Source organism: Aythya fuligula, chromosome 11 (genome assembly GCF_009819795.1).
Source record: "Aythya fuligula isolate bAytFul2 chromosome 11, bAytFul2.pri, whole genome shotgun sequence".
NCBI classification, from domain to species: Eukaryota; Metazoa; Chordata; class Aves; order Anseriformes; family Anatidae; genus Aythya; species Aythya fuligula.
The window spans coordinates 17,978,584-18,050,672 of record NC_045569.1 but is presented as its reverse complement, the minus strand read 5'-3'; the positions used below and the strand labels follow the sequence as shown (position 1 = coordinate 18,050,672).

Below are 72,089 nucleotides of genomic sequence, written 5' to 3'. Positions count from 1 at the left end.
GAGCAGAGGTGGAGTCAGAGCTAGCCAGTCAGGCTGTTGGGGGGGCTGGATGGATAACACCAAAACCGAAGCCCACCTGGAGAGATGCATGTAGGCAGCAGAGCAACAGCTGAATGCACAGAGCCGGAGGCATTGTTTAGGCAAGTGGGTGGATGCTTTCTGAGCCAGCTTCATCTACCCAAATAGTGTCAAAGCCATTGTAAACTGCTTTGTGAAATTCTGGTCACAAAGCAATCCAGAGCTGAGGAGGGCCAGCAACAACAGAAGGCTTCTGGCTGCACCAGCACAGAGGAGGTGGGTGCTGTGACACGGAGCAAGGTGCAGGTAACAACCGTACGTTGCTCAGCAGGAGACCTCGCTCATTTAGGCCAGCCAACGCTGCCAGCCTGAGACCCTTGGGCAGTTGGGAAGGACGCTGTCTCCATGTGATCTGGGTTATCAGGCAGACTCCTCCACGTTCCCCTGTCATTAACAAGAGCTAAGGCTGTCTTGCTGGCAGGCGTCAGAAGATCTGACTTGAACTTCTGCCCCTTGCATGTAGCTATCAAACAGTTCAGTCTCTCTGAGCCTCCTTTTTCCTTGCCTACTCTCTTTTTCCTGCGTTTATACCCTACAGGCAGGGAAAGTCTGTCTATAAATACATACGGTACACAGCACCACATCACTTGTACTGATATTTGGGCTTTCAAATTCAGCCACAGTAAAACAACATTTGGATCCTGGTCATTTATTCCACTGTATCAGATGAGTCAGATGAAACCAGCTGAGACCACAGTGACCAGCACTGCCCCGCAAACCGCTCCATGGGCATTGAAGAGAGATGACAAAACAGATCCCCGTCTGACAGCTGTCCTCCAGCGCTGCAGGCTTGTGGCTATCTCACAGGGAAAGAGCAGTGGCCAACACCAAGCCCACGCAGACCTCCCAAAGACTGCACACGTCCACACAGCACAGGAGAAAGCAGACCTGGAAAGATGAGCTGTCCCCTCAGCAGCTAGGAGCAGGCACTGCCCAGCACAACGTGCCTTCCAGCCCTTGCCAGAGCACAAAGCTCAGCAAGACAAGGCTTAAAGGAAGCCAGGGACTCTAGCCACCTTTTGACTAGCTCTGCACAACAGGAATACCAGACGCAGGCTGACAGCTAGCATGTGGCAGGAGGAAATTGCTCTTAAGGGCCTCCCAAAGGACAGAGCTTCCTCACCTACACGGTCACAGGGGTTACTTGCTGTAGGTGGCTCCATTTTGCAACACCTCCCTGCAGCTCAGTCCTGTGTCTGCCGCAAGCCACAGATGGATCCTGCACTTGGTGTGGATTTCTTTATTTCTGTATGTTATACCTACTGGTGCCTTGCTGCTTGCAGAGTAATTACCAGTTCTGCCCTTCCCAGTGCACACTGTAACACTAAACCTTGTATTACTTGGCAGCAAGAGCTCACTTTTCAAGCAGCTGTGAGAAAGAGACCCCTCAACTGATGCAAACAAACACGATCTTATTTTTAATTTAATTAAAACAAACAAGTAGTGTTCTGGGCTGTGCAGTACACGTCCATCCCCATAAAACTCCACGCAGAGCAAAGCAGACTTTCTGGCCTCTCTGATGCTCTAGAAGTTACCTGGTTTTACTCTTAGTATTGCACATTGATGAGGATAGAAAACTTCAGGAGAATCTGACTCCTTTTTGCTTACCCCCCTGAGAAATCTGAAGCCAGCTGCAGAGATGACCCTTTCCACTGAAATAAACCCAACTTGCTGGAGATGGAATTAAACCTACAGAGAACCTCAACTATTAGCAAACTCTAATTTTTGTCCACTGTCTCGTCCCTCATGGCGAGGGGAGGCTTGTAAAGAACACACCTGGAAGCTAACTCACAGCGCATGAAGATGGCTATTTCTCCAGTAGCAGGTCTGAACGCCCAGTGAATTTTTATCCTAGCTGGCCTAATTGCTGATGGCAGTAGTCTTACTTCTATCAACGGAGCCGAATGCTACAATACACATTTGTGATGACCTCACCTAGCACCGGTTCTTGGAAACACACAAGCAGTGACAGATAGACTGATGAAATGCCTGCAGGCCTGGCGTCACCATGTTGCTGCTTCACACACAGCTATAGCAATAGCAGCAGCAGATGGAGTAGAATTGTTCAAACAGCAGAGCTGGTCTTTCCTTAGGAGACATACGGCTCCTGCAACAGATGAAAACAACCAGGGAGGGGGTTTAAGGAGAGCAGTCCTGTAACACATGTGAGAAACACGCAAGGCTGAGCAGTGGCTCTGTATCTTCTGTTGTTCCTGGCATGGCAGTACGTTAGATATACAGCTTCTTTTTTCAAGTAGGCCCAACTTGAAATGAAACACCTGATAAGTATTTCAAACTACATCCTCAAGACAGCGTAGACAGCCAGAAGTCTGGGTCCTACAGTCTCTAGCATGGTGCAGGTCTCTGCCACAAAGTAAACCCCAAAAGGTGAAGACACCACATATGCACAAAGCTGCCAACATAGGTGCACCCATACATGCTTCCTGTCTACACAGAGATGTCAAGAGAAGAGCTTTTTGAGTTAGAAAGGCAGGCAATTGAAAGAATTTTGAATTTGTGTTGTCCCCAGCATATTAACTACATATTTTTTAAATATACATATACAGTTTTATAGAATATATTATTTGGTATTTTTATAAATATTTTAATGTTTGTATATATAAATAAAATACAGAATAGAAACAGCACAAGGATCTACACTTAAAAGCACTTGGCTTAGTTTATGTCCCTCCCATAGGCTTTCTGTAAAGTTCTAGTACCTATTGTACATCTCTCTTAGGTTGCTTTGCTACATTCATAGAACAAAAATAGCAATTCTTCACCTGTTTCTGGTTAGGATCCACTTGCATCAGCATCTATCAATGCAATAGTTCAGACCACTAATTTCTCTGTAAGCTAAATATTGCCGCTAGTGCTACAGGAGAGCGGTGAGGGGTTGTCATTTGGAGAACGACGTGGTCATTCATATCATGCTAGACTAACATGACTGGGGGAAAAAAGAGAAAAACACATGGCAAATTCACAAGCTCAGGATATTGCGTTCTGAGGCTGATCAGTGTAACTGGGTGGATTACAAAGCTTTGCTGTTGAGTTCGGAGACATGAGGCCAGAGTTTTCATTAGTGCCTCCTGCAGATGCTTTAACAGAAGATTGTTTCTAGTACCTCTGCCAACCAGCTTTTCCCAGTTCAGCCCATAGCTTGTGGGAGATTTGTGCAAGAAACCAATCTGCTATTCTACTGCAACTCAAAGCCAGTTCCTTCAGTGGACAACAGCGTCAGAGCAGATTTTGTATCTGTTTTCCCAAGGTCCCTTCTCTCATACAAATAAACAAAAAAATGCTTGTTTTCGTAGAGCTTGGGTTAAACAGCCAGTCTTGGAAATGTACTGAGTGGAGTGATCCTCCAGCACCACCCAAAACTAGCCAGCAAATGAAAACTCGCCAAGGCTATTAATTTGACAGCTGGGGGGGGGGTTGAAATGAAACCTATTGCTACCATCTGCACAAAGGAAACAGAGGCAAAAGAAAAACCCTGCTGAGTGAGCAGAAAGAGGTTCAGAACAGCAGAGACAACACAAACCATATGACACACTTGTTAAACCTCCTCCCTCCTTTCTTCTCCCCCACTAAATGCTGCAGGACAATGATCAATCTATTCAACAGAAGCCTAAAACAAGACCCTCTGCCAGTGCTGCAGGTCTCAGTTTTCTTACAGATTCTGGCACATGAGGGCTCCACTCCCTGATCAACCTTTAAGACAACACAAATAGTTCACATACTCTGAACTCCATAGATGGTTTGGATCTAGAAGACCTTCTGCAGATTGCAGTGGTCATGAAACCCATTCTCACAGCTAGAGTTTGGGACGCATCACATTTTTACTGCTGTTTGTACTGCTCCGTGTGTGAACCAGAGTAAACAACTGAGCTTTCCAAAATAAAGGCAGTTTGAAAGGAGCTTGATTTAGTGTGAGCCTTTTATTCAACTAATGTTACCCCAAAGGCAACAGTGGCTACAGCATGTGCTCCTTCACAGGTGAACCAAACATCTATCAGTTATCCTCCTTCCACAGTGGGGGTTAATCAGCAATCAGCTCTATCTGTGGAGCTGGCCCCTACAGCCGCACCAACATCTTGGGCTGGAAAGCTGGCAGGAATACCTTGGTAGCGCACCAGGAGGCTCTGGGAATTTCATTACATTTTCCATTCACCCAGCATGTCTCCGGAAGGCCATCTACAGAAGAGAACAGAGCTAGCATTTGCCGCCCAACCCTCCGGAGTTTCTCCTTTCACACCCACTGCCAAAGCACAAACATCCTTACTGTAAGCCAGATTCTGATCATCTTTATTTCTGGTAATACCAGCTACAGCCTCCTGCCCTAACATCTACTGACCAGTAACTCAGAGGGAGCAAGCCCTTCTTGCCACCTCCAGCAGTGCTCAGCACCGATTCTCCTTTGCCTCAAGCTTCAGCTCCAACAAGAAAAACATTCTGGTGCTGTCCATGGAGTAGTTTGGCTGGCATCCTCCCTCTGGCACACGTCTATGCTTGCTGCAGTCCATCTCTCAACTGACACTCGCAATGGTGCTGTGCAGTCCAGCCTGTGCATTTGGCTTTTCACTCGAGCTTCTAAAGAAACTGCAATTAGCAGAGCTGGCAGGGGCAAGGGGTAAAGAATTTATCAGCTCTGCAGTTCATTTTAGAGAGGGCACATGAAAAATGCAACTCAGCTGGCCTCACTCATCTCCTCATCTGAGCAGATGTGAGGATATCCGGTGACCTTGTTGAAAACAGGCTCACCTGGAGAGGTTCAGAGCTTTGTACTAAAACCTGAGCTCTTCCAAAGAACAGTTTTCACTTGGTGAGTGCAAAATTCTCCTCACAAGCAAAGAATCCTTCTGCAAATAACAGAACACCAGCAAGGTCACATACAGAAAGAGACATCTCTGTGCCGAAAACATACACTGAGAATGTCTGTACATGCCCCAAACAGGAGGGAAAGGTGCAAGACCCAGGAATCATGACTCCAGTGTCTGATAAAGACCATTCCCCCATTACAGGATAATGTCACCTTTTCAGTATGTTCACAAGACCTCTGGGAGCTCAGCAACAGGCAGGCAGACATCCTGCCCCAGGCATCAAAACACCACTTTGGACACTAATGAGATCAGGGGTTGGTGCAATCCTGTACTCTACAGCAATTGTCTAGAAAAGAGGTGACACTGAACCCCAGGGGTTGCCATGAGAAGTCACAGCAGCGTGCCCTGAGATGACAGACAGCTGTGGTGTAAGCAAACCTCTCTGCAGGACTGTCTAACTCCAACTTAACATTGAGCTTCTGTTTCAAGTCAGATTTTCCCCTGATGTGCCTCATCCTGCCCAGAGACAAAAATAGAGAAAGTGAGAAAACAGACCTTTATTACCAACTGCAATCCCCACTGCCCAGCAACCAGCTCTGCACTCCATGTTAACCTTGCATAAAGAGAAAATAATGAAACCCAACAACCCGCACTGCCCACAAAATAAAATATAGACAACGTAAGCCTAATTTATGCAGCTCAGGCAGCAATCACCATGTGTCTGCAAGCTGAGCGGAGCAGAGCTGCAGTCCTTGTCCTACAGACACTTTCTAACCTCTACTCCTGCTCTGACTGATCACACTCCAGTGGTGCTGATGCACAACATGAGCTGTGCCACCAGGTAAGCTGGGGCTGCGAGGCCAGGTCTCCTGTCTGTCCTGCTGAATAAGATCATCCCCTTCCAGGGCTCCTTGGTTCTTACCTATTCAGAGTTGACTCTCATTTTGTTTTTCCTGCTGGAAAAGAAAACAAAAGGTAGTGGATATCATGATGACTATAAAGCTGTAGCTATGTAAGAGTTAATTTAATTTGCCAGCCAGCTGCCATGTGGAGGGGAACACAAGGACTGCACCCTGCTGCTGGCATTGCCTACCATAATTACCCTTAACCAAATCGTGGCTACACCCTGTTCCGTACGACACGTTGGATTTCCATCAGATCCAAATATCTCAGATGCAGCGCCTGTTTCCATCCCTGTTGATGTCTACAGCATGACTTTTAAGGGTCCGAAGTACAAACAGAACTGCTTATGTGACCCTGGTATTTAACAAATGATTTGGATGAGCCAAGGTAAATAAGCACCCCGGAAAGCCAAGGAACTGTTCTGACTGAAGGAGCACATTATGCCCTCACATTATTTTATGAGGAGCACATTAGCCCTGAAGGAAAAGTGTGAGGTGACAAATCTCCAGTCGCTATAAAAAGGCCTGGTCTCTAGAAGGAGACAAATGAATATCACCCTGTCCACCAGAGATACTCACCCATTCTTCCCCTATCCATGAAATTCACTGAGAGAGGGCACAAGGGTTTTTAACCCTCTCCCATCCTTTTTTTCCTACTCCTCTCTACCCTGCAACAGCCCAGGGGACCATCCCCATTCCCAGTCCAGCACTGACAGTGGGGAAGCCAGCACACAAATGTCCTGCCCGTGGCTGCAGCAGGCCCCATGCTCGGTGTGTCCCTCGGGCAGAGCAGCACCCTGCTGCCGCACAGTCACTGCAGTGCTGGAGCCCACGAGTCTGGGCTGTGAGGAGCATGTTCAACCTCTGGCATATAACCTGCAACACGATCTCCTTCACTTCCACGTGGGGCATCCCTTTCCTCCTGTGCTGCCTAGCATGGGCACGAGCTTCATCCACCTGCTGTGGGCTGTTCGTTGGTCAAGTGCACTCCTCTGACATGAAATGTATACGTGGTTTCTGGGATGTTAGGAGGACATCACAACCCAACCTGCCCAGGGTAGGACAGGATTCACGGGAAGGAAGCCTTCTGAGCTGCTGAAACAGCAGGCTGCAGTCTAGTCAAGCCTTAACCTCTCCCCTCATCCCCAAAAGAGGCAGTAACAATCCAGTTAGGAATTTGGAAGCCAGCGAGTATCTTCCCACAAACAGGCCAACTTTTTGGCAGACGGGGGCAGGAGGGCCAGGAAGGCACACAAACACATGCTCTCATAAGGCCATAAAGAGCTTCTGTTTCCCGACACTGCAACAGAAGGAAGGCGGAGGGAGAGAGAAAAGCAGCAGTCTCAGGCCACGTGGCAGGTCAAACCACCGCCCAGTTTGTTGGCATCCTCTAAAGTTTAAATATGCTTTGAGCCAGCAGTGAATCATCCCTGGCAGGTAAGAATGATGTTAATTTATGACATGCCAAGTGCAAGCAGATCTTTTGGTGTCCGTCCAATGGTTTTAGTCTTATTAACACACAGCGATGGCTCAGGTTGCAGCTGTGCACATTAAACTCTGGCAAGTGGCATTTTAAACAATGACAAACTTCAGAACAATCACTCCACACATGGAGCCAGGCCAGGCAAAATTGAAGGGTGGCAGAATAAAGGTCAGGAGGCTAACCTGTTTGTCTGGGAGAGGAACAGGTGGCCTGCTTGGGTTGCTGCAGGGTCTTTAAACTGTCTGAAGGACACAGTCATGGATCATTTTAACCCATTAAGCTGCTTAAGCCTTCCCTTACACTGATTTGAACTTCAAGAGAGTATTAAATCTTAAAGAGCTTAGTAACACATAAGAAAGCTCTCCCCATGCTTATGTGCTCACAGCGCGCGAGCTGTGCTGTGGAAGTGCACATCCTTCCTTGGAAAGCTGGCAGACCTGAATGCAAGACCCCTCTGGCAGCAACACCAGATCCACACAGAGCAAAAACAGCAAGCTTTAAATCATCGCATTGCACCAGAACAGCAAGTCCCAGCGGGCAACACACAACATGGGTGTGTTTAACGAAGGGGAACACATCACCATCACCCCAGTGGTGCTCAACAGGCACAGGGCTGCTGTTCTCTTCAGAGCCAGAGAAGGAAGACAGGTCACAGAAGAAAACATCCCCTAATCAGCTCCTCCCTTACCAGCCTCACAAGGGACAGAGATAACAGTGATTGCTGAGACCCTGTGGCAGCCTCCAATTATGTCTAGGGAACTCAAACCACATCCAAGCAGGAGGGCTGCACATGGGAACACCTTCTGAGCGCTGCTTCTTACCTTGATATCTGGGCATAGTCAGTCCAAAGCACCACTGCCAGTCACGTCTTCGTGGTGGGCGAGACTTGAGACACTCTCACTGCAGTAACGTTAAATATTCCAAGCCATGTTTAAAAGCTGCATTTCCCAATTAGAGCTGTTAGTTCAAAATAATTTTTCAAATTGTCAAAAGACAGATGTTTCAGAGCAAAACAGTTAAATAAGAACTGACATGTAATAATGTTTTCCAATGCAGTGTTTCCAAATCAATTGTTTTCAGAATTTCTTATAGTCAGAAAGAAAACTTATCCTTGCAAGTCGGATTTTTATTTTCCAAACAAGTTTTATTTTCCAAACAAGTACTTCCCAAAAGAAAGAATTTTAAACAATAAAAATGTTTGTGTTAGACGAATGCAAGAATTTATCTACACATGAGACATGACCCAGAACAGAGTAGGGTGTTCATAAAGAAATTATTGTCTCGGATTTAAACTCCAGGTGTGTGGATGTACTTTTTCAAAAATGAAATTAAAGGAATTAAACTCCTTCGTAACAAGGCACTTTTATGCTTGAGTAAGAGCATCCACGCATGAAATTAATCAAGAATACCTAAAGCCATAGCAAGGTCTCGGGCTACTGACTGTAAATGAAAAAGGTAAATTCATTGTTTCTTGCTGCTTCTTGCTACAACACCACACCTGATCCCCCTGGATAATTGTTCCTGAGAGTAAAGAACTAGTCCCAGCATGTCTATGAACACCTCACAGTAATACTTCAATAAGATGGAGCAGAATCAATATTTTTCTTCTTTGCAGCTCGGGGCCACAGGGCAGCGAGCTGGGCAGGGATGTCAGACAGCATGCCACCCGACACAGGGCAGGGAGGGGCACTGGCTCAGCACTGGCCTGGAAAGAAATTTCTAGCTAGCAGATACCAGCTCCTACACCATCTGAGCTTCCTTAAGGGAGAAGGAGGAGGAAAAAGAGAGATAATTAATGAGAGCTTTTCAATTCAAACCCTCTCCCAAGTATGTTTCTAGGAATCAGACATGAGATGTCTGGCTGCAGTTTAGATGGAGCTACCAGAGAAATCTGAGCCCCCAGGTTTCACAATGGAGGCTCTGGAGCCAAGATTAGATACAGCTAGATCTAAAGGCCTGATACACAGCATTGATTTAATATAAATGAATCCATTAACTTATGTTAAGTTAGATATCCTCTATTCATCTGCAGCCAGAAGAGAAGGCATAGTTGTGATCTAGATAGTTTTACAGAAATGTGATTACATGCTTCCGCCTGCTGAAGAACTAACTGGAGTCACCGTGCAGGTAACACACAGATACAGTATCTGTGAAAATGGGACCACAGCCAGGGTTTGAGTATTGACTACAAAATGGAGCATCATTCTTAAAAAGGCTTAGAAATAAAAGGAGGACTCATACAGGAAGAAAAACAGAAGCAGGTATTAAACTGCAAGAGTAACGAGCATATCAGCAGAAGTATAAAAGCAAGTTATAGATCATCTTAACTCTTCAAGGATGGAAGATACAAACCAGCTCCCTTTTGTGGCAGTTACTATCTTTGTTTCTGTAAAAAACTGCCAACAGTAAGGTGTGAATATAAAGAATAATTAGTCCTGATAATTTTAGGCATGGGATTCTTTACTGCCTGTACAACTCACTGTTTTTCATCCTACTTTAAAAAGAACACTTACCTAGAATTCACATACGAGATGTTGCCAGCCCTCTTCCAAGCTAGGCTTTCTGAAGAAAGCGTTTTTCTTTGTATTCCTTCTCTTCATGTATCATACACATTGATTTGGCTTTTTACAAAATGAAATTAGAAAGGTAACAGAAGCGGTGCAGAAACAAAGGCAGCCAAATTCAAGTCCCCGTTCAAACTGTTTCAAAACTTCAGTGCCAGCAAAGTAATCACAGTTATCGGAAACTGACCCAAGAATATTCAGCTTAATTCTTCTAATTGCCTTAACAATAAAAATCAATGGTTAGAACTATAACATACAAAGGAAATGTATAAGGATGGATAGCAACAAGTGATCAATTTAAATAATAAAACTTGCCTCTAGAAAGAACTTGAGGTAACTTTTACAAATTTTCCATAGATCTATGCTGCATCTTCAGACCATATCTCCAACTGACCAAGGATTACGCGTCCTGTTTCTTCATCTCCAACGAAATATTATCCTTCTGGTGGAGTTTACCTGAACCAAATGGAATTTAACATTTTTTTGCTTTCTTAATAACTTGATTTGGTGTCATGAAAGTACAGTAACTGAACATGTAGAGTAACAATCAACAAACAAACTCAGGATTGCATTTTACATCATCAGAAAGCTTTCTCAATTCATCCAAATGAAATCAAAAGAAGTCCAGTACGTAAATTCTTGAGGCTTACAGAAAATGACAGCAGAACACCTTCAAGGTACTAATCCCCATAGCATGCTTGTAGCCATATTTAGCAACAGAACAGCCAATGACTGACAACTTTTTTTGTCAGAAAGAGCCAGTCAATATTTATATTCCTCATGAATGTACAGAAGAGGATCAGGGTACTTGGGAAATTAGCCCTTGATTACCATTTGGAAGACATCATAAAGACAAATCTCATCACCACCTCCAACAACAGAACTGCTTTCATTGTTGAGGCTCGGTATCTCTCACAAACACATCAAGGTCTTCTTCCTGTGAGTAGGAGATGTCTGAAGGGCATAATGGGTGCTCAAAGAGCATGCTATGAGGGTTTTAATATTTAAAATGTCAAAAGATAAAGAAAGCATTTGGTCAGCTCTCCCTCTTTCTTGCTGAAGTAGTAGGCAGAAATCTGATGGTTATAAATGGTCACACCCAGGCCCCTGAGCCAGCACTAGGGAATACCAGTGGTATTCTTCAGTGCAGAAGAAAGAGGGCTCTACTGTAATGTTAAGCAAACACTGAAGTTGAGAGACACGGATGCAGTGGTTCATTTCGGTTCTCAAGTTCCCAAAATGTCACCACATAGCACAGCCCGAAATCTTGGCTTTAAAGTCACAAAATATCCAGTGCCTTTCCAACTGAGATCCTCAGCTCCTCTCATTTCCTGCATACAATAGCATTATTCAGCCACTGAAGTTTCCACTTAGCTTGCATTTATGCCAAGTACTTTTAATTGCAAAGGAAAAGGATGTTAAGCTCTCCCATTTGTTTCTTTCTAATTCATAAGGGACACAGCAGTGGTTGGTAAAAGTTATAGGTTAAGGGCTGTTCTCATCTCTCCTGGGGGACTTGCATCATCCTGCTGCTGACACAGACGTTACCTCCGTCACAAAGGTAGGAAAATTTGTCATTTGTAAAACACTCAAAAGGCTTATCACTGTAAACTTACTAGCAAACAAGCAAAGTCTGAATGGTATTTAAAGCCTTCAAGACATCAGTGGTAACTGATGTTCAGAGTCACCTTGATCAGCATAGGTCTCGTTTACAACTGGATATGCTAGCAGTCACCAGATATGTGTACAATAATTCGGAGAACGTCCTACTCAAAGAACACAGCAGAACAGAGTAGCGGCATTGACCAAAGCAAAATATGGCAGAGCTAGGAGTGAAGTAACTGGAGAAACAGATGCTTAATTTCTGCTTATTCTTGGCAATCTTGTTCCAATGATGTGTTAGACAAGGGGAAAAAACTGCTGAATGCTGCTCAGTAAATAATACATGAACCAGGTCTGCGTCTATGGACTGTTAGCGTGGCACATAATGCAGCCCTATTGAAAGTTTTTTTCTTTTGATCAATCCATAAGAGGGCCTAAAGTAAAGGCCAGGTTGGATGGGGCCCTGAGCAACCCGCTCTACTGGGTGGCATCCCTGCCCAGGGCAGGGGAGTAACGGCTACATGATCTTTAAGGTCCCTCCCAATGCAAGCCGTTCTGTGATTGTTTCCTAAAGCCAGATTTTCATATGGCTATTGGTTGCATTAGGCACTGTCTGGTGAACTACATTGCCTAGGACAAAAGGGTTTCGTGAATTGAAGTGGTGTTTGGGGCTTGGTAGTGTTCTGAAGTGTCCCCGCCCCACCTCTTCCACCTTGGGAAGGAGGACTTATTAGCTAATTACTAAGCAAATGAACTGAAAGGTAAATTAAAGATTATATCCTAACACAGCTTAATAGCCCCAGGAACAATAGTTCAGTTAACTTTAATGGACTATAATTCTATCCAAAAATATAGTTTATTAACAAGCACATACAATAAATTGCACCACTAACTTTAAATAAAATAGCTAGCAAGCTCACCTTCACACTAAGTGACATTTGGTTAATACAGAGCAAAAAAGCAATACACATATGCTTTCAGCAGACAAAATGAACTCAGATGCAATCCAAGTTCAAGTTGTGATCCAAAGATGGGTACATACAGCAAAAACAACGAAGACTTCACAAGAACCTTGCCATTTCTTTCTACCAGACCTTTGGTCTCTTACAAAATAGGTCTGTAATACAAAAAGTAAGAAAAACTCTGGATTCAATTTACTCATCCTCTTCCATCACAAGTTAACTGTAACATTTTGTAACAACATGAGGAGTAGTAAGAGGGAGGTAAGAGGCAAAGAGAATCACATCTTGTAATTGCATAAGTTCAGCTGCAGATAGAAAGGTTGCCTAACAGTAGGCACAGAGATCAATGACATCGTCCCCATTTTTGCAAGAAATACAAAGATGGTAAAACACATTCTTCTCTCTCATCAGTTAGAACTTGATCCAACCTCAACTGACATCAAGGCAAAAATTCTTCTATTATCAGTGGTACTGATGAGGCCACAGAGGCCTTCAAAAAATAAGTCACCCTCTCTAGTGAAAGGTTTGTCACTCTCCAGTCTTCAGCTTGGCTGTGATGTCAGTAAAACCTGACACGCTGTTACCACACGGGCATTAAGTCTCATCCTCCCTTCATGCCAGAAAAAGGGATTCAGCAGAATTCGATATATAAGACTTGAAGCCAACTTGGCAATAAGCAGCTCCACTCTGTTCAATGCAAGATCTTACCCTCACCACAACGAAGTAAATAGACAGTTTGTAATGAACTTCAGTAAGAACCCAAGAGAAGCACCAGGACAAACCCGGAAAATATTCATTTCTTGATATTAGAGCTTGTTCTTTGCTTGGGACAGGACATCTGTATTTCTGATTCTCTATAGGGGGTAGTAGCAAGAAGGTTCCCAAGAATAATGCTCCAGACGTAATGGTGTCCAGTGTAGAACTGCTCAAGTAGTATTTTTAAACAAAGCCAGAGATTCCCATTTCCTTTGTGGCAGAACTAGAAGTAATCTCTATAAGCATAACCCAGTAGGGTCTCAGTTTTATTAACATGGTGTCTCTTATGACAACATAAATTATGCATATGCTTCTTAATTACATTTACTCAGAGAAATTTTACAGCAGCAGCAATGAGTTACCAATTTATCTCCTGTTTCCTTCCCTCTCCTGCACTTCTCTTTATGTCTACAAAAATCAGAAACTTCTCCTGCTCTCACCTTAAGCAAAGAGTTAAAAATTTATTTTTAATCTATTTTGATGACAAAAAAAACCACACCCTATTTAAATACTGCTAGAACCCGAATTTTTGCAGCTCGAGGAGAAAGTAATCTCAACATGAACTGGTCTGACCAATGAGAATAATCAAAAACTACTTAGAAATAAATGCTTTAAAGAGAAGCCATGAAGTATTTGACCTCGTTTTGAAAAATTAGTGGTGCAGTTCAATCAGCAGCAAGCTCCCTCTCCTCTCTGCAACCTGCAGAGCTGGCTCTCATATTAACTAGTTATGAAGTACTCTTACAGTGGAACAAGTTTAGAAAAATTTGGACAAGTGAGAACGGAGTTACTTTAATCTAGGACAGTATCACCCAAAGATGCAGATGAATACAAACACTGTTTGTATTAAAAAAAGGAACATGAAATTCAGCTGCATTTTCAGTATCTATTGGCTTTCCTCTTCCTTGTTTTATAAAAATAGGGTATGACATTTCAGCTTCAACTGCATGTTTAAGTCATTTATTCATTGAACATGCCATTCTTGAAATATCATCTATTAAAATGTTAGTTAAGATTCATCCTGCTTATAGAACAGACTCAAATTTCTTCTGATGAACTACGCTTACAGACAATAATGAACTGATATGAACTCAAAAATTATCATGGAGGGGGGAAAAAAAAGCAAAAAGCAAGCTCCATTCTTACCACCTGACTCCTAATAAAACCAACACCAATGCCTTTTAGCCAATGAGAAGATTTATCTCCCAATTTCATTTACATAGTGAATTCAGACTAACTTTGCTTTGAAGTGTACAAGTTGCTATTTTAAGAGAACAAAAACTTCTAACAAAGCATCTCCTTCAAAGGATACAGAGGAATAAAAATAATACTTAAAATTCCTCGTTGAACTATTATATCAAAAAGTAGCATTTCTAACACTACCATAGTTCTCTTACCATCCATTAAACACACTGGGTTCTGAACTACACTTGCACATTTCTGATACAGGTAGATATTGTACATGGGTAATGTACATCTCAATTGTGCAGTTCCGAAGAAAGACAGCTGAAGATTCATTTTGCTGCAGTGGTAAACCCCACTGGGTGGGAAGGCCTGTTGGGGATACCAACATTGAAACAAATTAGTTAAATGACAGTAAGAAATCCAATAGTGAAGTGTCTGTTTGGACATGGCTCTTTCCCCTACTGCAAAGCAGATTTATTAAATGGGATTTATTTTGCAAAGTTTCACAACTCTTAAAGAGTAGATGATACTCACATTCCTGAAGGATTAAGTTCGACATTTCTTAATGCTAATTCAAGTCTCTAAAATCGACCCAATAAAACCAGCTAAGATTTTACAAGTAACATGCACAAACCTAAGAATTCTACCCTCAAAAGCTGCCTTTCTGGTAGTCTTTTAAGCTCTTACGATACTCCATTTATTGAAGAGATGCCAGGAAGCCTGCAGCGGGAACAAATGCTTCTTTGGCAATAGGAAAACATTCTAATGCCTCCTCCCTTCAAAGTATGCACACCTCACCACAACATATGCTAATATACTACCAAGTCTCTTTATCTTGCCTTTTTTATAACACACTGTTTCATTCATATTTATTTCAGCATAGAACTAACCACTGCAGCGCAGAATGCTGTGCTAAATCCACAAATAATTTACACCTTAAAAAATTAAAACAAAATGAGCATGTTAAAAATTTACATGTTCCAAAACAAGTCAAAAGAGGATAATTCTATATTAACTGTTTCAATGTAAATTTTAAATTTCAATTCATGCAGACATTTGGGGCCTTTTTTCCATCCTTTGTCCTTTAAAATTAACATGATCTAAAAAAAATAATTTCCCAAATATGATATTGATTAGAAATTTGTGCTAAATTTGACATTAGTACCCTAGAAAAAATGTTACAGCCCTTCTACGAGGGTATCTGTGTAGCATGCGTGCCCACACATGGGCAAACACATACTTCCCCCCCCCCTTCCTCCAGCCTTCTGAGGTTAACACTTCACAAAAGCTCTCACAAATCAGTAAAATGCTGATTCTAGAAAAATGAAGCCCAACTCCTTGTGGGTCTACAGGCTGCAAGTGTGAAAACAATAAATATGAATAAATATTTACACTATGTTTTCAAGACAACTTCAAGTCTTTTTCCTGAAGAACTCAGAAGCAAAAGGGAAAGGGTTTTTAAAAATAAAACATAAGTGATTCAAAGATGATTAAAATGTACCCCCAAACACGCTGGAGCAAGGTCACTTAGTGTAGATGTCAGTACCAGCCTTTGTTACTGAAACAGGATCTGCAGTCTCCAGACATATCCTAGTTACTACAGTGGAAACAGTGTGGCTTTTAATAACACCAGAAGGGAAGATCTGCTTTTAACACATAGCTTGGTATACAACTGGGATAACTCTGTTGAGGAAAATATTGAGATGAGAAGTTAAAATTCTGTGGAAAAAAATCAATGGAACCTTCAAAGGTTTTTACAGCTTGGACCTATGCACCAAAATCCAGTTGTAGGGTGAAGATGATGGGAGCAGTAAGTGAAAACTTACATTTTTTTTTTTATTAAATGTCAGTACAACACTGTTAGAGGAATGAAACCTGCTTCAAAATACACAATGGATCCACCTGAAGGCAGCCACATTTGAGAAACACTGGAAATCTGGAGTCAGAACTTGTGAATTTGTTTGGTTTGTATGCTGTCTTAGAGGAGAGAGAAGTTAATACTTTTAAAAGCTTGGTATTTACACTTCCGAAAAGTTTCTGCACTTCATCCAAATTTGATAGGGCAGGATTTAAGTGCCTCTTAGTGTTCCCGACTGGGCACTTCTGCTGCTTTGGCACACGCGCAGTATTCCAGTACCAACGGGATACGACGTCTAATGCAGCTTTAAACTGGCAGCACTCCTGGGTAGTTTTAAGTGTTTATCAACTCAGTAGGTCAAATGTCTGCAGACACTGGGTGGAGCAGCAGTATGCCACAAAACTAACAGTTGTCCTCCTAGAAAAAAAAAAAAGGGGGGGGGGTGGGGGGGGAACAGTTGTCAGTAAAGATTAAAGCTCCTGGCCCCATTCCCAAGCAGACAATATGCTGGTTTGTAAAACACAGGATTAGCCCATCTCACCCCGTTCAAAAAAGACTCATTTGATATATATGAGTGCCTGATAGAAAGGCAGAGAAGCACAGGAGGAGTTCTCAAAAAAACCTTCCTGGTTTCTTATGTGCTCAGTTTAAAGAAACAGCATGTGGTTTTTCTCTCTGTGCAGGGTGTGGCTGGGTGTTATAGCCAGTAGGTTTAACAGCTAAGAGGAAAATAGCTGGGTAATTCTTTGATTCAGCTTGGCTCATGTGTTTTTAAATTACTGCTTGCAGGCATGAACTAACTGAAGTCCAGTGTCGTCCGATTCAGCTGAGTGAACAAACCGGGCCCAGACCTTCACAAAGGACGACAAACAGGCAGCACAGTCACATTAATTCCAGCCTCACCAGGACCCTCCTCCTACCTCCATCCTGACCAGGACCTAAATATCCACTTGTCAAATATTAAAAACTGATTTTTGCTAACCCAGAACTCACACTTCACCCAGTGCTAATGTCATCAGTGCTTTTTCAGATAAAGAAATCCAGTTCAACACTTAACTACCCCTTCCTGTGAGAGGATACAGGATGCAACACAGAAACCCAGACAAGATACTGGCATGGATGTGGCATGTGCTAATCAGTGCTGCTCAAACATTCAAGATCCTTACCCTGTGTGTTTTCATGGTCACTGTAAGCTGTTCAGAACAGAAACCCTGCCCTTCACATCTTTCTAAACCAGCTCTCACACCTCTACACTTCCACATAATCTTACCATGTCAAGTACAAGCTACAGAGATAAGGATGACAGGCTACCCCACTTAGATCTCATTTTCTGTGGATTTGCATCAAATGCCAGCTACTCAAGACTGTACTCATTATTGCCTTTTGTAGAGCACAGTACATTCTTCTCTAAGGGAGGGAATGACAACTGACATAAGGTAATTAAAATATCATTTTTAACAAGTGAAAACCATGAAGAAATATTTATTTGCAGTTAATATATTTTTGAATGTTACTGTTCTTCAAAAATAACCTTGTATGTTTTTGTTGAGTCATGATTTTAGTAACTCCTAGACACATTAATAGACACTTATTTATCATTTCATAACTCTAATTGCATAAAGTTGCTCATTGTCGAACTTAATTAGGAAGTAGACTTCTCTCCCACTGTTGGATTATTTCAGATAATAAAAGGATTCAGTGAGCAGTATGCAGATTACCATCACTTTCTTATGAAGTTACACCATTCTAATGGAGCTCAATGGCTGAAATTCCTTTATGGCATGATCATAATAGCTTACGTCACCCTGAATATAAAGATTGTCAACTGTCACGTGAAATATATTTGAGTGAACATGAAACCCACTGAATTTCAATATCCAACTGAATTGTAACAGAAAGACAAGTTGAAGTATGCAGTCTCTACAATCAGATGATCTGAGAAAGATGGCTTTGCAAAGTAACATTTATGCAGCCTTCTAGCTGCTGCCAATATCTAGCATAAATTTGTTCTTATTTCAGAAAGCTGAAATGCTTACAAATCAGATATCAACTATGCCACAAACCCACAGCAAAATAATCTGTGATATAGCTGTGGAAAATAGACATTATCAACCTTAGAGAGCAATTACATCTTTAACATGTTCTAATTGAACAGCAGTTCCTTATTTTTATGGAAGATAACTAGCAAATCAATGGATTGCAGCAGGGCAAGAACTAAGTGGCATTCCTAGGCATTATATATACCAGCAAATAATTTTCAGAAACATGCTTTGGTAGAGCATTTCTTTTTTTCCTCTCCAACTTTAAGCAGATGCTTTTTAAGTAATGGTTTGACCTGAATTCTCTAAAAAGAACCTCAACACCTTATTTGCTTGTTTAATCCCTCAAAACTTTTCTTTATAGCAAGTTCGGTTTCAAACAGTATTGTAATTTTGTCTGAGTTATACAAGCTATGAATACAAGCAAAGTCTGCTTGATATAGAGTTGCAAGATCCTGCTTCACAGAGAGTGAAACAATTGCATATTTCCTTCCAGTGATCCCATATTTGCAGTGCTAAGTTGGTGTCTTGGGAGACAAGGAGGTGATGTTGCTGTTTGGCATCTTTGCACTCAGGATCAAGGAGGTGGTTAAGATAACAAGCTTATCTTGGTATCTCTAGCATCTGGCATTCACCGCTTTCTATATAGAATATGACAATTCTCCTCTCCCAAGTCCTTCCAAAAAGGATAGGGGGCACAGCTATGTCAGTGGGACAGAGGCAAAAAAAATTAAGCAAGACATAGAAGTGACAAAAATTCTAGTGCCACTATGTACAGGTATTTACACATAGCAAATTTGAGCTCAATATTGATAAATTCATGTGTAAACTCAAGAGTACTTTAAGCCAGATTAGCAAACATCTCTGAAAGTTCTGAGGTTTGTGAAAATGCTTTTACACTGCAGAATGTGGATTCACTGATATTATGGTTCATGGCAGCCCACAGGACCAGCTGCTCAGACTAATAGGGGATAGGGAAAGAATCACTGCAAAATGATCAGTTCTAGGGTATTTTTTTTTTTTCCTTTAAGGTATTTTAAATTTTCATCTACATAAGGGCAATACTCTGTGATAATCACATTCCAATTTTGAGTCCCTCCTAGGACTGTACTTCCAGGAAGCCAGCAAGTCTGCATAGCCTTGCCTACTTGACTTGCGAATGCTGCAGACAACTGCTGCAACGATAAATAACTGAAATATTTTTTAACATATGTTTCATAGCGAGCCATCTTTTTACAATGCAGAATGTTTCCACTGCATCTCACAAATTAATTCACGTGGAAAAGAAAAAGTATTTTACTGCAGAACATTTTCATTAAGATCTGGCTTTAGAGCTTTTTTCTGCTTTTAATCCTGGAACACTTATGTGGTGGTGGCATCCCCCTGAAGCCTGGGTTGAGAGAATCAGAGGAAGCATTGGTGTTAGGCAGTTTTTCTTTCCAAAGTCACAGAAGTACTATGCGTGTACTGCAACACCACAAATCAGTCAATCCCATCATGTCAAAGCCTTTCACTATCTAGCAGCAATCTGAAGCAGGAAAATGTGATAAGCCTTGTGAAGCAGTTTACCAGCGATATGCTGGTTGCCTTGTAAATAACAGATTTGTCTACCTTTATGTGCATTCTTTGGACAGAGGCTTTACATCTAATAGGCTAGTGCACTAAAAAGCAGTCCTTAAGAATATGTTTGTTCCATAGGTGTTTTTCTTCCTAAATGAAACCCCAGTGTAATTTCCTGTATAATTACCCTTGATGCAATCCTGCCATTGGAGTTTCCCTCAAGGGAAAGAGCTTTGGGTAGACAATGGTAAACATAGGCTGGCTGCAGCGGTGGCAATGTCCCAAGGGACAGTGCAGTAATTCCAGAAGGCTTTTGGGTAGCGAGATTGGAGTCAGAAAGTTCAAGTCTAGGGAATAAAAACAAAAAAGACTATCATACATTTGTTTTGTTACAAGAAGTCCAACACAAGAAGTATGATCTAATTCAGAAAATCAGCTCTCTCACTAGTTTTCTTAAGACTTGGTCAAAAGAACAGCAAGGCAAAGCAAATGACAGCACTTAAGGCAATGCATATGGTGCTTCCCAAGTACAAATTCAACAAGTTCAATGTGTATATTAAACATCTGTGGGCATAAGACTAACTTGGCCCAAATATCCAGGTGAAAATACCATAGCCTAGCATAATCCTCACAGGAAAAAATAAAGAGACCACTCAAAAAAAATATCAATATATTCATAATCTCTGAAGTGTGCCCCCATATTTAAAAGATGCCTTTATTTTTTTTATTTTTTTTTAAACAAACAGGATACCAGGATACAAGGGTCATTTCGTAGGAAAGAACAATCATGTTCTCAGGCTTAGTCCAAGTCATGCAGTGTTTTATAAATTAGAAACAACATGTTCATCTCCATCTAGAAAGTGAGAGACAGCCAAGAGAGGTGAATGAATTTAGGTGCTGAGTAATCAGGACAAGATGCAGTGCCTGATAAATCAGTTTTGCAATATCACACTAGCTTCAGCTTTCAAACACTGTAAGGTTTAACCCCATACACAATGTTCCACAACACCATCAATTGAGGTGACAGCATGACAAATAGTACATCTGCGTCAGAAAGAAAAGGTCATATTCCATAGCCAAGCAAAAACTGAGGAAAAGTAGCCTGGTCACTGCTGTTGCACTTACCTAGCAGCCGCTGAGTATTTAGCTGCACCCTTGAAATTGCAAATTTAAGTAACCAGTGATAGATCAAATCTGCTCCTTTAATTGCGTGCCACCTGCTTCCCCAAGACACCATTACCATTTTCCTGTCTGAACTATGCTTTGCCCCCACCTCAGTGAAATGTGGGTGTCTCCAGTGGTAATGCACATAACCTTCAATAAGGTTAACTCAGAAGTATGCATGTAAAAATACACACACACACTAAAACACTATACTGTAGCAAACTGGAAGTAGGCAAGAGTTAAAAGTTCCACCATGCTTTTCAGGTTCTGCACCTTGGCTGCAACCAGACAATCCTCATAACCTTGTATAAGTTATCTACAAACCCCTTCTTAAATTGACTTTGCAATCCTATTTTGCTATTCCAAACCAAACTTCATCAGTGTCTTGAAGAGCACTCACAAAGCCAGACTCCAGAAACTGAAAGTCACAACTGGGTGAGTGAAGTAGTTACAAGACAAAGAACCTTTCTTTCTTTGTACCTTATATTCTCAAATTCCTTTTCAAAGACTAGAACTTTGAAAATCAAAATGAAAGAGCACCTATCATTGTGTAGTTGTCAGGTAACTGATATGCTGATACTAAACAGCTCAAAACCTCTCACCTCCCTTCTAAAAGCACAAATATAAAAAAAAAAACAAACAAACAAAAAAAAAAACCCCAGACTGGTCGATTAAATTGTACTGAAGATCAGGTAATACTTTCCACACAAAACAGAGCCATTTCCTATGATCACAGACTTGTATGTTTATCACACCCCTTAACATGAAGCTTTTTCCTTTCCATATACAAGCAGCAAATATGCTTTTCCTGGCAAAGCAGTAGCTCAGCGCTTAAGACTTCCTCCTGTGGCCACAAGGTAAGTGACCCCTTACCATAACCCTTCAGTATATCCACTCTAACTCTCCACGCTTCTGCCTTCTACTGTCACCTGTAAATCCGACATATTGCCAAGATGCCACTAACAGAGGAGATGCCTAATACATCCAAATCTGACAAAACCTGAATCCACAGATATTACCAGATATTGCTAACTCATGTGACTGCATGATGTGGAACCAGATAAGCCAAGGGCCAGTTTACAGCAGAGTCTGAAGTGGGGCAGAACTAAAACAGCTCAGCTGTCACACTGTACTGAAATGGCCAACGGCTGCTAGCATTTCTCTTGCCTTATGCTTAACGAGCCTGCCAGTTGAGGAGTGTGCTGCCTGGCAAGAAGTTGCATTGTTGGCTGATGCATCTAATCTTGCCTCAGGAACTGTATTTCTCATCTCCTATTTCCATTAGGATTTTCTCCTGCAAAAAGCGTCCTTCTTTATACAGTTCTCAAGAAAGCATTTGTAAAGCACTGCTTTACTTTAGAAATAGTCTTGGGATTTCTGTTTTTGATATTCAATATGTTTGTTGTAATACAGCATTTCAAAAATAATTTGATTAAATAAATCATTTAAAACATTAATCTCTGTCCATCTCTTTAAAGAGCTATTTGAAACGTTCCTATCATTGCCAGAAAAGCACTTCCACTTTCTTTGTGATCATAGAATCACAGAATGGTTTAGGTTGGAAGGGACTTCAACAGTCATGTAGTTCAAAGCCCCTGTCTGTGAGCAGGAGTATCTTCACTAGACCAGGTTGCTCAAAGCTCATCCAACCTGGCCTTGAACATTTCTAGCCATGAGGCATATGAATAAAGAAGAAACCCATACCTTTCAAATACACATAGTAGGTGTTATAGAGGGTCCTCATGGCCAGTTCTTGCAAAGGCAACACATGATCTGTTTCTGTCCCTATAGATTTCACCTCTGCTGGCAGGAACACAGTTAACTGTCCCGATGAAAAGGAGAGCAGTTTCACCTCCGAAACTTGAATTGGAGAACCACACCTAGAAGAACACAAGGACATTAAAAAGTCATTAAGAAAAAATAAGGAAGTTAACTTCATGGGGGAAACCCACATGACCAACCCATAACACACTGGACACCGTTCTTCAGTGCAGCACCCTTCGAGGGCGTATTGCGAAGTGCAATACATACAGACACATCATCTACAGGTCACCCCCTTCAGTGTCATGCTAGTCACTAGACATTTGGAGGTCTTATCAATTAACATTCAAAAGCTAGAGAAATGAGAACACAATCCCAAGGAGGTGAGCCAAGCGCACTACCAAAAGCAGTCACATAACCTCATTTAGCACCTGAATGACATTTATTAGTAAGCATTTTACATAAGGGAGCAGTTTCATACATAACAGTTGGTTTCCTATATCTTGGATCAATCAGTGGTGAATGATAATGAGTCTCCGAACTATAATATGAGGCAAGCTACAGCCACAACCAAGTCTGATTCAAGTGCCACTGGGTGGTTCTGTACTATCCACAGAATTCCCTTGGAGATGACAAAAAAAAACAAACAAACAACACAACAGCCTAAGCTAGAGTGTGAAGGTCCCCTATGAAGTATTAACCTTATCCTTCCCAAATTATAGTAAGACAAAGGAAGGTTATTTGGATTCAAGTAAAGAAACTTAGCCTGTATTAAAAATAGTAATTCTTCACATGATCCCTGTTGCAAGTTATCATACCAAAGAGACATGCATAGGAAAACTCTACTAAGGCTGTGGAAGTCAAAGGAATTGAAATTATGACAGCCTAAATTTGGAGCCAAGAGGAACTTGTTAGGGCCGGTCCTAACAAATGGAACAAACACGAGTTTGTGAGCCTTCCCAGATATTGGACCTAAAACTGAGGTAACCATGTTCAACCTTATCAGATGCAAAAGCAATCTGATGGAACTTCTCTGATAACAATCACCTCTCCTTTGATTAAACACCTTTGAGAAATGAGCAAAGAGCAGCATCAAACAGCAAGTAAATAAGCCTCTTGTTAAATGTTTAGTACTTCCCCACAAACCATGAACAGGTAAGATATAATCTAGAAATCAAAGATCCAATATCCCAATAATTCATTCCCAAGCAATCCATACCGAATCAACTAGCTACCACAACTGATAAACCTCCAATACTGTATTTTCAAGCTTATCAACCCCTCACCAACCTAGATAAAAGACAAACCCTTAAGCCCACTACAGTTTCTACAGCTCAGAACTGGGCTTCTTGATTTACTCTGCATAAAGGGAGTCCACTGTGCCTTCCCATTACACTAAAATGTAAGCCAACAAGTAGAACAGACCATCAAGAGGAATAATTTAAGAGACACATCCTTAAATCAGAATGTATTAGGGAAAGAATCAACACTTTGAAGTAATACTGGGTGCAAGAACAAAAAATTAAAAAAACAAAACAAAACAAAACGAAGTCCATTGAGGTTTAAAAGGTGAGAGAGAAGAGTGGAGAGATGGTCTATCCAACTGGGATAAACGGAGCTGCCGAAGACCCTCGTTGAATAAATCACAGCAGGGAAGAAAGCTATGGCCACTTATTGGCTGCTTTCAACAAGAATGACAGACACCTAACAGCAAACTATGAAATCCAATCTGAAAAAAAAATAAGATCAAAATTTATTTTGAGTACTGAGATCATCACCTCTTACATAAAAGACTTTTTTCAGTCAGTCTGACTGCAGGATTCCCAGACAGAGATTCATTACTTACACAATGCAATTTATATTCTATTTTCAGAAATCTCACTTTATTTTAGTAACAGCAACATGTCAGATTTAATTGTCCAGTGGATGAACAGACAGTTCTAAAGCCAAGAGCTTCAAATATTTTGCCTGACCTGTAAGAACTTGGATTGGCTACTAATGCTTTCTTGGAAGGAACACAGAAGTGCTCCAAATGACCATCACTACATGATTTTAACAGCATCACACAGCACATCACCAAATAACTTTTTTTCTTACACATGGGTACTTTACTTATGTTCAAAATTTTCCTCATAAATGATTTGTGGTATTTCAGGAAGGTTTTACAACAAGGACAAGTATTTGATTGGCATGCATACTATTTCATGTAATGAAAATCCAAGTATTTTATTTTTTTGAATTCTTTATTATCAAGAAAAAGATTTTGGATTATCACATTTTTTCATTCCACAGAAGCACTAAAGGACGTTCAGTGTAGCAACTGCAACGTCTTTGGTTTCTTCTACACTAGATTTATAATACCTTTCAGAGATGCTAGCAGCTAGCCTCACCAGCAGTGTACAAGCAGCGAGAGCAAGTAGAAGTGTTAATATCTTCTTAACCATCAGCCTCTTCCCGCACTCCCCCCCCCCTTTTTTTTTTTTTTAAATAAAAAAAAGACATTTTGTAGAAATTCAATAATGACAACAGATCAGTACAAAAACAAAAACAATTTGAGTAAGTATAACGTAAGGAATTAGAACATCATACAAATTAGCCATATGGTTATTTGAAATCACCTGAACTAGGTGGACAGGTAGTTGGACCATATTTGTTGGAGCATTTTCTGCATTATCAATAGTGGTTTGGACACAAACAATGCAGTTCTATGACCTGTTAGGTCAATTTTATTTATTTTTACAATTGACTGTTAGTCCTGAAAAAACAAAAGGCTAGAAATTATTTATCCTGAAAAACAAAGTCAGTAAAAGTTTGAGACTGCAGACATTTCATACAACTGCAAGTATTTATATATCACACAGCCAGCTGACATGTGAATATTAAAAAAGAAATCTTAAAATGCCAAGACTCAGCACCTCGCATATTGCAATAGAGCGCAAGCTGTAAAGTGGGAATTTATATTTAATGCAAGATCTGCTGAGAGCGAGCATACCAGAAATTTATAATTAGATGGTAATGAGGACAATCCTCCTCTGATCAGTTTTATACCAGTAAGGCTCCATTCATTTCAGTGGTGCTGATCCTAATTTATGCCAGTGTCAGTGTAGAAAGAATTAAGCTACTGTCCTAGACAGAACACTTTTTCCTCACATCGTAACCACAAACATGAGACAGCCTAAGATATTTTTAAAAACGGACACTTAAAAATATACCTGTCAATCCCTAATTCCTCAAAAACGTTACTTATTTTAGTTAGTAGGTAACCAAGACTTAAAAGAAGCTGATACCAGGATGTAAAAATGAGCAAAGCTGCATGTGACATTCCAAGATACGGCCCAAAGCTCACAGAGATGTGAGAACTTATGAACTAGACAGATAGGTGCTGCAACACACAAAGAAACAGTTCGTGCCTTCTTCAGCTATGGAGATTCTGTGAAGCCTACTTTTCTGGCCATCTTTCAATGCAGCTAGTATTCAGCTTCAGGACTTACGTTATCACTGAAAATCCCTTCAGAGTAACTGCACCGACCCTTATGGCTCAACATGAAAATATGAAGTTAGCGATTAACTGAACATTTGCTGCAGAAGTAAAACAGAACCAGCAGCTGCAGCAATCCCCTCAAAGTAACTTTAGTTCTGAATCAATCACAAAAATCGTTTCTATCACACAGACACGTATATCTGAGGAGTTCTAAACTGAACACACAGGCAAAACATTTGAATTAATTCACACCTACCCGCTGCAACCAATGACTTTATTATACAGATAGGATGGAAGGCCTTTGAGATGAATGTTGTTATCCACGTAAACATACTGTAGCTCCCGAGAACGACCTAAATCTGGGTTTAGAAAACAAGAAAATAAGTAAGGGAGAGAAGGAATGACAATGGCAACTCTAAGCAAGGCAATTCTCCGTCATTATAAATAATCAGATTCAATGTTAAGCAAACAAATTAGTACATCCCAGTTGTAACATTTCAGCAACTTATTTTAGTAAATTGCAATGCTATTTCTAACCAGTTTTTCAATTTATCCATAATAAATTAAAACCCTTTTTCAGTAGCCATGAAAATCCCACTACAAAAACTTAGATTTTGACACTGACGAACTCTAAGATCAGTTTGAAAAAGCAAAAACACAACTCATTTCAAATCTACTGTGAGAAAATCATGCAAGGCCTTGCATCACTGAAATCACAGCTTTGCTATCCATAAAGTGGTAAAGAAATAACCAAGAATGCCTTCTGTCCCACTGTTTCTTTTCTCCAGGAAGAGATACGTATTTAATTATATTAGCTATAACTAAACACAACCAGTGATCATTCCAAAACAAGTCTGTGTGTTATGTCAAGTTACAGAACATAAGAAAATACATAGCCATTAAACTGCAGAATATTACACAGCAAAAGCCATGGCTACAACCAATACATCCAAACATGTGCTGCTTATTATTTCTGTTAAAATATTCATTGCTGGCAATCAAAAGAAGCAAGCACAGCATATTTCTAGTCCACGAAGGTATGCTTTAGATATGCTAATATATTAAATATGTTAATATAACTCCTGTTATGACCATGTAGATATGGAGTGATTTTATTTTGTTTAGAAAATTAAAGTGGGGGGAAAATAGAGCAAAAGTAAAGGGGAAAAATTAAGTTTCTAGGAATTCTCAAGGAAAAATTTTGCGTATCTGCAAGATGTGGTCAGTCTGCTATCAAAGGAAGTGAAAAACATGTTAAGAGGCATTTTAAGACAAACCAAACTAACTAAAAAGAATAATCTAAAAGAATTTCAACTGTCAAGGAAGCTGACACGTAGGATCATCTGGGCAGCCTATTTCATCCGTCGTTTCTATGCCATTCAAGATACTAGGTTAGGAAGAGACATATGCCTTTAATAAAACCAAGCACCGATGTCTGAAAGCCTCTCCGTGTTGGAGGAGATAGCTGCAACCCAGACAAATTGCATTAAGAAAAGATGTGTATGCCTCAACTTCTTAAAGTTTCATGAGTATGCTATAGAAAATAGGCAAGACAAACAAGCATTTGGTGAATCAGCAACACTGAAAGCCTCTAGTAATAGCAGCTAGTTCTGACTTCCCATCTCTATCAATTGGCAATTACCTTGATTGGCACAAAGATGAGGATAACCAAGGAAATGAACACAGCTTCTGCCCCTTTTGTACCAATATCCAAGAACAGAATGAAAGTTAAAATGTTTTCCATGACACCTAGGTACAGGACGATTCTGTTTGGAATCGTGATCTCTTACCATTCCCTACAATAGCCACAGGTAATACAACCCGTTCTTTAACACTGAGCTGTTTCACTTGTACACAGAGCTCTGGACACCACTTAACACAGATAAAGCAAACGACATTTGAAGTGATCTCCCCAAACATTTGGCCATCCTAAAATATACTCAATGTCTTCAGCTGTCACCCACTTGAATGGCAGCTGGAAGCAGCAACGACCTTAAACATGCTGGGGGCTTCAAAGGAATCACAGCATCACATCTTCCATAAGGAACAAGAACTGATACCAACAGAAAACTAATAGGTTCCTCTTTTGAACGAAAAACATTAACATCAAGGGCTTGAGTATGATTTTTTCTTTTAATATAGGCCTTTACTCTGCAACAATCTACAGGTTTTGCCACAGGCTTCAAGGACCATGACCCTGGCTTCATTCAGACCAGAGTCACCAGACATCACAGGATGTTTTCATCCATCATACTCTTCTTTGACCCTGTCCCCAAAGATATTCCAGTTTGAAGAGCTATCTGCTGCATCCATCAACTGTCCTGCCCCAAGAAGCAAGCACAAATATCTCTGCTGACTGATCGGCACTGCTGTGAGATGCTGCTGTGCATTGCTGAGAGCTAACACCTCAAAAAAGATGAGGTATTTTGGCTCAGTATTGCAGGGCTGAAAATAGTTTAGTGAAGTTCTGGAATATTTTTAGATGAAACAAAAACATCACTATCCTACATGAACAAAAATATTGCAATACTGAGGCACTAACACCGTAAAATGTTATAACAGTGGAAAAGAATTAGCCAATAAAATTAAAAGTAAATAGCATGTGCACGGCACACCTAAAGCTGAAAGAAGATTGCCTCATGCTGCAGAAAGCAATCAGACTAAGAAGAGCAGAAAACTATGGGTTGCTGGGGTAGCTTGAACGTGATAGTGTTTAACTCATTAATTTGGAGAATAGAAGAAAATTTTAAGAGGGCTCATCTTCTTCATTTCTACACAGATGTATGCAAATGGGCTGGAAATCAGGCAAGTCAAAAAAAGCCCTAAAGCTGTTCTTTTCATACGCATTTGGGGGTGGGGAGGGGTAGGCTGCATCTCATCTCTTCCCTCTGTCTTTATCTTATGCTATGTTTAGATTCTAAGTTCTGAGTTGACTGCATTTCCTAGGTAATTAAAGCAAATTTTTGGATGTTAGACAAAATATCTCAGTAGGAAAAATGCAATTCCCAAAGCCAAATAGCCTGTAACTATAAATGTTCCTTTGATATAGTTTCTTTGCATTAAATAGCCAAGCATCTTCCAGTCTCCTAAAGATTTTTTTCAAGTTTCAAACGTTATGCATAAAGCTTAAATTTAAATAAATCACTTTAAAAAGCTCTTTGTATACCATCCCCATTAATTTTTGTCTTCTATCAGTCAACAAATATTGTTGAAAATTCCCTAAAAACACACTTCTTAAGAACTTCGTAAAATAAGGAAGCTCTCCATCTCTGAAAAGGCTAAAGCTACAAAGAAGGTTTTTATGTGGCTTTTGCAAGCACTGTACTGTCTAAAACATTTCCACTTTCCTCCTTCCAGGCTTCCAGATCAAAGACCTTTCTCCCAGAAATGACCAAATGCCATGAGTCCTGAACAAACCCCAATTCTATTTTTTTTTTTTCCTTCTTTTTCCTTTTTTTTCTTTTTCTTCTCCTAACCTCAGGGCCCTGGCATATGCATTCCACATGGCTGAAGATGGAACAAAAGCTCTTGTGTGTCTGCTCTGATGCTCTTTTAACCATACTGTGAGGGCAAGGACACAAAAGCCGCATATACTGAGGTAGAATAAGACCTTTGTTTACTGTGCACTGATAATTACTAGACCCATTTTCTAAACAAGAAGTACGCATGAACCCTCAATAAAGTGATATAACACTGAGTATTTGCTGTCATAATATCCCCTGTACTGCCAGTATACTTCAGAATTTATGGCCTGTTTGAATTATATTTGTACTTTATTACATAAATTATTTTTATTTTTGCAGTGTCATCAAAGTCAAGTTTCTGCTTGCAGAGGAATTTGCTTTCAGGCACCGAAACATTTGCTCATGGTGAAAGTTTCCAGCTAGCTTTCTATCAAAGGGTAATTTTGATTCTGAGTAGTTTGATATAAAACGATCAGTAGTTCCATCTGCCATTCAAGAGCAGAATTCTTAAGAGCATTTACTAGGACAGCATGAAAGGCACATCCTCCACCCTGACAATAACAGCAAAAATGAAAAAGAAAAAGAAACACAGAGGGCTGGCCAGGAGTTTCCAGTTAAACTTACACACCTAATTTGGGTATTTTTAGAAGTTTATTAGGAAGGCCTAAAGGTTCAGATCCACACACTTACTCGTTCAGCTGCTGGCTATTTCAGTTTATGTTCAAATAAACTCTTATTTTCCAATACAGGCACATCCCAAAATTAAGTGTATTCTGCACAACAAATGACTAATTCATTGTTGTTTACCCATCTGCTTGTACCAGTTATGAAAGTCAGAGTGGCTTGAGGTATTTTTATTGCGATTTGCAAAACTGATAGATGTTAAACTTGTTTTCTTTAGATGCATGTGCCCTCCAACTCGGGCAGGGTAAATATTACCATTTAAAAGAACATACAGGTCAAAATACTGCCTGGTACCTCTCCAGCAGTGCAGTGAAATTGCAGTGCTATTGCCAGAACAAACCTAACACCTATCAGCCTGGGAACAGGAAAACATAGGTTTCCATCACACATAACAGGAGCCATCCAGGCAGCAACAAGGGACATACTTAGATGGGGAAGAATGGGTACCTTGCCACTTTGGATGTCAACCACCATATAAAAAAGTAAACCATGCTTAAAAAAGCATTAAGGAATACATTCCAAACGTGACTATAGCTGCTGATGTGAACACATCTAATAAAAAAAATAAAAATAACATTCTGTTTGGAGATGAATAGGAAAGCAGGCATCTTACACAACTCCCTAAATTAAAAAAATTGACAATTATCGCTTGAGTATCACTTGGTTCCACAGTACCTTTCACTGTTACTCAACCTCCTTAGTCATTGTCACTATTAAAGAGAAGTTAGATGTAAAAATACACAGAAAAAAAAAACATTAGCTAACACATGCAACTATCAGAAATAATGCTACAATTATGCCTTAACATCAGTAATACTCCAAACAAAATATTTTCCCATACAGCAGAAGACAGATTTCATCTTTTTGCTTTTCAATGCACTCTTCTACTTTATTTCATTACATCTTGACCACTCTGAAGCTTTCTGATGCTTCAGAAAAAAAGGATTAAACGTTTACATTTATACTGTGCTGCTTTCCCTCTGAACTCTAGGATTTACGATTCGGTTTCATATTCACAGATAGCAAATTATCTCCAAATGTTCACCAGTGAGTCACTATTAAGAACTACTGAACAAGGTCAATTGACTGTCTTTGATGTTTCCCATTATTTTAAAAGTTCCTTTTGAATGTTTTGAATTTGAGTCTAAAAATAAAGAAAAAAAAGAAGGTGTGTCATTATATTACAGATTTATTTCCTCCTTTTGAACTTAAAACACTTGAGCAGATCTGTGGCTCATCCAGGTCATAGCTCACTCACAGATAAGCTACTAGTGCAGAAGCACAGGAAACTTTTACCCTTTAGTATTTCATATTTTCTCCTACTGAGCAGCATCTTATTTTTAAAAATTGAAAATATTCAGCTTCTCTTGCTCATGAAATGTAGTTAAGAACATTTGCCAAAATAGGGCTAGCTACTCTTCGATCGTACTGTGAAATCTGGCCGATGCATCCTGGAACTTGTTTTCTCATTTCTATAATGACATATGTTGGGACATAACTGAAACACTATGTCTGGAGACATTATTTGCACTTACTTGTCAGTGCAAATAAACTGAGGTGCTAAAATTATTGGGACTACCATCAACTGCTTTAATCACTAAATCACTAATAATTAAAAAATAAAGTTTAACCTATGCAGTTAATTAATTTAGAAATGAAATCATCCCATTTTTTGCCACCTCAATTTTAAGCTTCTTTTCCATGTAATTATTGTAGCTTCATCTGCACCTAATTAGCCTAACTCTGAGCGCATTCTAGAGAAAGTATTAGTGGCTATTCAAATGGCATGACAAATCTGCATACATTTCTGTATTTCAGCAGAGATTAGCTCCTCAGCAGGGCTAAGGAGTAACAAACACGTTGAAGATGAGTTGCTTTTCAAAGGCAGACTATACAGTCCACTCGCACTAAAATCACAACTACTTCCCACAATGGAATGCCACTCGCTCACTGCGCCTCCTGTTATCCACATCCGAACTGCTACAGGGTTGAAAAGGAGGTAAATTTTTTCTTGTCCTCCTGCTGGAGAAGTTTTCATGGATGCCTGCACGCAAATTAAGCCTTAGCTAGATTATGCAGTACTGAAATTCCTAATGATGAAAAATAATTTCTACGGATTTACTAGGACTCCACAGCAAGTTCCAAACCCCAGCTGAAGAATCTTCGTTAAACCATCAGATCCAGCAGACTGAAACAGGTCATTACCCAAAGTGGTGGAACTCAGATTACATAGTACTATATTTAAACACGACATCATTTAAACTTTTTTCCCCCTCAGTTAGCTAAAAATAAAGCAAATTTGATAGCTGACCTATGGCTTTAAAACAGACATGAAACCTCAACCTTTATTTTTTTATTTTTATTTTTTTTTCATGTATTGACATTATTTTCTAACAACGTGATCACTGTAACAACTCCATAAACAGAGTTGGTAGGGGCTAGCATGGATGAAAATTTGTTGCTATGTTTTTTTGAGGGAAGGCAAGCTTGTTTCCCTGCTTTTTTTCTGACCAACACCCCAGCTCAGCAAAGGCAGTGACTCACCGAGGGGCAGAAATGCAAGGCGGTTTCCAGCCATGGAAAGCTCATTGAGGCTTGGTAGCTGGCACAGGTGGCGTGGAACATACCACAGGTGGTTGCGGTCTGCAGTCAAGTACTGCAGCGAAAGGCACATATGCAGCCTTTCCGGTAATGTTATCAAACGATTGGTTGAGATGTCCAGTGTTTGCAGCTCTCTCAGGTCTCCAACCTCTACAACCAAAAAGGAAGCATTGACATACGTTAATATAACTATTTTCATAAATAGGACCAGAAAAAAAAAATCACTTGAATCAGAAACAAAAGTCAGCAGTTAGCTGTCCTGTTTCTCTCAAGATACACTTCTATCAGTCTATTCTGAACTGAAACTCATAATCTCCATCACCATCTTATTTCAAATCTTTTTGACAGGCAACAGTTATCGGTTAGGCAGTATATTTATACACACAGTGCATTGCTGAACTGTGTTTATTACTACGAACAACATCAAGCAGTTCCCTGGGTCTAAGTCAAAATAAGCAGGAAAAAAGTAAAATCACACTACATAGCTTGCTGTTACTGAGAGTATTTTGCATGACCCCAAATACAATGTATACATCTTTAACATTTGAGGATGCAACTCTGATATACACCTTACTTAAGGCTCTCTCACAGTGACACTTAGCAGGAAGTGATAAGCATGCATCTGTAAGTGACAACACTTCACCAAGCATGCTTAGGAACAACAGCTGTCTTCATAATACAGTTCAGAAAATCTAGTTGAATTTAGAGACCAGATTTCTTCATAAACTGTAAATTATGTCAGATCATGTTAGAGTCTATTACAGTAAGCTATAAACTATAGTTGCAATTACTACAGCTTCTAGAGATTTTTCTCTTAACCTTTTAAAAATCTAGTCAACATTCACAATTTTAAGAGCAGAAGCATTGTACAACTTCTCCTGCAGGTAACAAACAACGTTCTTCCAAGTCAGCAAGATGCAGTCAAACAAGCAGCCACCCTTGCTATGGGTGATTTCCTTGCATCTGGCCTTTGGAACCAGGATGTGCTTCTTTAAGGACCAACTGACAAAAATATTAAGAAGCTCTACACATCAGCTCATCGTTTGCATATTCTCTTACAATTACTGTATGAATTAGGTAACTCTATAAATTATTTTCCCCCAAACATGGGGAAATGCTAAGCAGTTTGGCTTAGTTTGCCAATAATTCCCAGCAAGGGAGCCGACTTAGGGAGCTCTCAGTGCCCCCCATTCTCATGGTAACTCACAGCATCCTGCGGGATCCACGTGACTTTGCCCTTAGCTGAATGAAGCCAGCTCTTCCAACTGATAGCTGCTAAACAGTGCCCCAGAATTTTCTAGATTGGCAACACCATGTAATCTACACAATCCACAGTCCACACAATTTGCACAATTTACAGATCTATCACCTATTTATTTTAAAGTAATAAATAGGGCAGCACTACTTGAGGTAAAGCTAACCAGCACCTACTGTGCCCTGAAGCTCTCTCCACAGCAGGAGCTAGAAAATCCACTGCTCCCTGCGCTCTGGTAGCATCCCTGAACATCTTTAATAGTACACCCTAAGAAGTTAACCAAATGCCAGGTTATTTTCAAGGTGCATTTTCAGGTATATTTGTCATTTATGCAATGGGAAAAAGAGAAATGGCATATCTGAAGTTAACGGTGGGAAAAAATTCTTTAAATGATACTTTTAGGACTGGAAACAGAAGAAAAGGGAAATTATAATATTAAAGATTTTCAGAAAAGTAATCATTAAAGTTGGTGTGTGCATTTAAAAGGAGCTGCTACACACCACAGATCTCGGCATTAACTAGAATAAAGAATCACCAACACAGTACACACATCCTTTTATGAAACACTGACAGAAGCAGCAGCTATACATAACCACCACATTTTTCAAACCTCTTAGTTTCTACGTTAACAGCAATCATAAGCTTTCTGAAAAGTTTTCTTTATTACAAGAGTGAAAATGAATGGCAAAAGCAAGACAAGCACTTCTAAACAGCAAATGACTACTGTGCAAAAGAACTGCAGTAGGACAGTCTAGTTTTTAGAGCATTTTAGAGCACTTTATATTCATCACAAACAAAGCCATATGCTTTAAAACAGTGACAGGAAGAGAGCCACCTACATCTAGCCAAACCACTGACCACATGCAGTCAATAATAGGCCTAGCTATTTTCATACACTAACCTTTCTCTCTGCCACTAAAAACAGTTTTCTAATTCAGTTTAGGTCCAAAATCCCATAAATGTTACGGTTGGCAAAGCTGGCAGAGTTTCAAAGGCATTGCTAGAATGATATGTTTCAAATCTAAGAGGAAATAGAAGTATTCTCACTTTATCCTTCATCCAAAAAACACATACTTGTCCAAAACTTCATCCTCTCTACCTTAATCTTCCAATGCAGACCAGATGTAAACATCCACTCTCAACACATAGTGCCATATGTTAGAAAAACACCCACCAACCCCTGATGAAGTTAAAAAGTAAACCAAACCACTTAAAGTGCCGTCAGATTAAAGACCCAACTCCCTGGTCTCCCACCAGAGCGCTGAAAGCTCATTTGTAGGAACATGCTCAGATACTTACTTAATGACACTAAATTAGTTTCCATCTCATTAAAGCAAAGGAAAACAATAAAGAGGAATAACAGAAAACATAAACAGTCCATTAATAAGCTTCTCAAGCTTTTAGTCACTAAACACTATTATTTATGCTTTAAAAAATCTCTCAAGAAATACTGAAGGATGCTTTACCTGACAAAGGGTGAAAAGCCTACAAACCTCTCTTGCCATCACCTCATCAAGCACCAAGACATCTATGAGGGGTGGGCTTTGGAAAGTTTAGTTAGACCCAGAAAAAAAAAAAAAAAGGCTATACCTGAATAACAAGAGCCACCAGGGAAGGGACTGTTATTCAGAGATGGGTTTTTTAAATGGATAAGAAAGAGACAAGCATTATACATTGCCATTAAACTACATGCAGGAGCTGCGATTACATTTGAGTGAAGTTCATAAGTGTGTAATTTAGAAATTGATATTAGCTCTAGTATTAACTTGACGCCTATCCAAACCAACAAGGCAGTGAGCTGACCCCCAATTTGACATCAGGCTCAAACTCTCCATATCTCCGCTCAACTCACACTGGAACAGGCTCCCCAGGGAAGTGGTCACTGCACCGAGCCTGTCTGAATTTAAGAAGAGATTGGACTGTGAACTTAGGCACATGGTCTGAACTTTTGGGTAGACCTGTGCGGTGTCAAGAGTTGGACTTGATGATCCTTAAGGGTCCCTTCCAACTCAGGATATTCTATGATTCTATGATTCTAACTCCTAACCTGGAGCGAGGCACACACGTGGAGGCAGGCCAAGGCCAAGCGCCGATTCTTGGACCCGAGTGTTTCAGCTGTGTCCATCTGCACACATTGCTGCCTTCACACACAGTTGGGCAATTCTGTGGCTTGGCCATCTGGTACAAATGTGCTCGTGGGGTACTTCTACACCAAGTAGCTGACAGCCTGTAAATTCACATACTGCCTTACCTCACAGCAACTTGTGCGCAGGCTTATAGCCAATGTCCTGCCTACAGCCTTCTGAACGTGATTTCAGCGACACCAACGTACATACGAATACTTCAGACTGTATTCCAGAACTGCCAGCACTTCTGTAATTAATTCCACTTTTTATCCTTGATAATAGGAGGACTCAGAAGTGATAACTGCAGCTCTGAAAAGCAGCCCTTGCGTTCATTGCACTAGCCTGGAGAAAGGGACAAGCGAACTGTCCTCCTACGTGTTCGTATTTCCAAAAGAAAAGCTGCCAAATGGGTTTGTCTCTCAACACAAGGAGAGAAGAAACATCAGCACACTTCCCCCCAGGTGAATCTTTCAAGGAACTCTAGGAAGTTTCAAAAATCATTGACCTTCTATCAAAATGGACTGTATTTATATTACCATATCTGGCAAAAGGAAAAAAACCAGCTGATTCAGGTGGCTCAAATGCCAGTTTTTAATATTAATTCCCATGGTTTTATCCAAAGAAAAAAGTCCATCTGGAAGTAACCAGATTATACAACATATAATAATTGCCAAAGGCAATTCAAACTTGTTTAACCTTCTGAGGGTATAGGCCTCACTGCATAACTCAAAAATAACTAACAGTTTTCTTTACTTTTCAAGAGCAACCCCACCTCTCCCTGATGGGCCATAACCCAAAACTTCATTCAAAGATATATGAAACACATACACAATTGTATCGGAGTGAATGGAAGGCAAGGATTTACTTTAAATCAAACACTATCCGAGCCTTTCAATCCAAGTAAAGGAAAAAACAGGAGAGGAAAGGGCTACAGACCTACCTGCATGAGTATGCACCTCAAAGCAGGATATTAAGAGAAAGCAGAGAACCTACAAGGAATGGAAAAAGGGACTCATCAGCAAAGAGCTGCCACTTAGAGGTCAGACTGCAGAAATTAAATGAAAACTGCCAGGAGGCCAGGAAAATGGGAACTCACAGAGAAAATTAAGAACAAACAAAAGGTTTCTCAATAAGAACTGCAGAGCAAGAAACCAAGAACTGGTGTCAACAAGGGGTAGAAATTAGGAGAACAGACCAAATATTAATTTAGCTTTTTGCATCATCTTTTTCCTATAAGAATAATGCTTTGTATGAGGACAGAGACAGCGTACCTCATGGGAACAAAGACAAAGTACTGAAAATTACCACATCCATTGCTAAAATGAAATGAAGCTGCTCAGAAAATTTCCATCACAGAAAACTGAAAAAATGGGTTATATATCAAAACTGCAAGCTCAGGAACACGTATTCTTAATGAATAAGACATTTTCTGGGACAGTAGCCTAGGGCTGGAGAACAAACATAGAACGTGTGCTGAAGGAAGCCCTGTTAACGTAACTCGGCGCTCGTCAGCATCTTACTGTGAGGGCAAAGAGCAACCAGGAGTAACCAGTGCCGGGAACACGAGCAGGAAGCAGAATGAAAATGCAACGCAGGTCTTTTCAAATGTAAATGAAGGTATTCTGGCTTATCTTGCTCTGATGAATTTTCTTAGTTAGCACATGACTACCGTATCTCATAGCAAATGATTGGGATGGAGAAATATTACCAGTGGCGGTGCTCCTTGAGAAGCTACTTTGTTTAAAAAAAAATCCATTTTCTGCCTTGGTAAGTAATAGTTGGGTTTTGCTTGGTGATGACAAATATTTTAAGCATTGCTAACGTGATAGATAATCAAATTACCATTCAGAAAGAAAAACAAAGACTTTTAGACTTCAGTGACCTGAAATGGAACAAAAATACCTGCTTCAAACAGCAACAGAAGAGAGGGACTGGGTACATTGGTCACCACCTAAGGGTCATGAGCCAGCAGAGAATGCAACTCTGACACCTTCTAGATAGAGCCAGCGTTTTCTTCGGATCAAGGAAGTACGTTAATACACCTTTGCACTGTTAGCAGCCATGGCCTTGCTATTACCATACGAACATTCCCATCTGGCACGCTGCTACAAAGGAGCCTAACACGAGGCGATCCTCTCTCATCTGCCACCCGCTCCGCAGCCCCAGCAGCACGCTGCTGTTCCACAGCTGCAGTGCTCTGTATAAAAGTCTTCACTACACATACTCAGTTTTTTTTTTCCCCAGCTTTTGGTACCCAGGGGGACACATTCTTACAGATCCTTACGAAATGGAGCACAGGGAGGACTGGCTGCAAACATGAAGCACTGGATTTCATGCACGCAGCAATCCCTTTGTGTCCTGTGTTCCAAACAAAGTGGTGGATTGTCTCAGAAAAGAAATACGAGGTGCTAAGAGTGGCTACCATCCTTCATACAAAAAAACAAAAAAACCAACAAAAAAAAAAAAAAAAAAAAACACACAAAAAAAAAACTTATTTTCATCACCTTTCATGAACCTCAATACAAGATGCATTTTCCTGTCAGACCGTACAATGGAGAGTGGAAGATGTCTCAAGTCTTTCATACTTCCAAAGCTTATTACCAGTTCCATCTGAAAAAAAATGCAAGTCTCTATGCATGCCTGTTAATTTTAAGTGTGTTTCTATTATCACTTTAAAACTGTATGGGACAGGAAACACAAGGTTAAGTTTAAATTACTAAGAGCTTGAGGGAAAGGGTATTTTAGATCCACTCTGGGATGTCTCAGGAGAACTTAAAGAGTTTTTAAGATGGTTAAGACAAATTAAATAGACTATTATATATTACATTAACTGTCCTACCAAGTAGCTCACATTTCACAGCCTATAAAAATGAAATCCTCTTGCACTAGCTGGTGCTTATGATAGACCTGTGCCATCTTGAAACAAAGAAGTTTGACCATAACCAAAAATTGGGATCATTAAAGATGGAAAAGGGGGGAGGCAAAAATAACCACATATACATTTTGATGCTGCTGTATGAAGAGCTTTTACTGTATCTTTAATGAGAGAACTTAAGAAGTACGAGACATGTTGTTTCCTCATGCCTAACAAACCTGAACACAATTTATTCCTCCTGTCTTTTACTGATGCAGGCTATTTGCTCTGTAGTTCAAAAAAAACAAAACAGAGGAACTGGAAGATGTGTTGGGATAGTGCAGCAACTATTTCATCAATAACCTGTTTTTTAAACAAGGTGCTGAATATGCATTCAAACCCATAAAAATTATATGGCAACAAACCTCTATCCCAGCTGACTGAGCTGATCAAACTGAAATCCATCACTTTTAAGAAAAACTTTAAGTTCCATTTCATACAAACATCCTGACTGGAAAGAAGAAAAGATTTTCTGGGGCAGGATGGTCTTTGTGAATGAAGACAGTCATGTAAGTAATGCCTCAAAGATGTGCCCAATTGTGAGTTTCGCCTACCTCAGCCATAAACAATACTAACATTCTCAGAAATGTTTCAGCACCAGACAACTCAAAACAAAGCAAAAAATACATACTTTGACTAAACATAGCCACATATCATCTTTTATCCAAAACGTCACTGATAAACATCAGAGTAAATGCCAATGTAGTACCGAACCTTATTTTGTACCGTTGTTCACCAGCAAAGGTGAGAAGAGTGGCATTTCACAGTCCAATCTTACAAACCATTAACTTTCATTCAGCAAAATGGCTGAAAAGAGACTTGAAGCATGAGGGTGTCTTTCAGTCAAACCATTCGAAAGGTCCCCACCTTATACCACAATTAAACTTCAACTGGCCACCTTCTCGATTTCACAAGCTCTCCTCAGCATCAGCAGTGCAGCAGCAGGCAGAGCACCCAGCTCAGGGTGGTTATTAGGCTGCCTCCTGCAACTCCCTCGACGTGCAGGCATCACACCTAAGCCTACGCAGGTCTCTGTGAACCTCAGCAGGAAATCACCCACACAAGTGAATCAATTCTCCAGCAAAGACAAATCCTCTGAGGCAGTAAATGACTAGAGGAGACATACTGTTAGGATTCAGCACGATGCCAACGGAAGCAGCTACAAGAGCGAGGTCTACGCATACGCTCAAATTCTTTATAACAGATGCCTCACCAAGTCTCCTTATATAAGACAACATTATTTTTAAACTGTTATTCTTAAACTTCGACTTATGCAAGGTTACAAGCAGGTTAGGAATTCTGTTTTATTTCATAATTTGATAGTGTCAATAAGTTAAATTAATCAGACAATAAAATTACCAGAAATTAACATGAGAAGAGTGGAAAAGGATGGTCAACAGGGCAAGAGGGATAAGGAAGGAAAAAGGTTTAGAGCAATGAATAACAAGCTATCCAAAATAACAGAAGAAAAAAAAAGTTGTTTATGCACAAAGGTAACCCAAGGCCATGAAATGATCAGCTTGCCCTCTTCCTCAGAAAACACCCTATTTTGTGCTAGTGTACTCTACCTAGTACTTTACTACCCCACAGCAAAGTGCTGGTCTTACACAAACAAGTAAGAAATGCAAAGTTATTTTACTAACCTTTTTGCCAAATTTTGGCCAGAGGAGCTGACAGAGCAACAAGAGAATGGTACTTGGTCAAGTACACTACACAAAAAATTCTGCTAGCTCCTTACAAACAAAGTCCCATTTAGGAAGTGATTTTTTTTTTTTTTTTTTTTTTTTTCTGTTGTCTTCCCTTGCAGGAACAGCTGTTTACTACCTTGGTGGGTAAGCTGTTTTCCCTGGTGGTATGAACATAAACAAATTTGCTATGAATAAAGCATGAGATCCGTTATGCTTGTATTGTTTCTGCCTTATCTTTATTGGTGTACATCATCTACAACTCACTGTGTACTAAGGTCAATACACTGAAAGAGGGAAGAAATGCTTTCCAGGAGGACTTAGTGAATAAAATGAAGAGCTAATGATTTCAACTGAGATGCTGTCCAGATAGAGATGGCTACTTCAGTAACATGCTTTGATTATGCACAACAAACCAGCGATCACCTAAAGACAAGGAAACCAAATGTGCATCCTAAAGAGATTAAGGAGAGGGATTAAGGATAGTTCAGGAAGCCACAGAGACAGACCAGTCCTAGCCATAAATTCCATGACAGCTTTTTCCGTTCTTCTTCTTCAGAGGAAAAACTTCAAGACAACGGACTGGCGTCTCTGAGGAGAGTATAGTAGAGCCTGACCTGTTAGTACTTCAGTGTCTAAATAATCCAAAGACCTATCTGTTGTGACCGTTGCTATCACCCGTTTCCAACCATCTGAACACAGACATCTTTCCTTTTCCTAAGGTTGTGGTTTTTCACCACCCCCCTCCAGGAAAGAGCTAAATGCATAACAAAAGCAGCAGGTCCAGGTTAAATTTTCATCTTTCAGTGGAAAACTATCAGGTTGTATCAAATTGAATTGTGCCCACTCCTTTATCTTACTCTTGGGAGATGCCACAGCAGCCTCTTCCACAAAAGTAAACCTTAGTCTCCATAACAACAAAAAATGAACCTGACTGGGAAGAGGGAAAGGAAAAGAATCAAAGGAAGTTCTTCAGTCTGTAACCACTATTACAGCAGAGAAGTCACCAAATTTGTTTTTCGAAGGAATAGTAATGGATGGGATTGCCTTTACTCGACTCCCATGCAAACCAGAGTTCTTCCAGTCCACTTCACAGCAGAAACTTCAACAAGAGAGCACTTACTGCAAATTGCAACAGTCATTATAGGAGAGGGACTGGCTACACATCCACAGGGAAGTCCTGCTGTAATAGAGGTGCAATTGTCTTACAGGACAACTCTGGATTCTGAAGCCCTTGTATAGTAGCAGCTTCTCCTGTTCCTCCAGCTCTGAGGCTACCTCGCAGACTGGCAGACATGGGCAGGCAGGAGAGCTGCTACAGGGAAAAAGGTATGGACACACTACTAATAGTTTGATGGGCTGATGGGTACCAAACGAGACATTCAACGACAAAGATAGACATGTTCTGATTTTTAAAATGATGAGAGAAATTGCAAGCCTTATTTTAATCAGTGAAAGATCGCACTGCTAGGCATTGCACAGCAGCACAAAATAGACAAGGCTTGCAATTACACTCCAAATAGCCCCACGCTCAGTCATTCCCAATTGCACTACCTTAGCTACACAAATAAGTAGTCCTAGTCCATAAAGCTCTCAAACATTAAATAATTACCAACCAGAGTATACTTGCAGTTGTTCTGTATAAAAGCCTTCCATAAAGGATGGCAATGTAATGCAGATTAGGACAATGCTAAGTTAAACACAGCCCTTTATTTTAAATGTTAGGGCAATAAAATTAAGTTAACACAAATACAGGTATCAAACTTTGCATGTGTGACATGAACCACAGTAAAGTCAATCTTACATAATACCTCCAGTTATACACATTCTCTTTAAAGGCTTTTCCCATTTACAATTGATTCCTTTAAATGACGCGTTTTATTTTGCTTCCATTTATTTAATAGACTAGCTGAGTAAGAACAAAGATATTGATAATAAGTAGTATTTTCATTTAACTTTCCCACAACGGTACATATACAACATTTGGCCAGCAAGATCAACATGAAAACAGATACACTCTAAAATTCTTCTATTACACAGCACTAATAGTTTGGGTTTATTCAGTTCCAAAGACTGAATTGCTTTTTTCTCCAAGCTTCCCTGACCACTCACAGCCTACCAGTGAATTGCATTCGCTTAATGCGCACATAAAATCAACTACCCGTTAATATAGCTCATCACTGTCCCTAAAGTATGTAAAAAAAAAAACAAAAAAAAAACAACACAGAATCAACGAGAGAAAGCTACATTCATAGAGAACTTTAATATTAAACTTATTCTTTTTCCCTTTAGACTTTTAAGCCTTTATACTTTTAGCATCCAACCCTATAAAAACGACTAAAACTAGGGTTGAGAGCTATTTTTTAAGTCACAAATGTTTACTTCTTACAACATCATCTCCATTTCTTTCAAATTAGTAAGAGGTTTTACATGAAACATGAGCAGCAAATGACTGCAACAATTTCATTTTCTGAACTAACAGCTACTGAATTTTGTGAGCAAGCCTCAGCCATGTGCTGTCACAGCAGATGCATGCTGTTTGAACTTCCACTAATCTTACAGTGGTGAAGGATACAACAAAGTACAGTTTTTCGCTGCTTATTTATAAACCATGCTGGCAGAGACAGTTAGCATGGGCATAATCCTACTGAGAAGCTGGTTATGCTTGTACGTCTCACTTGGCCTTTGCTTAGGATCCTCCTGCAGTAGGTCAGAGCAGCAAAACTAAGTCAGAGCCCTCTGGCAGTGTCCTACACTGAAAGCAATACGACACTTCTCATGTCAACCTGCACTTCACCAACCTGTTACTGTTACCATATCCTTTTTCTCACACTTACAAAGCAATGAAATAATTCAGAGGAAAAAAGACCCACAATTTAATATCTGTACAGAGCTGAAGTTCTCTGAAAGCCTAAATGCCATTGAACATACTGTGTGTATTAAAGAAGTTTTCTTTCTACAAAAACACACACACACTGTTTGTATATGAAACATCCTTCTCAGCATACATCCAGTTCTCAAAATTTTGGAGGTTAAGTCACAGCCTTGTCAATACACATCTGTCTTCACCCCTGTGAATGGCTATTGGCAAATGTTTGAAAGACAGGCCCCAAGCACCTTAAAAACCCCTTTAAGTTCAGTTTCACTGAACAGATCTAAAAGACAGACTCTTAAAAGTATTTTTAAGAGCATCTGTTATGAAGTTTCTGAAGGGAACTTCATATACATCACATATGTCTTGAACCAGGCAATCAATAAAGTCAGATCTTTAGTATCAGTCATCAGCAGAAGAATTTAGTGCTGACATGAGTTACAAATCAACTTCTGAAATTCCTTTACTTAGGAAGTTAGCCTGGTATTACGCACAACTTGATCATTCAGCTCCAGATTAATTTCTTGGAATACGTTGACTCTCACTAATAAACAATTTTTCCAGTAACAGACACTCCAACAGAACAGACTTTTTCAAAGTCCCATATTCTTCCCCTCACAAAGTAAAGGCAGGCTAACGTACACATTGTGCAAGAAGAACCCACCTCATGCTAACCTTAAGGTCTGCTGCTCTGAGCATGACTGTGGCCAACCATGGCATGGAAAAAACCTTGTATCAAATTCCACAGAAGCTGTATTGTCATAGATGCAGCACGCTGAGGGAAGAAGGGAGGGGAATGATAACTTCAAAAAGTTACAGTAACTTAAATATTTATGTGCTTTTTTTTCTCCTTATGCAAAAATCAAGTTGAACAATCCTAACAATTAATTTTGGATTTGATTTAAAACAAGCACAAAAACAAATAAAAAAAAAACACAACATCTTAAGATAGATCCAAACACGCTATCATAATACTCCTTGGTGACTACATTCATTTTCCACAGCACTGGAGACAACTGTACAGAAAGCCAGCCAGCCTAGCAATGAAGCCTCATATCACCTCACTTAGGAAAAATATCAGATGCTACAAAGAATTTGGGGGATGGGAAAGGATGTACTGGAGCTATCATTGGAATAACAATGATCTGTAGAGCTTTGGGGTCTACGTAGATAATGCATGAAATTCAAAGAACTACGAATACTAGTTTTGGTAGTTTTTAATCTATTTCCAAATGCATTTATATACATAATACCTTCAAACACTCAGTGCAAGACTACAACACAGAGTTACATACCTACAGAATTAAATTCTTAGTAGTCTGCTTTTTCTACATCTCAGATTCAACTCCGCTGGAGTAAAACTGACCAAAGCCAACCAGAAAACCTCCAGTCTGCCTCCTCTGTTATGTAGTCAATAACCTCACACAAAGCAAATGCCACAAATGGAATAAACGCTGAATTCAAATGTAACCTTGACCACTTTCAAAGCTTTTTTCCTGCTCTATATAGCTGTGTCACAGTGAGTCTTCCCCATAAAACTTGATTCCAAGCTTTTAAACAATCAAAACACAAAAACCCAAATCATTTTATTTGACCTTCATTATTTAGGTCTGTGTGCCAGGTCTAATCAGTTATCACAAGCACATTCTACTTTTTAAGAGACTGTAGAAACACATTTTCCAAACTAAAAGGAACAGAATGCATTGTTTTGATGGTACAGCCTGAAGCCGTTTATCTGAGTTTTATCAAACTATACTCTATCACTGATCAAAGCAGCAATGACAACTTAATGTTCTGTAAAGTTATATACTGCTGCATAAAACTTCCCACTTTTGTCTTGTGGCCTCTGGCTCAGCATGTCATTGGGAGCATATTCAAAGGTCAAGAGACTTCCAGAAGTCCTCTGTTCTTAAGTGGCAGCTCCAGCAACAGTAACAATAGAGAGTAGAGCAAGGTAGATTAATTCCATCAGGCTTCTCTGCTCATGTACCCTAGACATTCATGTTGTCATTTCTTCCGTCGGATATTTGTCAGACTACTTAGTACATCACTGAATGAACTACTTGAGCATAGGAGTAGCATTTCCATATTGACCTATTATGGATTTCATTACCACCTAAAGACACCTCACTCTTTTATTAAAAATCAGGATTTCATATTAAATTCTTTTCCATTTAATATTTTGTATATGCTGCGTGACTGACAGACTGTTTTTAAAGTTTAGAGGTTACATGGATGTGACATTGTTAACCTGCATTTTAACAATTTACTGAGAAATCTGGGTTTACTAAAATAACACAATGTGATTCTGTTTAATGAAACGTGTTTAAATGAATTCTACTTGAGACTTATTTAATAAAAAGGCCTAAGAACATGCAACATAACTACCGTATTGCTACAGTTATTTATAAGATCTGACATCTTCATAAAGTTTTAAACTTTAAATCAGTGCTTGTCACGATTACTTAAAGCACACTCAACATCTTCAAAACCCCAGCCCACCCCCAACAGACAGGAGGAAAACCCCTGGAGAAACAGGGCTTACAGTGACTTGAGAAACCAACGACTGCTGAACAGAAGGCGAGCCAGGATTCAAGAGGGAGAACCAAATCTCCCAACAACAGAGGATCCTGCTAAATCTGCTCCCATACTCCCAGGAATGCACGCACAGTCCAAGTACCTCCACATTACAAGCAGCATTCAGACTCCTTTGTCTTGGCACAATTTCTTCAGCTACTACCTAAAAGCCCTTAAGGGGGCTTTTAGGGGGGAAAGCCCATGGCCCAAAGCTTAGAAAACATACGTGTTCCTGCAAAGATCTTGATTTTCACAAGTGGAGTGCTGCAAAGCCAGAAGCACAACAGGCTTGAGAGCCCTCCTGTAATAATTACGTTGGCTCTCCTCTCCTCCGTCCTGATTTCACCTTCACCTCACCACGTTTCTTACTAACTGCTTTTCAGAGATGGAAAGGAACGGTTTGGCAGAGGGGAAGTATGGGAACGGTGGGGCCAGATTCTGCAAGTCTGATGCACGATACCTTGCAAAATGACCTCAAGTGAAATAGTAAGGAACAAATGGCAACCAATGGACTTTTCTAGGTCTATGAAAACATACACAAACACACACAGGAGATTTTGATGCGTCACTGGAAATCAAAATGGAAGATAAACTGGACACCATCAAGTCACAGGAAGTCTTGCACTAATATATTCTTATCTTTTAAAGACGTTTGCTCTACCAGGAATATAATAAAAAATGTTAATGATTAGAAATCAAATGGTGTCATTTTGAGAGACGTCTCTTTCCAGAGATGTGATGAGACCAAAATTCTAATTAAGACTTGTGACCATTACGAATTATCAGACCTAGCGGGAACCCTTACAGGTCAATCATCCTCTGCCAGTATCAGAGAAAGAATTTAAATGTAATTAACATGGTCTGAAATTGTGAGATACTGCACTCCTCTCTCAGACACTCACAAATCTATATACAAGCTCAGCAACTGCATAAGCACACTGTTCATCTATTAAATAGTCAAACTCAACCAGACGCAGATATGCCAGATATAAGGATCATCAAAAAAATGATGTGACCTAAGAAAAAAGTGTGACTGAACACGAATAATCTTGCTAAAACATGCAAAAAAAAAAAAAAAGTTGAGATCAGTAAAGAGTTGTACATTTTGAGCAACTTTTACATATTGTAAAACTAATATTAGAAAACCCTGATGCTTGATAGAACCTTGGTCTCTACGCTTTTACCTCAATAGGATTTAAACCTTCAAGTTATTGACATGAGACCATGACACCAATTTCAATTTGTCCCTGATCATTTTTCATTTTTCCAGACATGCAATGACCACAGCTGTTTTAAAGACCTATGTTTCATAAAGCTGCAGGTATTTGGAAATGAACTGAGCCACATCAAAATTTCTTTTTTTTTTCTTATCACTAAATACAACATGGCCATTAAAATAGCTTCATTTCCAGACGCTTTTTCCAGTATTTTAGCTCAATGACAATAGCAAACGTTAAGTTAAATTTGCTAGCCCAGTAGCACTTATACACAAAGCAATATTTGAATACACGATTTAAATGTTACAGTGATGGCTTCTTCCAACTGTTTCCTATTAGTTTCCTGATTAATGAATTACAACACATACACACTTAGCACATGCATTTTTTACAACCTGCTGTGCAACACCATAATAAGCAATACCACAGGCCATTGTTGAAGGAGATGTTTTGGTTATTTTTTTGTTGTTTCTTAACGTCATTTCTGATGCAGTTACAGGAAATATTTCAGTTCCAGTACACCCAATACAAGCCTATCTAGAAGAAGAGTTGGAACAACAGAAAAAAATCTATATTAGAATGACATTTAAAATTGAAAATATAGCTGTAGAAGTTTTCTGACCATGTTTATACTAGTGTTTTTGCTATCAGCATCCAGCAACATTACAAACCTTTCATAGTGTACTAAAAAATGTTGTGTAATACTAACAAAGAGGCTTTCAAAAGACCCTCAATGAAGGGAAGTGGCACGGAAGTATCAAAAAAAAAATACCTAAGAAAGGGCAAGCAGACAAATAGAGAATAGTGAACAGGTCTGTATGTACAGATGACTCATTCTGACACTACACAGGTTAGGGTATACAGAAAAACTTCAGTTCATAAAAATTTCCAAGAATTTAATGGATTTTTTTTTAATCTGTCTTCACTTCCCTCCCCATAAATTTAAAGCACTCAGAAGTACTAGTAGTCCTCCTGAGAATTTAAACCAAACCAAATGTTTGAGCAATGCAGACTCTGTTACAAAATCTCACACCACCAACATCCTTTAATTAAATAGGCACCACTGTGTTTGGACATGCATGAAAGCTAATCTGTTAAGGAACACCACTGGTACAATACCCTACCCTGTGCTTTGGTCACCTCTATTTAGGTCACCAAGCCCAACAACAGCCAGTAACCATCCATGTGGCCATTTTGTTCTCAGCTCTTCAGAGATAACTTTCTTCTATCATTTCCTAGTGGAATTTTTTTATTATTCAAAAAATATCTTTCTTATAGGTTGTCAAGACAGGACTGTATGGTAGCCAGCAAAATCAAAATGTGTCCAAGTCTTTTCCTCCTAGAAATCCCAAGTATGTCTTAAAGATACTTTCAGGTATTTTTGTTGCACTTCTACATTATTACAGCATAATTACTGAAGCCTTACTAATTCTCATGTTAAAAGTACACTAACAGGCAAGTGTTGCTAAGTTCTACATTAATTTAGTTAAGGAAAATGTTTTTCTTGTTGAATATAACAGCTAGTGTTAATTTCAGTCGGTAAACTGACTCTGGTAAAGTTTATGGTCTGTGTAACAAACCATTGCTGGATTTAGTTTATCGTATAAAACAGTTTGTGCTAAGAAAAAAAAATTGTTTTAAATAAAAAATTAAGACATCATGTGCTTCAGAACAAACAATATATTATGATAAGAACTGAGAGAGATTTTTATTTAAGAGTCCATGCTCCTTTAAATAGTCACAGACTTACAAAGTGCAAAGCTCATGTAACCTAATCTATGTTTTCCTCAAATCCCCACAAGTCCATTTACTTAAAAACACCACACTCCTGGATTGGTGCCTGGCGTACCAAACCTGTCCCGTCGTGCATATTTTTATACATGTTACTAAATTAGGAAAGCAGAGTGGACTAAGGTTATGCCAGCTCTGAAAAAAAGAACAGGGTCTGCATCAGTTTGTGCCTTAGCTTTTAAAGTCCCAATCATTATAAAAAAAATGTGCTTTAATATGTATCAAAGCAACGTATCCTAATCAGAGACAGTAATAAAAGCAGAAGGGAAATATAGGAAAAAAAACAAACAACAAAACAAAACACCAAACCCACAGATGTATTCTTTCTTCCACCCCCTCATTTTGAAGACTCTAAAACAAAATATGGAAAACAAGTTTAATAAGTGAGTTAGACTACATATTTCCATGTCAGGTCCAGAAAAAGAATAGCATTATTGGCGTGCTGCAGCCCTGATCAGTGGAAATCTACTGTGAAAAGGGAGGTAGGGAAAGGCATGTAAACATAACTTCTTAATTAAGATTTACTGAAATACCCTATATTGAGCTCTATTCAGAATTACTAAGCTGAGTGTTCAAGAAGTCTTTACCAGTGAAATACTGGTATGAATAGTAAATACAGATATTGTACTTTACGGTGACTTGGAAAAAAAAAAAAAAAGAAAAACAAATATGCAGTTCTCACATCTCAAAGCTTCTGGTGCCCCCAGCTAGCGAAGCATATTGCTAGGTCTGCTTTACTTCGCAATTATCAACTAACATAACGCTCCTAGAGTTACTTTATAAACAGGCAGAGCAGTTTATACAATCAACAATTATAGTTTGATTTATAATTTTAATAGTGACTGAAGCCTTCCTATCATTACCCCTGAAGTTACCTATCCAAGAGAAAATGGCATTGTATTTAAGTAATATTTTTCCAAGTTCATCTTCACAAACTCTTCCAGCCTTCTGGAAACACACGCTGTTTCAGTTACAACAACTCACTGATCTTACCACTATATTTCCTACTAATTTAGAGGGTTATTAGTTATGGAGAGATAATTACTCATTTCCTAATAACGGGTAGGAAGACTCAGTCCTCCCCAGTATTAAATACGACCAACCTCAAAAAGGTGTGGTCTTCACAAATGGAATGGGAACACCCAAGTTCTATTTCTGGCTAACACTGACTCCTGCTGTGGCCTGGAGCAAATCACTTCTGTTAAAAACACTTTTTTCCATCTGTAAAATGAGGATAACACTCCCTTATCAGCTTCACAGGATCTTTCTCAAATGCTTTGAAGTTTTATAAGTCTACAAATGTATTTTAATGAGGCTTAACCTGACTTTATTTCTAAAACAATTTGCCTTAAAGAAAAAGGATTTGAATAGAAATGCAGATTATATATATCACTAACCTCCCCTAAATATTTTTGCAGTCTGTACTTCAAAAATAGCAAAGGCATACAAATAATTTTTCCATCAGATTGAACCTAAACGAAGCAAAATGGCAACAAGTGGATGCAATATGCAGAAATCTCAGGAGAACACAGAAATGTCAGCTTGAAATGGAAGCAACGTGTTTCCTTATACGGGGAAGAAAGAGCATCTGCTAAACCTGGGCTTGAGTCCTGCAGAGACCTGCACCTCCCTGCAGCCACCACCGCGAGTGCTCCCCTGTCACCCGCACTTTCACTTTGCAGATCAAAGAAATATCATCACACAGATTATGTAAAAATTGTTATTATTTGACTGCATTTTTTTGCCTGATCAATGCACTCAGCTCGCAGCATTTAAGAGTTGTTCCCTGACAAACACAAATGGAAACTTGGTCTAGCCCATATAAAGACAACTGCTGATACGTGTATTTTTTTCCATCTTAACGGGAATTTTGCCAAAAGATGTGCTGGGATCATAAACCATACCCTATTCTTTGTTTAATTACTTAGCTTTTGCTCTTGACTTGGCAAAACATTAAGCTTTTCATTTTAGTAAATCTATAATTAACTCCAACATGTGCTGAGTAAACATAACCTCATTTTTAATTAAATCTTAGAACAAGATGCTACGACTTGCCATTTCTAAGGAGAAGTGTTTGTCAAGCAATGTGCAATCAAAAGCCTAATCCTTGTCAAACACAAAACTTAAGTCCAACCGCATATAACCCACCTTCTTTTCAGTTATCTGTTGTTCAAACATGCATTCACCATCTACAGGACCAAAACGTAAACCTGAAGAACCATCAATTCACATCAAAAGTTTCTGAGGCTAAAGTAAAGCCAAGTGTGAATGGAAACACACCAAAGCTGAGATAAATGTAGCTTTGGGACTCCTCACTAATCTTTGTTCCAGTACAGCTTATTGGATTTTTTTTTTTTTTTTTTTTTTGCAAATGATACAGTACTTCTTACAGAAAAAGGCAAAATAAATATAATTTCTCAAGCATGAAAGGAATTGAACATGTAATATATACTATATATACACACTTTATAAATGTCAGGAAAAAAGGGAGCTAAGTAGTCGTTTCTAAGTCAGAAGGTTCAGAAATTTACTTCAGACAACACATTGTAATAGGAATAACTACAATTATAAATTAAAATTAAACATCAAGTCTCTGAATACAAAGAAAGCTTTAAAAGTTAAGCTATAACAAAAGTTAAGCTATTGTTATAATAAGAAATGACATCAATCCTGATTTATGCTATAACTAAGGTTTTTCAAAAAGGATTTCTGGCATTACATATTTCCAAATAGTCCTCAAGAATTTAGATGAGTAATGTGCTATAGTTACACAGTAGAAAGCTTCACCAAAGTTTACTTGATGTTCAATAATTAGAGATTCAAGCATCATATGAAAGAACCAATAAATTGAGACAGATGCTATTAAACTTACAGTTTACAGAGCAAAAAAATGCTCTGTGTTTTAATGAAAAAAGCACTCGGGAGAATTTCCATTTCAACACGCTTATTCTGGACCTTTTTTGCTATTGCTTTTCAACAAGTTCAGCTCCATCATCTTTCAAAGCTCTCACACCACTGTGTAGATGTGTGAGGAAAGCCACATGGTTTCGGTGGTTGTATGCAATTCAACAAGGTGCTCGCTCTGAGACCAAAGTGCATGATGTTATCGACCAGTGACACTGATTTGGTAGTGTTTGCTGAGCACAAAGGTAGGATTATTATTTACACTACAGGAGTGCTACAGTATAGAAGGTGCTTTCTCATCTCCAAGCAACAGGGTTTCCATGCTTCATCACACCCTTCTCTCCCCCATCAGTCTCAAGCGGTCTGACTTCTTTAGGAAACCAAGGCCAATGCATTCATGCTGCCTGCATGTATTTTTGTCGTTCTCCCCCACATCCTCTCTCAAAATAGGTTCTCAAAACTAGTTGGACAGACATGACCAAACCTGAGAAAGAACAGAGGTCTTCAAATTACTCAATTCCAAGAAGCTGTAAGAAAACAGGTATATAAAGACTAAAACCTTCGTGCCCATCACATTGAAAGTAACCTGCAGGACAGACTCACCCTTTATTAGAGTCTAAAGGATGCCTGTGATGACTGTTTGAAATGTTTTAAAATTAAAGCTATGCTGAATTTTCTATAAGGAAACAAATACTAACAATGAATGTTAACAGCACAACTGTGGCACAAAAACATCTAAACCTGGTAATAAATCACCACATGCTATTAGCTTCATTGCTTTTCCTTTCTTACTCACAACTAATGACAAACTAACGACAACAGAAACTATTCTTCAAAATATCAAGTGCAATAGCAATGTGCCCTAAGTGTCTGAGCACCATTTACCATCCAACTGCTCCACAGATGTATTGAAGAGATTTAGTTGTATCCTTAATCAGCTGCTACAAAGAGGGGGCACCATCTTTATAAATATCCATGTAGTTTTAACAAAAACTGAGAGTACTTGGAATACCAGGCACTGGGTAAGGAGAGATGAGAGGAATGATAGGTCAACAACTCCCAAGTAAGCTTTTTATGGGATGACATCACTGTGCTGCAGGTTGGCCTATCCGGTTACCCAAGGTGAACAGTGATCAGCCTTTCTTAACTGGATCCTCTGCTGTGATAAAGGGTTCACTGCCACTTGTGTGATATCTGTGCAGTCTGAGATAAAACAATGGTCACAGGTTTTGAAAAGTTACTTCCACAAGTAACCTTCAGGTAAAGGCAGTAGTCATTTCTTTAATGCAGCTTTTTTTTTTTTTTTTTTTTTTTTTTTTAATTCTGCTCCATTTGCAGAAATTAAATTTAATCTTCAGTGGTAACTTACTGTTTTTACGAATCACTAAAAGGAATGAAGGGCTGTTTTTCCCTAATCTTTGTTGCAATGCTGTATCTACTGTAAAGAACACAGCAACAACCCAGTGAAATCACACCTCATCTGGCTTTGTTTTATTAGCTTTGCTAGTGTTCCTGACAGAATGCTATTTAACACTCTGTTATGAAGATTAATGCTACCAATATAATTGAGAACAATTCATCAGAACTTACTATTTGGTTCTATTTTTCAATTGCTGAATATCAGTGGCATTTTCAAACTTGAGTATACATTTTATAAAGTCATCTTTAAAACCCTCACAATCTGTTTAAATAAAACTAAGAAAACATGCACAAAAGCCCTTTTCAGGAAATGTTATGTTTAGGAAACGCTCAATGCAGTAGATTAGCTGGGCAAACTCTCCCGTGTAAGTGAAAGATTAATCTTGCTTGGACTGGTAACACGTAAGCTGTATGACATCCAGCCACGTTGACAGTGACAGCACCTGAACAGACAGGAGTAGTTATGATAGAAGTGATGGCAAATGTATACATCAGTGGCACTCTACCAGCAAAACAAAGACCAGACATCCCCGGATTCTCCGATTTAAAAGTAGCTACAGGAGTATTATTTCTAAATATGCAAAATTTTCACAGACTCAAAACAAAATGCGCTTAGTGATGATGCTCAGTACCAAATTTCGTGTAAACTTCAGGGGATATTTAATGCAGCTTTTCTATGCAGTCGATACCAGTTCCTAATCAAATGTGGTAGACTTGAAATCAACTCTTTAGTAATGTAAATTATCCTTTTGAAAGTAGTCTTTTTTGGAACCTTTTTAAGTTAATGTGTGAAGTTTTGCAGCAAATGTGTCACTTTTTCTTTGAACAAGTCTTTCTTTCATGGTACAGCACCATAAGGTAAATTATCTTTGAGGAACATAAAGCACACTCAAGTCACTCCTTTCTTTTGAATGTAGGACATCTTAAAATTGATAGAAATTTTACTGGCCTTGGGTCATAACGTTTAACAGGTTTATCTAATTTCATTCCAGAGCATTTAAATAGCCTTTTTTTCTTAATCACAATCATTCTTTGACTCATTCTACAAAGCTTATAATGCCTAGAGAAGTAGAAGGAAAGGACAGCTAGATTTCTGCAACCACAACTTCAAGGAACCACTACAGAATATTTCTTGAGAATAAGCCATGTGAACGTACAAGCACATGAAAGTCACATTGAAGAACTTTGTTAAAATTCGAGCCAGAAGCTAGTCCTGTTAGACTAAGTTACACATTTTTTTGCTTTATTTTTTGAAATAATGACCTTATATTTTGTCATCTCTACAGATCAGAAAACTCGAATATCCCAGAGCAAGATTAAAAATAAAAACAATGAAAAAAAATTTAAAAATCATTGTCATCTTATCTGGAAAGATAGATGGGAGATGGAAGAAGATGAATCTGTTACTTCTGCTTATCAAAGTATTTAGAAGGCAAAAAAATAATTCAAAATCTGCCTATGGCCAACTCTTTCTGACTTTGTGTCACATTTACTTTGAATAAATTTTGCCTTTTTATTATAAACTAGAAAGACCAACATTTGTTATCTACTGTCACAGTGAGGTGGAACTGCATAGGCAAAGCTACTGGACACATGTCTTTGCAGAAAAAGTATGAGGCTCCTTGGCTAAAAAGACAGAAGAAAGGCTGGAATACTTCATGTTCTCTAAAACCAGAAGAAACCTCATTTCATCATAATGACATTTGTCATTAGCATTTTATGTTTTCTTGAAGAAATTCAATGTTTTCTTGTTACAACGGCAAACACTGTTATACAAATACTTTTTTTCCCCCCTGCAGAAACATTTTTCAGGACTTTTCTTTACCTCAAGTCCATACAGCATCTTATTTTTTAAGTATAAAACGCACCTGGCACAATGAAGTACAACAGCAATCCCTGCCTCCTCTTTAAATCCAAGTTGTACCATGCTTCAGCTCTAAGACCTGAATAAACCTAGAGCAGATCACTGTGCAAATTAAGTTCAAATGGATTTTGTCATTGCTCTAATCCCTCACACATTTGTACTTACCTGCAGGTAAATATTTCAGCTGGTTGTTAGCCAAGCGAAGATGACGTAAAGATCTCAGGCGACCAATCTCTGGACACACAATTTCGAGGGCATTATCACTTAGGTCCAGAAACTGCAGTTTAACGAGGGAGCCAATGGCTTGTGAGAGAACAGATTAAAACGTGAATGTGACCCAACAGTAATGTTAACATCTTAATAGGACTACGAGGGGATAAAAAGCCACAGCACCTAACACGTAAGTCTGAGCAGATTTTGATGCATTAAAGCCAGTCTGACAACTGAATGACATAGTTGGTGGAAATGCTCACCTATCTAACAGTAGTGATGGCAATGAGATGGGGAGAAAGAAAGAAAAGGATGTACACAGAATATTTCCAATTCTAGATTTTCCTCAGATGATTCTGCTCTGAAATATTTTTCCATTCCTTGGCTTTGAGTCTACCCAATATAGAAATTCAGACAGAGCTGAAAGTACTTTCCTGAGGATAGACACAGAACTCTACTGTTAGTGCAAGGAAGGAAAACCAGTACAAATCCTCAGTACTTCAGGTTTCAAAACCTAAAGCAGCAGATTATTCTGGATGGTAACCAGCTCAAAGCAGAAGATGCTCTGGATTTTAATTTCTGTAGATAAGTGCCATTAGCCTTTTCAGTTTCTTCAATTAGAACTGAAGCAAATAGCCTTTAAATGCTTTTGATAATTCATTAAAAGAATGTAATAAAATGTAAACAAGGATATTATCAAGTAAGGGCTACACTGGTATGCTTTGTACAAAAAATCTTTAATGTTTTATGGGAAAATAAAGGAAAAATAGGCCTCATCAAAGAAGAAAAATGAATATTTCATGATTCCTGCCACTTACTGTGTGAGCTGGTAGATTACTTACCTTCAGGTACAACAACTATGTTATTTGAATGAAGGTACCTGGGGGGAGGAGAAAAAAGCAGAGGATACCACCTGTTACCCTCAAGGACTTCTGCTACATAATCAGTTTTTAAAATATCCAATTTCAGACTTAAAGAGCACCCTCGAAACCTCTCTATAACCACAAAAGCTGTGGAAACTGTATAAATACTTGGCAGTTGCCAGTTGAAGTTTCACTTAGACTATTAAATGATTAACATAAAAATAAAGCAATAACAATTATTTAAAATAAAACATTCACGGTTAGAATAATGGGCTTAAGTTTTGAGAGTCATAAGAAAACAAGAAAAATAAAGCACAAAGAATAACCAAAATGGACCATACCATGAATCACCAGGTTATCCCACACCAAAAACAGGTTAAAACAACAAAAAAAACTCAAACCCACACAAGAAATACCAATTACACACATTGCTCCCTGTACATGAAAAAAATCTTGCACCATGATTGATTGCCTGAAGAAACACACATAATCAATTCACCTCAATTGGTTATTTCAAATCTAGATGACAATTTTCCAGATAAAAGCCTAATATTACCATTGTCACTTAGGTAGCTACTGAGGGTGACCAGATCTCTCATTAAGAATATTCAGCACCCTCTGCTGGAACTCTTCCAGCACTACTAGTAATTTTTAAACTATTTTATGTGATTTTATATATTTTAGTTTTCATATCTAAAATCATCATTGCTGCAAACAAATGAATGGGTCCTGTAGAAAAGAACAGCAACAATTTTCAAGTATTGAAATATTTTTGAAGAAATACTGAATATTCAGTGCTGAGTTGCTTAAGGCACACAAAGTGGTTTGTTTGCACAGCACATTTTTTTCCATTCTATTCAAACAGCATTTCCAAGAGCAGGAGCTTGTCTTTTCAGTGAGGTAGAGGCAGAACAAGGAAAAAGAAGTACGAACACCTAAACTGCATGTTACACCTGAGCCTTCTTTTTCTTTAAAGATTGCAGACATTCAAAGTTTCCTAGAAATGTAGGAAACACGGGGACAGCTGATATGTTTGTTTGGAGAAATCCTTACGTATAACCTCAGGATGAGAATTCTCCTACTCATTTCAGCTGCAGGTCCTGAAAATACTTGTGACTATTTCACTCAGGCAAGTTAAAAGATGTATATGATGAGGATTTACAAGTAACCCAGAGTGACAGACACAATACACATAGAAACAAACAGTAGTGAAGTTCTTAAGCTGACTGATGTGAAATTGACACGTACTGTTAGAGCTACGCAAATCATGGGCTCACTACAGTTCTCTGTAGGCCACTATAATGCATGGGATAACGGTCGTACACCTAAGCTTGCTGAACCCCAAATTATTAGGTCAGACTCCTACAGTTCAGTGTTTGTAAGAGATTATTTTAAGCCGTAATTTACACAGGCTTTGGCTAAAGGCTTCATCAGATAACATGGAGATTTCCTGATGCCCTGTGGCAAATCATTAAACACTAATCATATCAAGTACAAAAATATTTATTTTACTGCTTCAGAGCATAAACATACTCATAAGGCTCAGGCATGATGAGACAAGACTGTTTCTTAAGCAAGTTGGAGACTGCAGTGACCTACAAAACTGCTCAATTACGGTCGTGTGTACCAGAAAGGTGTGGTTTCAAGGGCCAAATTATGATGACAAGATCAGACACCTGAATGCATCAGCCTACTCAGATATACACCTCCACCTCTTTGGAGCTTTCCCTTAAATAAACAGAATCAATGGTCCCTCAATTACTAACTCAAAGCAAACCAAATGAGTTATAAGGGGGTGTCCCTTTTAACCTCCCAAAGCTATTATGCAAAGAAATCAGAGCCTGACAAGAAAAAAAAGTGGGAGGGAACAAATCGTTGGCTCAGGACTTACAACTTCAAATTAATTGCCAAAATAAAACAGTTCATATGACATCCATTCTTTGGACAGGATTGGATAAACTATTCTGCCTACAGCCATCATTATTAAGTAGTTACTACCCCCGCTTGCTCATTTATGCTCCTATTTGACAAAGTCTGACTAGGTTCCAATATACGAAGAGTCTACAATCAGCAAATCAAGAATGATAATATCCATAGTAGCTGGAAATCAGCAACTAGGGGTGTGCTGGAGGCAGTAACTTGTTGCTCTGTCGCTGTCGCAAGCCCACGGCCATTGCTTTTGGAGGTTCAGTGCTTTGTCAGGGTGACAACAGTCTGCACGGGATCTGTGGGTAAGCTTTTTTCTTCCCTTAATAGCTTAGACATTTGCATAACAAATCCTGTTATACAGTAAACTAGAAATTATCAAAAAAATACATGACTGAATAGATCTGGATGTACCCATTAAAAAAAAAAAAAGAAAGAAAACCAACACAAAATGACCCTTTCTTTCCCTCCAAGAAAATCCTTCACACTTAAGAGACAGGTTATGTACAAGCAATACATTATGAAATTATGTTAAGATAAGATGGATCAGCATAATAAAAATATATTAGAAGTCCTACACAAACTCACAATTCCACGAGGTTTGGAAGCTTCTGTGCAAGGTTTTCTGGCTGAAAAAGAGTTAGAGATTTTTTAGGTTTTAAAACAAAGAACAGACATATTGAGTACCCAACTCATTTTAATAACGACTCTAAAACATGTTAGCAGCTAGTCAGAGGAAAGCTGCAACGAGGAGTTGGCATACAATACCCTATCTCCACACCCCCACATACTCTCCATCAGTGCAATCTGGGATATATCAAGGGCGAGCGATTCATTCCTGAAACTGAACTACAGCCTGGAGGTGAAATTCACATGCCCTCAAGCAAATGGTAGGCAGGCTTCTGGGGCTGAAAAGATGGAACATAAAACCTCACTTTTGAAAATATATTAAAATGAATTAGTTGAGGCTGAGAGACTGATAAAAAGCTGTAAAGCTTTACAAACTAAGCGGAACAGGAACTATACAAGATATCTAACCGTAATGTATTTTGTTTTGTAAGGCTGACAAACTTGTGTAGCTTAATCAATAACCACCAAACCAGAAGTGCTGAATCCAATGAAACAGATTTCCATATTGACATGTTAAAATGCATATCGTTTTCTAACTGCTGATGCCTAGCTGCAGTTCTGCTCCCTGATGGCTCTAATAACCAGGAACATCTACCACAAAATGGGCTTGCCAAGTTCCAAATGTCATGTTGGTAATGGCACTTAACGTTACCCAAGGTTAAGACAGTTTCATTGCTTAAAAAAATGCACATCAAACAGATTTTATCTGAACAAGACCACTTTTTACATTATCCATATACGCACAAACTTTAAGAGGCTTGATCACATGGTCAGCTTCCTTTTAGAGAGACCCAGCAACTTGCACTGTCATGTAAATTTAATCTGTATTATTACCTAAAATACTTAACATTGTATTTATAAATTTATTATGAAGAAACGCCAGCCTGAAAAACTAATGACATGATATTCTTACATAACCGAAATGCCACATCCTTGATCTAAGGACAAAAAATGATTTATTTTTAACTGAGGAGCCACAAATGTTGGCTCCATAATAAATATATCAGTTGGTATCAAGACTCAAGAAACAAGCTACAACTAATCAGCTGTTGCCACCTACTGGCACGTTGGCTGCAGTACACATCGTCAGCACAACTTGGTACAGCTTAATCTGAGCAAAACATACAAGGCTGCAACATGCTTCAGCACAAAAATGAAGCAAAACTTGAACTTAAAAATGAAGGAATATGAAAAAACGCTCTTTCATTCTAAGCCCTTTATTAGAATAAGACCACTAATCTGAAATACAAACTATTTTCACCTGGTACATGAACTTTATAGTTTTATTTTTAACTGCTTCATTCTCTAAGACAGAGAAACTCAAGAGAAACAATTTGACAGTTTGGGAAATCTATCACAGAAATTCTGCTCATCTTCTACAGTACGGCAAAACCAACTGCTCTAAGTCAAATCATTCAATACGACACCCCACAACAACATTAAGATGAAAACGAACTATTCACGATCTGTCCGTCTACTGAGGAGTAAAAGTCAGCGACATGCAGACTGCCGTCTGTCGGTGACACAACAACAAATAACGATGATAAATGAATAATCACTTCTGCCACCACTTTAGGGAAGCTTGCCTCACCCTCGCAGGATATTTTTCAGCAAGTGAACCTGCTGATTCACCTCAACAGGACAGCATTGCGCTTTCTGAGTCAGTAAATTAAGACCAAGTGTTGTTTGATACAGCTACATCATGCTTCTGACAGGGCCACGAAGGCAAACTTATTTCCTTGTTATAGATGAGGAAATAGGATCACTGGAAGGGTAATGGTATCAGTCAAACGTTAAAAGAGGAGTAGCAATAAGACTTGACGTGGGGATGCAGGTGTGCTGTACAGCTTTCTGATCCACTACATCAGTCCTCTCATTTCCATCTTGCCAATGAAAACAAAAAGTAATTCCTAGGCAAGGTGTATGCAAATTTTGACAGCGTAACTACTCCAGACATTTTCATCCAAACCATCTTTCAAGGACTGGAGTCATTTTAGAAGAGAAAAGAGAAGCAAAGCTTTCTTTAGTCAATGTTTTTCAACTCCCAATCAGCTGTTAGAAGAACAGTGACAGAAGGAAGCACAACCTCCAAAAAATACAGCGAAGGTTTTGTTTTGATGATTGCTCATAACCTACACAGAAGTATTTATTGATAAGCTAATGCTTATCTCACACAAACTGAGAAGCACAAGGCTGGAAGAGACATTACAGCTACACTTCTGAGACAGGATTGCCCTTCAAAGAAATTGGTACATTTTCTCTTTCTAAAGTCTCCAGTGAGAGGAATACTGCTTCCCTCAAAAATCTATTACAGTCTGCAGCTCTTCTGAAATGAGATTTTTTTTTCCCCTCCCTGTGTAACCAACTACTACTATACTGAACCTGCGAGTACTACTTTCCTACCAGCAACGGACATAAAATAATACAGTTTCTTCATGAAAGCACTGCTTCATAAAAAACTGATGACCTCTGTTCTCACCCTTCCTCCAATTCCATTTTTAACTCCGTCTTCTCTTTTCACAAGAGGAATTAACCTAAATCTCTCAATCTTCTCCTCATAGGCTCTGTTCTCTAAAAATCCTTAGTTGCTGCTTTCTTGATTCTTTCCAATTTACCTAGGTTCTTCCATAAGTACGAAGCCCCAGACTACAATCCTTGCTCCAGCTCATGCTTTAACAGTGTCCAAGGACGATCTCCTGCTTTTAAGGGAGATTGTGAAACCTTCTATGCACAAAAAGATACCTGCCTTATTTTGTAACATGCTGCTGATTTGATCTATTTTGGTCCACTCCAACTTAACAATCACTGAATTTGAGCATCAGAAGCTGAAACATTTACATCAGGTTAATTTTGAAAGCATTTTTAACCATGACTGCTATATGCCCGTTATATCATTAAGCAGAGGACTTTCCCAAGAAGTGCCAAAATAATTTCCTATAGTACATGCAAGTACAAGTGCCTTTCAGGATGAAGATATGTTATAAAATCTTCAGAATCCTTTCAGCTCCTGCCATATGAAGCAAAACCTTTATTAAGGAATTCTAATGCATCATTGTCAAAGCTTTTTAAAAAAAATACTCCTTAAGGCAAGTACTGGACTTCTTCCAGGAAGCACTGAGAAACATACCATCTTAGTGAATTTTAAGTAGTCAAGCCCTCCAAACCCTGCCCTGGTTATTAAATTAACTACCCTACCACGGAGGAGCCCAAGGAAAAAAAAAAAAAAGAATTACTTTGAAACTTCAGTGCACTGACAGTGCCGAGCTTTGCCTCTCTAGAATTCTACCAGCTCAGAACAGCTCACACTACTAACTACCCCACACTGAATTCCAAGCTCACAGTGTTTGTGAGATTTGTTCAGTTCAAGGAAAAAAAGAACACACTCAAAATCAAGACCACCCCAACCCTTAAATTAACTCTTTATTCTTCCCATCGATGACAGCCCACAGACATAAGGGATCACTGGCACCTTATCAGCAAGCTCTGAATTATACCCAGGGGTTGGCATTGCCTGTAAAAATAAGACACACACCAAGATAAACGTCGTTGAACCCCATGAAGCAATGCAGCCTAGACTGCACAGTATCTAACAGTAAAAAGACCTGACCGCTGACACTGAGCAAGACTTCTCAAAGTCAAAAAAAAATACCCCCAAAAAAAGCAAGTAAGTCTTCACAGAGCTCCAAAAGGCTATAGAGGGAATGGCATAAACTTACATTTATTATACTCTACATCACCCATGCAAGTTAGAACATAATACAACCACATGCTTGTAGTGTGCATCAGATGACATCAACAAGGATCAGACTTGCTAAAAGATCATTATCTTTTTAAATTCTCTATTTTTTTTCTCTGTTCCAAAACCAGAATTTATAAACACACAGACAGTAAACATCACAATAAAGAGGTTGTCGTACCAATGTGGTCAGGGAATTTCTTTTCATATAAAGTCTCTCCAAGTACTGCAGCCCCTCATCCTTCAGTAACTCCAAAGGAAAGTGATGGAGATTTCTGTAATTTAAGAACAAGTTCTTGTGCCTTTCCAGCTTTGCCTCAGAGATTGTTTTACATAGTTCTGATGCCATGACTAATCTTGTTCCAAGCACTGCATCTAGTGCACTGCATCTTCTGAAAACAGGCCCATTTCTAGGAGACAAGAGGAGCAAGAAAGACAGTATCAAGGTTTAAGCCACGCGTTCTTTTGTGGAAATAGTTATTATAGCTGATAGTCTTTCAAAACACACTTGTTCCTATTAATACATAAAGTACCCAGAACCTCCACACCACCAGTTATGCCAGAAGCAAGTTTTTGACTACTTTCTGCATAAAGTCTCAGTATTCAGACCAGCACTAACAAGATCTTAAGACATACATAATCACACAATGCTTCTTTTTTCCCCGGTCATTTACCATTAACCTTTTAGACAGTCTTGTCAAAGCTGACATCACCAAAAACGAAGGAAAAAACCTCTCTCCTAAGCACTACTGACATTCTACATCTATTCTGTAGAGTTAAGAAGAATCCATGTATCTTAAGCAAAATGAACAATTTATCAGAGGACACACGTTTGGATCACTTAAAACAACTCCATGTAGATTTTAAGAAGGACTGACAAAAGGCTATAAAAGTTTGCTAAGCTTCTGCATATAAAACTACCAGGAATATTTATGAGTTGCATTTGACGTTGAAGACGGACAGCAAGCATGACATTTTGAAATAGCATAATGGAAATTCTATAGCAAGAAAATTTAGTAAGAGCTAGATGTGACAGCAGACTTTCAGCTGTCTTAACTAAAATTAAGAACAGAAAGAACAAGGCATCAAGCTCTAACTGATGTCAAAGCCAAAAACCAAAGTACAAATATAAGCTAAAAATTAACCTGTATCTGACACCAGACTTCATTTAGCTTCTTTTGCAGATATAGCCAAAATTCTAGTCATTCTTACATTGTGTAGATTTGGGTAAGAGCAACATTACGTCTTTTCAACTGTCTCAGGACTCAAGAAAACATCATATATCCAGACCATTTATAAATCTAAAGTTGGAGGTTTGCTACAGAGTTGTGCATACAAATTCATTTACATTAAAAAAAAAAAAAAAAAAAAAAAAAGAATTGCAACTGTCTTCCACCAGTAAAGTTTTCCATTTTAGCTTATTCTTTCGCTAAGAAGAGATATCTCATAACACCTATTGGAAGTTTAAGTATAGCCTTTCTTATTGATAACCCTATCTGATTATAAGGTAGCCACTGGAAATAAAACTCAGCTGGAGACTGAGAACCGGACCATCCATGTAGACCAAACTACTTGATCAGTTCCAGTAATTCTCTTGATTCACAGGTAAGTGGCTTTTAGCAATGACCTATGCCCTTCTGAAAGAATACAGCATTTTTTTTTCATTGTGTGACATACATACTACTAACAACTCAGATGTAATATCCTGCACTCCTCTTCTAGTCCTAAACTATCCCCAATTCAGGAAACACTAAGACCAGTTCTGTAAGCAAAGGTCTACCATTTTCAGAATTCTTTTTAAGATTCCAAAGTATTGGGCTAACTTAGGTTAGGCTAAACAGTTTTCATGAGAAGAAAAATCACTGTAACAAACAGTTGCCTCTATCGTCTGTCACTTTCAGGAGACAGCATGCACGTACTGCTGGCCTGTGGCACTAACTATACTAAAGCTCTCTTAGTTCAGCGGGTAGAGGAAACAAACTCCACATCTGTGATCAGCTTTAAAATAACTCAAGAAGGAACATCAGAATTTTTAAGTCTGTGAGCATTTAAGCACTACCTGCTGCTACAGAAGAAACAGTGAAGGAAAGCTCATCCTCCCTGATAAGTATGAAGCAATCCCAGGCACGCTGACCATTTCTGTGGAGATCATGCCTCGCTCCCTGCTTTTTCCATTTAGAAGCATGGCTTTTAGTTTTTATTTCTGTCTTTAAAAGAACAAAATATTAGGTCAGAAAGCACACAGACACCCCACAGCTTTCTGCCTTCCCCAGAGATCACATCTCCATGCTCTGAACTTGCCGAGTTTCCACGAACCCCCTGGACCACGTTTAGCCGTGGACACACAGCTACAGCCCGTGCAAGCCCGGAGATGCCACCACCACACAGCTCTATTTTGGCTGTTACCCCCAAGGAAAACCCTCCTGGCCGCTTCCACCGGCAGCCAACCCTTTTTATTTATTTTTTTGCCTCTAAATCCCCTTCCCGCACAGGCAGCGGGGCAGAGCCCGGCGAAACAGGCGCCACCACAGGGCAGGAGCGGCCGGGCTGAGGCGGGCTGAGGCCGGGCACAGCGAGGGGCCGGGCCCCCGGCCTCGGCCCGGGGAAGGCTTCGCACCCACACCGCGGAGACAGCGCCGAGCCCGCGCTCTCCGGGGGGCCGGCAGCAGCCGGGGCGGGCAGCGGGGGGCCCCCCCGTCCCCACCGCGACGCCCCCTGCCCCGCTCCCCGGCGGCCGGCGGCCACTCACCGGCGGGCGGCGGGCAGCACCTCCGGCCCGCTCCGCTCGGGGCCGCCGCCGGCTCCGAGCACCTGAGGGCGGAGCAGGGCGGGCCGCGGCCGCGCGAGAGCGCTGCGCAACTCTCGCGAGACTTCACCCCGCCGCCCGCTCCCGCCCTGCTCTCCACTCTCAGCCAATCGCAAGGCGTGCCGCTGCGCGGCATCCAATGGGAAGTTCGGTTCTGTCAGGGCTTGGAGGTCTGGCAGTGGCCAATGAGGAGCCGGATCGCCTCAGCGCTTGGCCCGCCTCCTGCTGTGGCGGGGCTGTGAGGGGCAGAGGGATCCTCGTGGGGCAGCTCGGTTCTGCTGCTGGCTGCCTGGCCGAGCTGTTTAACATGCCAATTATCCCTTCCTAACAGTTTTCAAAGGAAAAATATCACTTGCAAGCAAAAGTTGTGGCAAAACTCTGTTTCCCCCCCTAAATTTTGTTACAGCTAATGCTTTTTCTCTGCTGACAGCAGACAAAACCCTTAGACAACGTTCCTATGCCCCCCACCTCACATTGTCCCCATTTTTGCCTCTGATAGTTGGTCCCGATGAAACTGAAGTGGGTCTATGCACTGCTCACCTGGTTTTGGTTTTAAATGCGCATGTAGAGTCACTCCCAATACTTAAGACCTATCCTTAGGAAGGTCTTTTTGTTATGTCAGTGTTCTAATGCCAGCAAATTCCCTAATGTTCAAAATATTAAACATTACTGGGTATTAAAAATTCTTAAATTCTTGTTTGCTGAAGATTAGGTCCATAAACCGTCAAAAAAAATAATCCCAGTTTCTTTCTATTTCCCACAGACTGGTTAACATAAATTTATTATTATTTTTTTTTCTGCTCACAGCAACAAAGGAGCTACAGAGATGAGAGCAATGCTAAAATGTCCTTGGTTCTGCTCTGTCATGAAAACAAATTCAGCTCTCAGAGTGTTTCTGCAGTCATTATAAAACAATTTCCACTGGGATTCAACATAAACTACAGAATCAGTTTGCAATCACTGAAACTATTAAAGATTTTGATGATATATATAAAGTACTGGATTTGTCAATAGTCCGGGGGAGAATTTTAAAACTGACAATTTTAAATCATAGTTTGTAATGTCTCTCTCTCTCTCTCTTTTTTTTTTTTTTTTTTTGTATGTGTGTGTGTTTGTGTGTGTGTGTGTGTGTGTGAGACGGTTCCTTCTAGCGGTATTTTAAAATGTCTTCTCACATTTGACAAAAAAGAGTAACATAGACGAATCCCTCCAGACTGCTTCTCAGTTAGCAGAAGAGTAGTCTTTGTAGGAAAAGATGAACTGTTCTTTGCCAAGACAAACAAACGAACATCCTCACCCACCTCAACTATATTACATTTTCCTCCTATCTGCTAGGAGATCTCACTCTCTCTTCTGCCTTTCCTCCTGTAGCAGTGACTCAGGATTCTCCATTGTCTTGCAGAGCCTGCAATTGTCACACTCACTCATTCTCAGTCTGATTTTTTTTTCCTCAACTGATGTGATCACAGCTCCCAAGCTTGTGTCATCAAATTCTGTGCTGTGCTTCTAAAAAGCGCTGCTCTCTCAGATCTGAAATCTGATCCTTGAAGCTCTGATCCTGCACAGCACAGGTGTAAAGTCTTGCCTGTGTAGTCACAAGTCTAAAAATGATGACCAGAACAGGAGCATTGGAATCTGTTCTTCCATTAAGGAGAATGCTTGCCGCATGGTTGCCAAGTCATTCCCATCCCATGAGTGAGACTAGTGGGAAACCCTTCACTAAGTTGATGGGTACTTTTTCTTTACCACAGTTTAATTCTTAATTTTGTGCTTCTGAGAGCAGGTAAACCAAGGGCTCAAAATTTACATCGTTCCCAGAGGGATGACTGATCTCATCTATGCCTACATAGAGAAGCTATTAAAGCTTGTCTTGAAGTGCAGCAGCTTTATAGAAGTAGATCTATTTAAGCTGTTTGCAGTTGCCAGTGTCATCAGTTGGTTTACTGGAACAAATCCAGTAACTGGAGCAAATCGGCGCAGCTCCTCTGGCGATCCTGTTTTTGCCAAACCTATACAAGCCAAATGTGTTTAGTGTGAATAAAAACGGATGATGATTTGCTATCAGATGTATTACACCAGGTCAGCATTTGAGACTAACAACTTTCAGAAAAGGCAACTCAAAAAGTCTTTCTGTTGTAGTTTTATGCAACTATTTTCTTTTGTTTTGCCATAACAAGGCAGGTAGTACATAAAGAATTTTTTCTTGATTTTTTGGTGATGATTCCTAACTCTCTATCTTGCAGAACTAGGAGGTCCAAAATGTATTACTGAGCTTCTGAACTTGAATTCTAAATATTTTGAGGTTTGGCTTCCGTAATGATCAGTGAGTGTTTCCCACCTAGAACCAAGGATACCACTTATCGTGTGCATTAAATTAGAAACTGCAAGTTTAGAGTAAGATCAAAATACTCACTGAGCAATCAAACAAAGGTCAGCTGTGTCAGCAGGAAACTCTGCTGTGACTGATACATGACAGGAAGGTAGCGTTTCTTCCTTTAATGTTGGATAATTAGCAAATAGTTGACCCTTTGCTCTTTAGTGTGTTAACTGACACTACAAGAGGGGCTTTCTTAGACATCACTATATGCTGGGAGTTTTGATGAAGCAAAAATCCATCCCTAAACACCAGGCTCATGCAGTTACACCTGGTACAGGGGAGGTCCTGTGGGCTGGAGGAATCTTCTAGGCATAGGAACCAACAGAAGAACCCTGTGTTCAGCTGATGTAGTTTCATCCTTCTTCAGCTTCTGCTTGCTGAAGGGTTGGTCTGTAGTAGTGTGTTAGCATAGGACATGCACGAGAGTAAAAAGAAGTAGTAACGCAGCAGACTGTCTGGTACACCTGCCAGATTGTCACTGCTGAGAGCGTTTCAGTTTGCATATTTCTTCCAGTACTTCATACCGATTAATTCTAATTTTGCATTTATTAATTATACTTACTCTTGTTTTCACTTTACAATGTCTTACATAATGCTTTTTCTGTATATACACTATACAGCTTTCATGTACACAATGATACAAAATCTCAGTTGGGAAAACTTTTGAGTTTTTTGCTTAGGATTTTTATTATTATTATTATTATTATTGACATTATGCATGCATTCTTTGATTTTTCAGACATACGAAGAAATAAACTCACCAAAACCTTCTGGGCTTAGTGATGCACAAGTAATTTGCTTTCCAGAAAGTCCTGGCTCCTATTAGATCTTTCCTAATTTCCAGTTAATTTTGATGTAGTGACAAAATCATCCTATTTGAGTAGAACAAAATTACAGTGACTCATCACAGTACTGCTACCTTCAATTCCCCTACCCTTTTAAACTTTGCCTTCTGCAGCAGTACCAAGAACTGGAAGGCAGATGGAGCTCCTGCATGCTAAGTGCCAACATGCCTCTGTTTGATGCGCAGGCATCATCCACCTTTCGGTTAAGTCTCTTTTTTTTCTTGCAGTTTATTTGTTATTGTATTTCTTACAGTTTAACTGGCTCCTTTTTCACTCTGAGTTGTCTCAGTGACACAGAGATTCTAATGAAAAAGCTCAAGTGCCATAATTTGAAAGAAATTCACTTGCATTGCCAGCTATGGTTCAAATCAGCTTTGCTCAAAGTAGAAACTTTGAAAACAGTCTATTTCTAAGATGGGCTGTGCTCATTATTTGAGGAAAAATTCCTGATGACCACATTGATTATGTTGTTGAATGGATTTCCTAAGAAGTAATGGAAACTACTAGCAGTTTGGACAACCCTAATGCAGAATAAGCGAGCAGTGGATTTTGGCCCTGATTGTGCAGTCTCTGCTCATTCTAAATTTGCACTGATATAATTTTTCTCGACTGGAAAAAGAACAATGCCTCTCTGACTGCCCCAGGAGCCAAATTCCCCTGTTAATGCACTGAGCAGATAAAACCATAGGTAGAATCAATGTTTCTGCCACTGCTCCATCAGGAAATCTCAATATGAGATCGCCACAAAGTTAACAAATCAGCCAGCTCTCCATGGCATATTCCATTATTAGACCTTCTTTAATAACTGCTAAAGATTCAAGTAACACATATGGAGATTTTTTGTGTGACTTCTTGACAAGTTAGTCTAGACTTTCAAATTAATTTCATTTAACTATTTCACTATTTTTCAATCTGTCAACCTCACTGTATATCACAAATACATTAATGAAAAAAATCTTTTTAGTTTGAATTTCACTTTATGAAGCTTCTTAAACTTAAGTGATTTGATTTAATTAAATCCACTTACACTCAGGATGTTGTCTACAGGGTTTTGCTTCATGTTCAACAAGAAAATAGTAAAACTTATATAAGAAACTTAGGCAGCATGGATGTTTCTTAGTTTAGGGCTGCAAATGGTATGAAATGTTCTTTGGTCTATTTTTATATGACCTCAATTATATTATTATTTTTTTTCATACTGCCCTCTGCTGCCACTGAGGCTGTACAGTGGTTATTTCTCTGTTCTGTCCGGCATGAGCTCTGCTTCCTCTTCACTTTCACTGCTCTTCTCCCAAGTTCAGCCCACAGATTTGCTGAGTTTGCAATGATCGCCAAAGGCTTCCTGACTATTTTTAATGATTCATTGGATCTAATCAGAGCAGAAGTTGTTATTCATTCACCTGAAAGCAGTGGTTTTAAGGTTATTCTGAAGCTGTTTCTAGTTCTAGTTGTCGAATTTACTCTGATTCTTTAATTTGATATGATGATTGCTGCCTGATGTTATTTTCTTTTTCCTCTTAGCTATTCATTTTTCTGAGAGAGGAGTCCCAAGCTTTTCTGTGTCAGAACAAGGCCATACTTTGTAGAGAAACTCCATATCGTTTGTAAAGATCTATGATTCCTATAAATTTACCTATTTTTTTCCAGAATATTGGATCTTTATACTCTCATTCACGCAGTTCCATAAGTTTAGTGCATCTAAGCTTTGAATTGAAGTGTGCTGCATTTGTCCTGTTATTTTATTTATTATTTATTTTATTTTTATTTCACGTAATACACAGACTTGAAATAACAGATTTCCATATATTTATGAGATGTTTGTGTTTCTTATGGAAAAGGTGCAACTGAGGTGCCAAACGTCTTGGCTGAGTAAGAGTGATCGTTTTTGTAATTTTATTCTGCCATTTGTATCAGAAGGGTGTTAACTCTGTGGCCTGCTACATTATGATAGAAATGAGGCAGGTGGTGAGCTATTTTTCATTCCTAGTGAGTATAAATAGTGAAGGGGGGAAGCGTGGTGTATACACAGCTCTTTGATTTATGCAAGCATATTGTGGAACCTGTTATAGTGGAGTCAGATATAGAAATCTTCTGTTCCTGAGCCCAGTGGGAGATTTGCTTGCAGAGAGCTTGCAGGGTTTCTCCTTTTTGTGTACGCCATCCCTCTGGTTACAGCTGGTGTCTGACCTTTCTTTTTATTGAACACACTAGGAATAGTTAAATATTTGCCTGGGTCTTCCATGCATTGGGGAAGCACTCAGTAGACTGTGATCTGCTAAATGCAAAATTTTTGGTTTTCAGGAGCAAACCAGAAGAGTCAAAGAGAATGTATATTTGTTTTCATGTAGTGCCCTTTGTATCCTCTCAGAAATATTTGATGTAAATTCCTGAGTACGTTGTTAGTGAGACGTCTGACAGTCAAAATTTGAGCTAAAACAGGTAGCAGAAGTCAAGATAATGTCTATTTGGCTTGAGAAGGCTCTGAGATCATGGTCAGTAACAGTTTTACAGTAGTGACTGCTAAGCACATGAATATTGGTAAAAATCCTGACAGAATACTAGCTACCAGCTCCCATTTTCCCCAGTGTAAGAGGTGTTTGGGAGAGTAGGGTATTTTGTCTGGGACCATCTCTGCTTCCAGGAAACTCTTCTAAATCATGTCTGTAACAGGTTAAAATGTTCTGAATGACAAAAAAAAAAGCTAGCTCATCTCCACTCCAAATCAGAAGTGAAGACTCAGAGTACCTTTACCTGACTGTCATGAGACCCTCACATTGAAACTCATTCTCATTTTTTTATTTTTTTTTTTACCAGTGGCATAGGAAAAAGAGTCATGTGCCTTTTATTTTCTTGCAGGGATTAATAACCCATAATCCTGCAACACTTTAGGTCTGTTAAAGCCTTTTAGTGACCTAGTGCTTTTAGAATTGAAGTCAGGCTCAGTTAGTTCAAGTTTCTTGAAAACACAATGATATGCTTATCCTTGAACTTCACCCAGTTATCTTTAGTGAGTGATCACACCTTTAAACAATAATCCATAGATATGTAGAGCTATGAATTAGATCCAGCCATACCAACAGAGCTTACAAAAGAAGTCCAGTGGCAACT

General features: G+C 39.4%; 1 protein-coding gene across 3 annotated transcripts; it reads right to left on the bottom strand.

Moving 5' to 3' along the window:
* Nucleotides 1-12,289: 12,289 nt before the first annotated feature.
* On the bottom strand, nucleotides 12,290-65,766 carry LRRC28 (leucine rich repeat containing 28). 3 transcript variants are annotated; one of them, XM_032194897.1, is made up of 11 exons: nucleotides 65,703-65,718; nucleotides 65,013-65,160; nucleotides 63,135-63,363; nucleotides 59,176-59,216; nucleotides 56,641-56,678; nucleotides 55,754-55,891; nucleotides 32,908-33,114; nucleotides 26,472-26,574; nucleotides 22,678-22,853; nucleotides 19,997-20,156; nucleotides 12,290-16,627 (listed from the first exon to the last, which is right to left on the bottom strand). In XM_032194897.1, the coding sequence occupies exons 3-11, from the start codon at nucleotides 63,300-63,302 to the stop codon at nucleotides 16,555-16,557; spliced, it is 1,104 nt and encodes a 367-aa protein (XP_032050788.1). In that variant the 5' UTR covers nucleotides 63,303-63,363; nucleotides 65,013-65,160; nucleotides 65,703-65,718; the 3' UTR covers nucleotides 12,290-16,554. The 3 variants fall into 3 exon arrangements, with proteins under 3 accessions (XP_032050788.1, XP_032050787.1, XP_032050789.1); XM_032194896.1 differs by lacking the exon at nucleotides 65,013-65,160 and having other exon boundaries at nucleotides 65,703-65,766; XM_032194898.1 differs by lacking the exons at nucleotides 55,754-55,891; nucleotides 56,641-56,678; nucleotides 59,176-59,216; nucleotides 65,013-65,160; nucleotides 65,703-65,718 and having other exon boundaries at nucleotides 63,135-63,176.
* Nucleotides 65,767-72,089: the final 6,323 nt, after the last annotated feature.

What these genes read in the sequence shown, in the direction of transcription:
- LRRC28 (XM_032194896.1), bottom strand. Translation starts at nt 63,302, where the DNA reads ATGGCATCAGAACTATGTAAAACAATCTCTGAGGCAAAGCTGGAAAGG. An exon ending in GAAATTCCCTGACCACATTG is followed by an intron (nt 59,217 to 63,134) that starts GTACGACAACCT and finishes ACTCTTTTTCAG; the next exon opens with CCAGAAAACCTTGCACAGAA. An exon ending in ATGGCAGGATTGCATCAAGG is followed by an intron (nt 16,628 to 19,996) that starts GTAATTATACAG and finishes TTTTTTTTCTAG; the next exon opens with GAGGACAACTGTTAGTTTTG.